Here is a 72,089-nt window from a genome sequence, read left to right on the forward strand (position 1 = left end):
GCATCCTGTAATATACTACACTGGCTGAATGTAGACATGATCCAATCTAAGCTCAATAAAATCAATGTGTACAAGGCTCCTGGACCAGATGGGTTACACACCAGAGTGCTTAAAGAACTCAGTTCTGTTATTGCTCTTACACACTTTAAAATCTTCAGGGATTCCGTAATGTCTGGTGTGGTGCCAAGTGACTTGCGCAAGGCAAATGTTGTGCCAATATATAAAAAACTCTAGAACTTCGACAGGCGATTACAGGCCTGTAAGCTTAACTTCCATTGTGGAGAAAATATTGGAAGGGTTAGTAAAAGACTATAATAATAATAATAATAATTATTTTATTCATATAGCGCACACAGATTACGCAGCGCTGCAAAAAGCATTTCAAATTGGTCCCTGTCCCCATGGGGCTCACAATCTAAACAACCTACCAGTATGTTTTGGAGTGTGGGAGGAAACCGGAGTACCCGGAGGAAACCCACGCAAACACGAAGAGAACATACAAACTCTTTGCAGATGTTGACCTGGGTGGGATTCGAACCCAGGACTCCAGTGCTGCAAGGCAGAAGTGCTACTCACTCCGCCACCGTGCCGCCCATACTGGAGTATGTGACCGTCACACACGGGGGTGTGGGAGATTCTCTTGGGGCTAGAGTCTGTGGACTCCCTGGACTACTGTGGGGGATGATGGTACTAGCCACAACACGGGACCGGAGTCTAAGTTGCCCCTGGTCTTCACCAGAGCCCACCGCAAGGCTGGATGGTCTTGCTGTGCTTGCTGTGGCAGGAAGCCACCAGGTTGTTCCACGGGTGTGACTAGGCCCGCGGTGGCAGCCAAGGTAGGGAAGCAGGAAGGCAGGACCTCCGGAAGGCAGGACCTCCGGAAGGCAGGAGCTTGGGATGGCAGGACCTCGGGTAGGCAGGACTTTGCATAGGCAGGACCTCAGGATGACCACCAGGATACAGGACCGCCACAGGAACACGGGACTGCCACAGGAACACAGGAAATGCTTGACAAAGATTCATGGTGAATCGAAACATTGCAGTTTTTTCTATGCCTGTGTGAATAAAGTTTTATCACCTTTTTCATCATATTGGATGCTGTGGCCTTTTCCTTTGTATAAAATTATGAATGATATTATGGAAAAGTGTGTAGCACTCAGACCATTTTAGGCTACAGAGTCAGGTCACCATGTTTGAAGAACATGAAATATCAATGGCCCCATCACTCAACCCTCTCTATAACTGCTGAGATCTAAACATTCTGTCATTAGAATCAGCAAAGACTGTGCATCAGGACCTTCAAAGCAGAGCAAATCCTGTAAACGGCGGACAGTTCGACAAAAGTGCGATCCGCGTCCCTTAAAAAATAAGCCCCATTGTATTTGATAATCAAGCAGGAACTATGTAAATGTTTCATATAGATAACTCCTAGATTTTACCCAAGATGGATTTATTTTACTGTTGAGCACCAGCTCCTGTAGAGAAATTACAGTTATAATTACAGATTATGAATGTCAAAATAATTACAGGAAATGCCTCAAAGTCTGACATTTTCATTTTAAATAAGCCAATTAATACTAAATTTATCAATAGTTTATTGTCCTGAGACTTATTTATTTCTAAACTTTATGTACTGCACTAGTAGTACTACACAAGATGAGCAAGTTGCTTTAGAGTTCAATGCAACCGATTTGTCAAATTTTTTAATTAATTAAATAATTGAATAATTCCTTACCTAATAACCTCGCAAACCCTAGTGGTCACGGACAATTGGTCAACAAATCCTACTCTCAGTATGGATTCAGAACAGAAGTAACCTTAGGGTTCAAGGCTTTGAATCAGGCAGGATCCAGGTTTCAATGCAGGTTCCAGATTAGGCCGAGGTTCACTCTTTCTGATCAGGCAGGATCCAAGGTAAGGTACAGGTTCAGGGTTCCATATCAGTCAGGATACAGGGTTCTAAATCAGGTTGGGTTTCTGGATCAGACTCGATGAAGGCTCACGTGCAAGTTCAGGTTCCTGATCAGGCTTGGGTTGAAAGGTTCCAGACCAGGCAAGATCCAGGTTCTGGTAAGGATTCAGGCTTACTGATCAAGCTGGGGTTCACGGTTGTGGATCAGACAGGATAAAGGCTCAGGTACAGGTTCAGCATTCTGCATCAGGCTAGGTTTCATGGTCCTAGATTAGGCTGGATAAAAGGTTCCGGCTCAGGTTGGGGATCAGGATAAGGCAGGCTTTAAACTTACAATCAGTACAAGTTCATAAAAACACAGACAGTACTACAAATCACAGTATCTGAGATGGACTGATCCGCTGAATCGAAAATAAAAGAAGGAACACAGGGTGGAAAGACTCACGTGTGGCATATAGATTTCACTTGGGTAAGTTAAAAGTTAGGGTGCTCACCTATAAGGTGTCTCTATGAAGTGCTGCTTGTGGAAGAGCGAGGCCACGAGGAGTAAGCGTCCAATGATTTATCCCGTATTATTCTCCATAATTTTATTATTCTCAACCTGACGAAGGTCCTCGTCCAGTGCCGAGACGCGTAGTTGATGTTATGTTTTAATTTCAAATAAAAAGACATGATGAATATGAAGATGCGCTATTGGTGTGGAATACTTCTACTTGCATTAATGGAATACAAATCACGGTAGATACTATAACCCACCCTGCATGAATTAATGATTGGATATTTAAGGTGCTCAGAAGAAAGATGTAATCACCCATCTTTGCCCAAAACACACAAGAGAATCAACTCAGCAAGGCAGCATCCAGAATCAGGATTTAGAGGGTTATGACACTCTGGAAGCCCTTACAAGCATGGTGTAGTGTCCTGCCCCAGGTGCAGTATACTTTCTGCCAAGATCAGGAGGATATTAAAGGAAACCTACTATCAGAAATCTACCTATTAAGGCAGATCTGATGGTAAGTGGCTAATAACAAACTAAGCTCTTATCTATTTTAACCTAATCCTAAAATACTTCCTAAAGTAAACTACACTATATACTAGGGCAGGGAGCAGCCTCTCCAGGTAGTGGGAGCAAAAAAAGGTGTAACTAGAAGAGGCAGGGCCCCATAGCAGACTTCTGAATAGGGCCCCCCTTAAAAATATACATATTTATATACTGACACATGTACATTACAATCAAACACATTTATACACTCATATGTACACAAATGTATTTACTTATATGCATACACATACAATATATACACACCACATACTGCATAAACATACATACAGTATATACACACCACATACACACACATGCATACAGTACCATATACACCCACGCAGCATATACATCTCACTTATGCACACATACACACACTTTTAGCACACTTTTAGAGTATATACAATACATATTCAAACACATACAGCAAATACACACTTAGATACAATACCATATTTAGACATACAGTTATACACAAACATACACCGTATACACCAGATGCCAGGGCCCGCTGACACTGGGGGCCCCATAGTGGCTGCTATGGCTGCTACCCCTGTAGTTATGCCCCTGGGAGCAAGGGCTATTCCACACCGAAGTAGCCTCGGCCAATAATTAGCATATTAGCTAGATAAAGTATAGTTTAGGAGTATTTTAGGATTAGGTAAAAATAGAGACCTACCATCAGATCTGCCATAATAGGTAGATTTCTGATGGTAGGTTTCCTTTAAGAAGTAGCTGCCTTCCTGGAGTGCCTTGGGGGAAGCAGGTCCTCCACAGTCCTCCACAGCAAATTTTTGAGATCCTTCCAATTCTGGGACAAATTCTTCCACATTTGGGACAGTACACCAAGCAATACTGGAAAAGGTTTCAGATGGCCGTTCAAGGTTTCCATGACCTCGTGGTTACTAACTTTATTTCCATGGATCTCAAGGAAATAAAGCATTCATCACAACTGCGTGTGCCACCCCCACATCCCCAATGTATAAGGCCTACAAGTTCTCCTGGACCTTTTATGATATAGGACATCAATTAAACCAGGAAGGACATCACCGTGATAAGAGGCTGGTGGTGATTTGTGAGCATAAATCCTCATGGCAGGATACTGTGATAATAATATTACTCCTCCACAGTTTGTTTGTTATATATATTTTTTTTATTTTTCTTTCTTTGTGTTGTTTCATTCTGCCTGTTATAAATCATTAGGCTCTATTTGTTTAAGACCAGCCAGGAAGATGAGCCTGGCAGGGTGGTTATAACACCCCAGGGAGTCTATGTTTGATCAGAGAAGCATGGTCTTCCTAAGTGGTAAAATTAACACCTTTCGGCCAGAGTAGTCTAGCTAGTGGGGGATGAAAAGAAGCCACAGACTGCATGTTCTTCCCTCCAAATTCAGACAAAGGGGAATATCATAGCTGTCCATAACTGGGACATAATTCATAATTATAGGTCCCAAGTTACACAGGACAGTTATGGGGTCTAGACACACTTCTGGACCTAAAATCAGAACATTAGCTGCAATGGAAGGCAGCCAATAGCAGAACACCCCTGATATTAGGCTAAGACACCCTGAGTTTGGTATGGGGTTAATGGGAATAACATGCCCGTTTGGTTGGAAGCCATGGCACAATTGTGCCATCTTCCAATCAAAAGTTATGGGGTTCTGATAAAAACCCAGACCCAAAAAGTATCTCACTGATGGGAGGGGGATAGAAAAATCCCCTTCACAGTGACATCACAGCCAGGGGTGGGGGTCAAAAAATCACCTGGGCTTAAATTAATGAAGCAGCCACATAGTAGTGTTCAGTCTGGGAGACTCTATGACAATAGAAGGCTGGATCGATGCTTATGCCCTGTATCGGGCCAAAGAATTTCTTCCTATTCCACTAGCAAGAATTTTTTGTTTCTTCTTCCATAACTGTTTGTAAGTATTGTATGTGTATTGTTTTAATCCTTTTTCCACTTTATCTGACAATTTAATTATTTGAGTGTACTGCATTTTTATGTAAATTAAAACTTTTTAATAAGTCTCTGCTTATAGCCTTAAAGAATCTGAGTCTCTGAAGGGAATCACGTTACCAGAGGTCATTATTAGCATAGTCCATGTAGTAAGTGTCACGGGCACCCCCGCGATCCATACCACGGATGGCGGGTGCACCCGTGCCTCCGTTGCGGCCACCCCCGCGATCCATATCGCGGATCGCGGGTGCACCCGTGCCTCCCTCCGCTGCCCCGGTCCCACTCCGGTGCACTCACCTCTCCTGGCTCCCGCTCCCGTCCGGACTAAGTCTCGCGCGCGGCCCCGCTCCCTAGGGCGCGGGCGCGGCACTGTCTCAAGATTTAAAGGGCCAGCGCACAGGTGATTAGTATTGGTCATTTCCTGTTTTGTATATAACCCTTTGTTTCCCATCATTCCCTGCCGGATCTTTGTGCCTCTTAGCCTTAGAGAAAGCTTCCTAGCGAGTATTGCTGTGTTCCTGCGTGTTCCTGTATTCCTGCGTATTCCTGTATTCCTGCGTTCCAGTGTATTCCTGTGTGTTCCCGTTCCTGAGTCCTGTGTTGCCGTGTTACCTGTGTTCCTCCCTGTTGCTGTGTGCCTGTGTTCCCGTTCCCTCCTGCCTGGACCTCCTGTTGCTGACCCCGGACTTGAACCTGACGTTGCATCTCTGCCGCCTGCCCTGACCCTGTGCCTGGACCCGACTACGACTTTGTCATCCGCTAAGGTACCTCGACCTCGGCTGCCACCGTGGGCTAGTCACACCTGGGAACGACCTAGTGGTATCCTGCCGCAGCAAGTCCAACCCGCTTTGCGGCGGGCTCTGGTGAAAACCAGGTGCCGCTAGGCTCCGGTTCCGGGTGTTGGCTAGTTACATCTCCCGCGGTGGTCCAGAGGATCCACTGATCCTAACAGTAAGCGATTGCATGTTCTGTGTGAATTTATAATTGTAATATCGTGTAAGTAGTGAGTGCATGTGCTGAGTTATCATCAGGGTGTATTGTCTGTGTGGTTGAGGTGCCTACGGCCTTCTTTGCATAAGTAACTCGTGGGTGGTGGCAGTGCGGATTCTGTGGAGTAAATTTAGCGTAAGGACGCCATTTTGTGGAAGTGGGCGGAGCTTAAGGGCTAAATTCTGGGACTCCATAGAGTAGTTATCCCAGTATGTGAACTCCGGTGAGACGGGACCTTTAACAATCAGGGTGAATAATCACATGGATTTTCAATGCACACCAGATCTTAAACCACTATGGCCTCATATGTGCCCTTTAAAAGCTATTCAGAAATACCTTTCCCGTTTAATCCTTATGCAAATGACCTTCTTGGTGCATTGGGGATGTGGCCAAACCTGCTGGTACACCTGTTCTTCTATGTTTTCTAGGGAATGTCAAGTACAGGCGGTCGCCTATTTAAGAACACCTTACTTACAGATGACCCCTAGTTACAAACGAACCTCTTTTAATATACTGTACTTTAAGCCCTAGGCTACAATAAACAGCTATAACAGTTATTAAATCTGTCTGCAATTGAGCTTTATTGTTAATCCTGGTTCTGCTGAAAATTCAACATTTTTAAAATCCAATAGTCACAGAGACCAAAAAATTTGGCTGGGGTTACAATTATAAAATATACAATTGCGACTTACATACAAATTCAACTTAAGAACAAATCTACAGAAACTATCATATACGTAACCCAGGACTGCCTGTATTTTGTAAAGTGGTATGTTTGGCGGTGCTGGGGGTGCAGAAAGAAGAAAATAGGTGCACCATTAGGTAAACCACACCCCCAGTCCACCAAAAAGTTCTTATGCCTTACAATAAAAATGGACTTTTCTCTAAAATGACAAATTACTGGAAAGCAATAAAGGTGTTTCTGGAAAGTATCTTAAATTCCCCACACAAAGGTATATGTACTTCAACGGTGATATGTGTACTGGTAAACTCAATACTAGAGATGAGCGAGCACTAAAATGCTCGGGTACTCGTTATTCGAGACAAACTTTTCCAGATGCTCGAGTGCTCGTCTCGAATAACGAGCCCCATTGAAGTCAATGGGAGACCCGAGCATTTTTCAAAGGGACCATGGTTCGGGAATAAAATGTGTTAATTAACTGAAAAAGAATGTCTTCTGATAAGTTAGCAGATGTATGCAAACATCTGCAATCTATTCTTCACTGTTCCGTGCGTATATTATCTCCCGACAAGTTAACAGATGTGAAGAACAGTGAAGAATAGAATAAAAACAGTGAACACAGGATGATTTAAGTGAAAAACGCAGTGAAGAATAGATTGCAGATGTTCTGCACATCTGCTTACTTGTCGGGGTGATACGCTGTCCCGGGATCCGCTCCTCTTCTTCCACTGAAGTCTCCCCCGTGCTGCCCGATGTCTGTGTCCCCCGTGCTGCCCGATGTCTGTGTCCCCCGTGCTGCCCGATGTCTCCCCCGTGCTGCCCGATGTCTCCCCCGTGCTGCCCGATGTCTGTGTCCCCCGTGCTGGCAAATGTCTGTGTCCCCCGTGCTGGCAAATGTCTGTGTCCCCCGTGCTGCCCGATGTCTGTGTCCCCCGTGCTGCCCGATGTCTGTGTCCCCCGTGCTGTCTGTGTCCCCCGGACTGCTGCCCGATGTCTGTGTCCCCCGGGCTGCTGCCCGATGTCTGTGTCCCCCAGGCTGCTGCCCGATGTCTGTGTCCCCCGGGCTGCTGCCCGATGTCTGTGTCCCCCGGGCTGCTGCCCGATGTCTGTGTCCCTCGGGCTGCTGCCCGATGTCTGTGTCCCCCGTGCTGCCCGATGTCTGTGTCCCCCGGGCTGCTGCCCGATGTCTGTGTCCCCCGGGCTGCTGCCCGATGTCTGTGTCCCCCGGGCTGCTGCCCGATGTCTGTCTCCCTGCTGCTTGATGTCTCCCTGCTGCTTGATGTCTCCCTGCTGCTTGATGTCTCCCTGCTGCTTGATGTCTCCCTGCTGCCGTTCCGCGCATATCTTCCGACAGGTAAGCAGATGTGCCGAACATCTGTAATCTATTCTTCACTGTGTTCTTCACTGTGTTTTTGTGGCAAATGTCTGTGTCCCCCGTGCTGGCAAATGTCTGTGTCCCCCGTGCTGCCCGATGTCTGTGTCCCCCGTGCTGCCCGATGTCTGTGTCCCCCGTGCTGTCTGTGTCCCCCGGACTGCTGCCCGATGTCTGTGTCCCCCGGGCTGCTGCCCGATGTCTGTGTCCCCCAGGCTGCTGCCCGATGTCTGTGTCCCCCGGGCTGCTGCCCGATGTCTGTGTCCCCCGGGCTGCTGCCCGATGTCTGTGTCCCTCGGGCTGCTGCCCGATGTCTGTGTCCCCCGTGCTGCCCGATGTCTGTGTCCCCCGGGCTGCTGCCCGATGTCTGTGTCCCCCGGGCTGCTGCCCGATGTCTGTGTCCCCCGGGCTGCTGCCCGATGTCTGTGTCCCCCGGGCTGCTGCCCGATGTCTGTGTCCCCCAGGCTGCTGCCCGATGTCTGTGTCCCCCGGGCTGCTGCCCGATGTCTGTGTCCCCCGGGCTGCTGCCCGATGTCTGTGTCCCCCGTGGTGCTGCCCGATGTCTGTGTCCCCCGTGGTGCTGCCCGATGTCTGTGTCCCCCGTGGTGCTGCCCGATGTCTGTCTCCCTGCTGCTTGATGTCTCCCTGCTGCTTGATGTCTCCCTGCTGCTTGATGTCTCCCTGCTGCTTGATGTCTCCCTGCTGCCGTTCCGCGCATATCTTCCGACAGGTAAGCAGATGTGCCGAACATCTGTAATCTATTCTTCACTGTGTTCTTCACTGTGTTTTTAACTTAAATGATCCTGTGTTCACTGTGTTCACTATTTTTATTCTATTCTTCACTGTTCTTCACTGTGTTTTTTTAATTAAATGCTCGATCTCGAGCAGGGGAAATACTCGTCCGAGCAACGAGCCGTTTCGAGTACCTTAATACTCGAACGAGCATCAAGCTCGGACGAGTATACTCGCTCATCTCTACTCAATACATCTCAATACTCAAACTCAACTCACACTCAATACTCAAACTCAATACATCAGAGGATTCTATACTATGCTCTATTCGATGAGAAGTGCACTGGTGATATTATTAGTCCGCCAATAGTGATATCTAGGGCATCAAAAATCAGGTTCAGTTTACTACAACAAGCTTTTCATGTCATTGAACCCCACCCTAAACCTCTGATGAACTCTACTGCCCCATTCATCAGAGGTTTACGCAGAACTACATTTCCCATCATGCTCTCAGAGCCTGCCCTGGTCGACTTGTCACTTATCAGTATCTGCAGTGTCGACAGCAGGAAGGAGTTTGTGAATGTTCTTGATGTCTTTAACATGTAGCAGCTGAGTAGTTTAGCAGAGCGCGTACAGTAGTGTCGGGGTGCCCAGAGAGTGGGGTACTGAACACAGAGCATGGGATATAAGTCGTGGGTACGAGTGGCCAGGTGCCAGCTCCTCGTCAGCTGCCTCTTTATTCTGGTAAATGAGATCATTTCTTGTTGTTTCATAATTTTAGTTTTTAAGGAAGGAACTAGTTATTTATGTTCTTATTGTATGTGCACACCTCATTGTTATAGTCTATAGTCTGCGCCAAACCTGATCTAATAAGATCTGCTGCAGATTTGTGCCACTTTTGTCACATTTATTAGAAACCTACACTGGTGTCTGGTACCAAATTTAGGAATTTAACAACAGCCACATTTTAAGAAGGTGCCACAAGCTGCAGCTATTGCACTAGCAGACCCATCCTGCCCTTGTATTACATTCTACGTGGTTTATTTAAAGTTTTTATTTATTGGTATATTGGTATACAGTACGGTGGTATTTCTATGTACAACACTGATATTTAAGCACTGTAACAGTATAATATAATATTACGTAGTGAATGGTGGTGGCACAATTAAATAGCATTTTTAGTATGGGAAATAGTGTGGTAATGTTATTTAGACAATGTTATCCTGGAACTATAGGCTGTATGGTGCAGAAAATGTGTTGGGTTGGTCAATACACATCAAATAAGCTTTAATATTTATTCATACTTATTACTACATATATCTAATATATAAAGCTGAGTGTATGTCTGTGTGTGTGTATGTAAGTATGTATGTTTGTCCGCTAAAGGAATCTGCATTTACAATCACCAAATTTTGCACATCCACCCTCTGTGACTCAGGGAACGTCTCAGACATTTTGAATCAAAATGTTCACCCCATGCTTTACAAAATATACATATTAACCACTATATACAGGAGCCATTGTCTGCTGCTGCTGTGGTAGTTGGAAGCTGAGCCGTGATTGGTTAAAATTTTGCCACAGATCCTTAATATGAGCTCTGAGGTTTGATTTGTTACTATATGCAATGACAGTGTATGTGTGAGGTAAGATGGATTGGGATGGAGACAGAAAGACCGGCAGGGATTATGAGCAAGTGAGCGAAAGACAGGCAGGGAGAGTGATAGACAGGCAAGGAGAGTGAGAAAAAAGCAGGGAGAGTGATTGATAGAGAGACAGGCAGTGAGGGTGAAAGAAAGGCAAGGAGAGTGAGTGATTGATAGAGAGACTGGCATGGAGAGCGAGTGATTTATTTATAGAGAGACAAGGAGGGAGAGTGAGTGACAGAGAGACAGGCAGGGAGAATGAGTGAGTGACTTAGAGAGAGGCAGGGAGAGTGAGTGACAGACAGAGAGACAGTCATGGAGAGTGAATGAGAAACAGAGACAGGTGGGGGAGTTAGTGTGAGACAGGCAGGGAGAATGAGTGAGAGACAGAAAGACAGGTAAGGAGAGTGAGTGATAGACAAATAGACAGGCAGGGAAAGTGAGTGAGAGAAAGACAGACAGTGAGAGTGATTAACAGACAGAGAGACAGGCTGGGAGAGTAAGTGACAGGCAGGGAGAATGAGGAAGTCACAGAAAGGCAGGCAGGGAGAGTCAATATGGGACAGAGAGACAAGCAGGGAGAGTGAGTGAGAGGCAGAGAGACAGGCAGGGAGAGTGAGAGGTAGGCAAGGAGAGTGAGTGAGAGACAGACAGAGAGAGATATATACATAGATAGATATAAAATATTTTTTTGCAAACACATTTTATTTTGTTATAGCTAAAAGCAGTTATTTACTATCATGGGCAATGCCGGGATCTATAGATAGTGTATATATATTTACATGGTATGTGTGATTTGTATTTCTTTTAGGTCCTGGCGGTTGGTTTCTGCATTCTGACTGTAATAACTGGGTTGGGATCTCACTTTACCATATTTACTGATGCCTCCGCTGCTGGCAGTACAATCAGAGATCTAAATTCTACCAGTAAGTACAACAAAGGGACTACTAATCCCCTCCATATCCTAGTACAGCAGCAGCAGCTTATTCCCCTATTTCTTTTGAGTATACATGTAGAGACAGTCCCCGGGTTACATACAAAATAAGTTCTTTAGGTTTGTTCCAATAGCATGCCCCCTATAATCCTCAGCATCAATCACAAAACTCCAAACAACAACAATGCATCAGAAAACCAAAAAAATTATATTAGGAGTTTGTCTAAAAGTATCCAATTGTATTGATGTACAAATACAATCAATTCATAGAAGTAATTCATATCATGTATCGCAATAATTGGGGCAGTCTGAACTCAGGGAGAAAAAGGCCCCAGATGGAATGGGTCAAACACAGGATACATAAGGCCCCAAGTGTCCAACACCGATCATAACTCAATATATAAATCAATGTGTTATCTTACAAAACTTGCTGCGGAGAGTGTAATCGTTCATTTAATAAACGAGAAAAATAGAGGTTCATTCCGGGATCACATCACTATCAAATTGGACACTCACCCGAAATTATGATGAAATATGGTAATGGCAAATCCAGGGGGACCAATGTTTACACCCCAATGCACGTTTCCCACTTGTTATTATGATGGATGTTAATCACAGTTCCATAGTCACAGTGCAGCACCCAATCAGTGAGAGTACCCTGGCGCTGATGATGTCTCCAAGGCTCCCAGTATTTAAGAAAACCTCTTAAATTGCTGATAAACATAATAACAAAATTGGCCACAGCCTTGGCCTGTGTATGTCTAATCTCTCTCTCAACAAATGTCTCCAAGATGTTGACTTAGAATATGTCCAGGGCAAATGAAAGGTGTCTGTCAGTAGGTCACTTCTCCCGAGGATGCATGTCTATGAGAGGTGGTTGGGAGAAATATACATTACGCTAACTGGATTTTCTTCTGGATTTTCTTCAGTATAGAAGCTAATTAGCAACCAGGATGTTGCACTTAACGGCATTGATTATGGTAACCCTGCAAAATGTTGGAGTAGGTGAAGGTGGTGAAAGGACCTCTTTAAGACAATGTATGAATATGCTCCGACAATAGAAACCTAGCCCGGGGCAAGACCAGAGGTCAGGCAGTGGTGTGTGGGTTATTACAGTCCTGCCGATAAGAGATTGCCGTTATAGATGTAACTTAATCAGGAAGTATATGACAGTCAGATTAGTACATGCTCTCCCAGGACCCACCACTCCACACTGACATGTAATCTACAGTACGTGTAGAGATGTTAGGGGCACTGTCACAGATGCACTCTATGTGGTGCGGGTCTCACCGGCCCGGACTCACCTCTCCACGATCCTGGCTCTGCTCTGAATACAACTAGGCCACTCGCGTTCCTGCTCCCTAGAGCGCACGCGCCGGCTCTTCAAGACTTAAAGGGCCAGCGTCCTCCTTATTGGTGCTAGTTAATCCGATTCGGCCTTATAATCCAGCAACTCCTTCCTGCCTCGCCGGATCTTCAGCATCACTTCCTGCTAAGTGAAAGCCAGAGTTCCTGTGATTCCAGTATTCCTGCTCCCGTGTTTCCCATGTCTGCAGTGTTCCCGTAGTCCTGTTCCTCCGTTCCTGTTCTGTGTGCCAGTTCCTGTGTCCTGCTGTGACTTCCTGGGTTCCTGTCCAGCGGTGCCTTCAGTCCGTGCCAGTGTTCCTTCGTGTTCCTGCTATCATCTCAAGCTGGGACTGTTTCCTGCACTACCTTGGCTACCACCACAGGCCCAGTCGCACCCGTGGAACGACCTGGTTCAACTCTGGTGAAGACCAGGTGCCACTTAGACTCCGGTCCAGGATGTCAGCTAGTACCATCATCTCCCACGGTGGTCCAGAGGGTCCACAGACTCTTCCTTAACAGACTCTCTGACAGTTTGCCCCCACGAACTGTGACAGGCACATTTACTAAAAACTGTGAAAACTGCGCTTTGTGCCGGGGAAGTGTGCAGTGTAGGGTTTCTGGTGCCCGTTGTTCATTAATCTAGCACGCCAGCACTGCTCCGACAGTGTGCACCAATTTTTTTTGGTGCACCTTTAACATAGGGCGTGCATACTTCTGTCAGACTTTGCATCATAAATGTGGCGCACGGTCCGGCTGAGAACCGTAACACCCACTTGAGTGCAGAGAATTGTGTCACATGAAGAATAGCCCAGCCACGCCACAAAAGGGTTGCGGCTTTTTAAATACCTGTGCAAGCAGTTTGCACCGAAAAGAACGTGCAAAGTCCGACAGAAAATAGCGCACGGCTCTTAGTAAATGTGCCCCGAATTGTTGTGTGTCTCATATACAGTCTGTGTATAACTTATATACATAATTCCTTCTTCTCCCCCACAGTGGTTCTGTATGGCAGTTCTATATGTGGCTTCCTCATCCTCACCCTACTACTTAGCGCCATTTCTGTTTTACGGGAATCCCAGCACCTCATGGCAACCGTAAGTGTAAAAGTGGATGTAAATGTCTCATAAGGTTTTGGGAACTGTAAATACACATAATGGTCCGCAGAATAGCCAAATGTGCTGCAGTGTACTATAGCAGAGGTAATCTCTTCCTCATTCTGTCCTCCCAGTTTGACCACAGACTAAGAGATAAAATAGTGAATGGGTGGAGAGGCCTTTTAAGACGTCTGATAACAGGGGGTCGGTTGAAGCCCACAGTATATAGAAATACATGAAATTTATGTGTAATGGTAAATGTCTGACCACAATTGTACGCAAAAAAATACTATGCTTTTAGACATCCTGGTTAGTTCTGGGACATCTCATTTGGTATCTGGACTCACAGCATTGAAGTCATCTTCCCTCTGGATCTTGTACCGTACTCACACTGCAGTATAGAACAGTACTCCTGCGCAGGGTCGGCACCAACACTGGGCATACCTGGGCAAGTGCCAGGGCCCTGGGCTCATGGGAGGTCCACATAAGGCTGTACATAAGGAATCCATGGGGTGAGGGGGGTTGCATCCAATGAATCCATAGGGGCACAGGGGGGGCTTTATATAAAACAACCATAAGGGGGCTGATTGGTATGATTAACTAGGAAATATTTTAAAACTGTAGCCAATATAAGGTCCATATTTCGCTGGCCTAATATTCTGTCTTGGGCTAACTGCACACAAACCTGCTATTCTCAGGCTACAAAATACAGATCTGTGGTCAGTTTTTGCAGCCCATAAATTATCAGTGTTTAATCTATTTTGTCATGGCAGCAAAGCAAGCTTAACCCCTTAATGCTGATGCCCTTTTTTGATTTTGCATTTTTATTTTTCACTGTCCACATTCAAAAATCTATAACTTTTTTATTTTTCCATATAAAGAGCTGTATAAGGGCTAATTTGTGCATAACAAATCGCACTTGGCCCTCTCCATACAAGGTGGGTGCCGTCTTGGCAAAGATAGTCGCTCCCTGTGACGTAATTGGGGAGCGACGATCTTTGCCAAAATGGCACCCACCTTGTTTGGAGAGGGCTCAGCCCGTGAGCCCTCTCCATACACCCACAACCGATGTGTGACACACAAACACGTTACATGTCAGGAAGGGGTTGTCCACTTTCAGCAAATAATTGATATTGTTTGGGTGATAAAAAATGGTACAAGTTTCCAATATACTTACTGTATTAGTTCTACCCATCTCTGCTTGCTGTCCTTCTATAGAAAGCTCCTATGTTTACTTCCAGTCAAAAGAAACCTGTCCATGATCATGTGATGTTATACAAGCACATGGCTCGTTATAGCATGGCTGTGATAATTTTTTGTGATACTAACAGCTCCTGCGCTTTTGTGACATCACATGATCATGGACAGGTTTCTATCCACTGGAAGTAAACAAAGAAGCTTTTGATAGCAGGACAGCAAGCAGAGATCTAGAAAACTAAGAGGAATTGATACAGAAAGTATATTTAAAGGCAACCTACCACCAGGAATCTACCTATAAAGGTAGATCGGGTGGAAGGTGGATCTATCGGACGTGAGGATAGCCCTTTTAAGGGCTAATCCTCACGTCCCACACTTTTTTGATAACTTTTATTATCAGAATATGTAAATTTTCTAAAGCGGCTTGGGGCGTGGAGTAGCGGCTTGGGGCATGGAGTAGCCGGAGCTACTTCATGCCCCAGTAGCCACTTTGTTCCTCCTACCCGAAATCTACAAGGAGCTGCGCGCCCTTGTCCGACAAACCTGCTGTCTGCACATGCGCAGAAGAGAAGGCCCACGTCTGCATCGGGTAGGAGGAACAAAGAGGCTACTGGGGTGTGGATTAGCCGCGCCGTGTAGCCTCAGCTCCGGCTACTCCATGCAGACGTGGGCCTTCTCTTCTGCGCATGTGCAGACAGCAGGTTTGTCGGACAAGGGCGCGCAGCTCCTTGTAGATTTCGGGTAGGAGGAACAAAGTGGCTAATGGGGCATGAAGTAGCCACGTAGCCTTAGCTAGTAGCCGCTTTCGAAAATTTACATATTCTGATAATAAAAGTTATCAAAAAAGTGCGGGGACGTGAGGATTAGCCCTTAAAAGGGCTATCCTCACGTCTTATAGATCCACCTACCACCTGACCTACCTTTATAGGTAGATCCGTGATGGTAGGTTCCCTTTAAAAATTGTATAACTTTTAATTACACAAACAATATTAATAATTTGCTGAGCGTAGAAAACCCCTTTAATGCTGGCAAATTATGTCATTTGCTTGCCCCAAACACTTGAAGGGTAGCATGACCCAAACAAGTTATCCCCAAATACAGATGTTAGATGTCACAGACTTCCCAATTACCTTTGGTGGGAGGCATAGACTGCAGAATAGTCAGACAGGAGAAGGACCTCCTCTGGGTTTTCTACAACCTCCTCAAGGATCTATGACATACACGCTCATGTGCTGCACGGGTCCATAGGTTGCAATGACTGTCAAGTTCCATCCACAAAAAACAAATAGAACACACAAATAGGTGTCACTTATTTTGTACATTATCTTATAGTAAAATAGTTCTATGTGGTTGTTTGAGTGTGACGACTACCCTGGAAATTGTTCATGGATTGTGAAGACCCTCAATGTGCCAAAGATAAAACTGCATCGCCCCCTAGTGGTTGAGATACATTGTAGCTCCAGGTATCTGTATTATGTTCATACGATGAAATTCAAGAAGCTGTTAATTTAAAGAAGATAATTTAAACATTATCTGTACTTTACAAAATTCTAGTTTAGAATGGACATTCTCTGCATATATAGATTTTCTGGAGAATTAGGTAGGTCTCAGATGTTCCGTGGATGATGCAGAGGCTGCAAGTAATCTAACAATGGGGCACATTTACTTCCCCGGTCCTGACGCGATCTCTGCTGTGCGTTGTGCGACGATCATGGACTCCGACACAATTCGGTAAGATTGTGCGCCCAATTTACTGCTTGTGTCGCATCCCCGCTCAGGTCCGTCGGAGTTCACCATCTTCCTCCCGGTGTATGTAAGTGCATTGTCTTGCGACACAATTGAAATGTTAAATCCTGCACTCAGTCCGAATCCGTCGGATCGTCCGGCGGCCCGCCCCCCGATTTGTGTTGCATGAAAGCCAGCACAGCCGCTCCAATATCCCATTGTGTGCGACACAATACCCGTTTATATGCCGCGCAAATCAGTAATCGTTGGAATATCCGGACCCTTAGTAAATGAGCCCCAATGTGTGACCTGCTGTGGATTTTTTTTATAGTACTGCTGGCAGTCTAAATCAGTGCGGGTTAGACAACACCAATTCTGTTTCATCTAACTACAGAGATAACGCAATGTGTGTCCAGCCCACATGCAATGGTTTTGGATGTGGGCTAGCCATTGTTTCTACACCTAGCACACATTCCAATGTATTACTATGAGCTCATATACACACCGTTGTGTTCACAGCCCTGTATATTAGAAGACTGCAAGACTATGAACATTCGGTTCATACATGGGGCCATGAAAACAACGGTCATGTATACATTGGTGTACCATAAAGCTGTTGGGCCCCAGTGCAAAATGTGTGCCAGGCCCCCAATAATAATGTATTGTTTCTAACACTAGTCTTCTCATATAGAAAGAGTACACCATATAGGCCCCCAAGACCTCTTGGGCCCAGTTGCTACCGCATCCTCTGCACCCCCACAGGTTATGCCCCTGCGTGTATATGAAATACATTGGGGCATGTGTGCAAGGAGTGGTCCATTCCACAAGAGATTATTCTGCAGCTTCTTAGTGGAGGGTTTTTGGGGATTTGGCAATTTTTTCTTTAAATTGGAACATGCTCTGAGTCTGGTGTTTCATTATAGTCATTTCATTATAGCAAATCCAAACAGTAAAAATGGTCACTACATTCAAAAACATTTCTTATAAATCAAATAGATTTTATTAATTAATTAATTTCTTCACAAAAAGATAATCATAAACATACAAGAAAGGGTAGTTATACAGGGGGAACATTTAGTTAAAAACAGTGCACAGCCACAGCCGCGGTGCTGCCTCCTACTGTGGTCCGCACACGCGAGGGAAAAGCATGTTCCGTACTCTCGCGATACCCAGGAGTTCACACTCTTAGTCGCGCGCATGCGCAATGTATCTGCATGCATCCACGGTCGCGACCGACATACAGGCGTAACCAGCTGCCAGGTATCTTAATTTTCCTTCCATTGTCGCCACCCCATTAGGTACTCCCCTTCTCAATCATTCCTCAATTCTTATTGGTCGATAGTGATATATTACCCACAATTAACTTTCACCTGACACTCCCCTTGAGAAAGCCAGTTGGCGAAACACATGTCGGGGCTGCACAGTGCACACCGCTTATCCCGGTATGGTAATGACCTTTAGTATTCACTGAGACTGCTTCCTCTAAAGCTGAGGCTTGTATTCTATTGCTCTTTGGTCTAAGTGACTCTATCCTGGATCCCATACTGAGTTTCCTTTTCCTTGGTATTCTGCCTTTCTACTATGTGGCTGTGCACTGTTTTTAACTAAATGTTCCCAGCGTATAACTACCCTTTCTTGTATGTTATGATTATCTTTTTGTGAAGAAATTAATTAATTAATAAAATCTATTTGATTTATAAGAAATGTTTTTGAATGTAGTGACCATTTTTACTGTTTGGATTTGATATTATTGGGGCAAAGGATTTAACAGTGGCACGTAAATTAGCTGCCCTTATCCTCAGCTCCCCTACCAGTTTGATGTCATTTCATTATAGGTGAAAATGCCTGAAAGACACTAGGCCACATTTACTAACACTTCTGCGACAGTTTTCTGTAGGACTTTGCACGCTCTTTTATGAGCAAACTGCTTGCACTTGTATATAAGAAGTGTCCATCCTTGTGGGGGCTTTGTGGTGCACAGTCGGACCGTGTGCAGTATTTATCATTCAGTGTCCGACAGAAATGTGTTGCACGTTGCATGTCAAAGGTGAACCAAAAAAATGTTGCTGCACTTTGGTGCTTTCTGCAGTGCTACAACAGAGTCATGAAGAACATGGGACACAATTCCTAAATCTGGCACACTCTGCACACCTAGTAAATGTGGGCAACTGTGTGTACAGAAAACACTTTCCCTTTATTACAACACACCTGTATATACTGTATCGTCATATCTGTATCAGAAAGCCTGATCATAACCCGAAATTGAACTAGAATCCACAGAGTACAGTACATTGTGTGCCGGAGCCATGGTAACTGCAAGCAGATTTTGGTCATTTGGTCATTTTGGTACTTGTTGTTGTTTCAAGTGCGTCTGGCAAATATTGGGAATATAAAAATGTGTTTTCATAGAAGGAATTAAAACTTTGCCCTCTGTACTAACTTTTTAAAGTTTAATGCAAATGCTTGAAACATTGGTCTACAAACATTAAAGGGGATATCCAGGGAGGAGAAGAGTTTCCTGGTAGCAGGGAATAATAATAATATAAAAAGCTGCTATCCTTTTCTTCTTGATCCTGTAAAACATGGCAGCGGGTAGCTGCAGTTTTATATGTGTGCCCATGTTGTTGCAGGATGACATCTCTGACTAACAATGAAACCAATCACAGGCTTTACCAATGATTATATGATCCTTCAGTCTCAACAACAAAGAGAATGGGGGCCATTGTTCTGAGTACAAGTAGGGGTTAGTATAGCTGATGTCATATGTGATAAATATCCCTGCCACTTAACTTTTATTCTACAATCCTTAATAGAACAAATTGCTGAAAATCACCCTAGAATTCACCCTAAAAATTACACAATGCATTCTCCCCTAAAATATTACACTACCTATTGGCTGGCCTAGTTTTTGTTAAATCCATATAGAAATTTTGATTCAATTTGGTTCGAAATAACATATTTTAAACCATTTCCTATGCCCGAGCCAGAAATTGAAACAAAAAGCCCCCTCCTCCTACCCCCCAGGACGCACCATACAGAGTATATACAGGCAGGACTCCACCCTCATAAACAGTATATACGGGAAGGATCCCACCCATAGATAGTATATACAGGCAGAACTTCTTCCATAGATAGTATATACAGGAAGGTCCCATCCCATCGATATTATACACAGGCAGCACCCCCAATAAAGAGTATATACAAGCCGTGCCCCTTAACCACATAGTTAGCATATATAGGAAGGTCCCATCCCATATATTATACACAGGCAGCACCCCCAATAAAGAGTATATAGAAGCCATGCCCCTTACCCGCATAGATAGTATATATAGGCAGGACCCACCCCCCCAATAGTATATATAGACAGGGCCCCCATAATTAGTATATACAGGCAGCTCACCCCCATAGGTAGTATATAATGGCAGGACATCACCCCCCAATAGTATATACAGCCAGGACGCCCATAGTGTATATAGGCAGGACTCCCATCTTCCCTGCAGCGAAATAGGCAGGGGAAGCTGTTGATGTGTCTGTGCTGGTATCTTATAGACGCTGATGCAATTGATTTTTCTGGTAGTAAAGACTTGCAAGCGTTTGACAGGTCCATAATACCTTTGATTCACTACCTCATGGCAAAATCCCTCCTCATGGCTACAGTATTTCTTCTACTCACAAATATTTAGCTCTACAAACCTCCAGATTAAAAAGAGTATAACCTAACCTAAAAATAAGTATAAACATAACTACTTTCGAGCTTGTTTTTAATAATCTTGCAACACTCTCTATGAACACTAGATGTCCTCAGCATGCATCTCCTCACATGGGCTGAGACTACAGACAATAAGGAATAAATATTACGGTATAATTTACTACTATGTGGATTGTGTTGCCCCTTTCTGACCTAGTTAAAAGGCTCTAAATACTGGGGCATTTGTAGCACATTTTGTACATATTGGTCCATACAGTACCTTAAAAAATTAAGGCTATTTAAATATTTAAAAATGTAAAAATGGTAATGGAACTTTTTTTCATTTTATGTTTTTTTGGAGGTGTTTAAAGTACAAATCTACTTTAGAGGTGTGGTATATATAATAATTGTGGGTGCTGTACGTACTTTAATTTATTTGGGGGAACATATATTGAGGATGTTTTATTTGTGTTGTCAGTAGAGATGAGCGAACATGCTCGTCCGAGCTTGATGCTCGGTCGAGCATTAGCGTACTCGAAACTGCTCGTTGCTCGGACGAATACTTCGCCCGCTCGAGAAAATGGCAGCTCCCGCCGTTTTGCTTTTTGGCGGCCAGAAACAGAGCCAATCACAAGCCAGGAGACTCTGCACTCCACCCAGCATGACGTGGTACCCTTACACGTCGATAGCAGTGGTTGGCTGGCCAGATCAGGTGACCCTGGGATAGACTAGCCGCTGCCCGCGCTGCTCGGATCATTCTGTGTCTGGATGCCGCTAGGGAGAGAGCTGCTGCTGGTCAGGGAAAGCGTTAGGGTGTTCTATTAGCTTACTGTTAGGCAGGAGTGATTCTCCAAGAACCCAACAGCCCTTTTTAGGGCTACAATAACGTTATACTTTTTTTTTTTTATTTGCAGCTAGTACCATATTGTGAGGAATTTGCAGGGGGACTTGCTACCGTTGTGTTTAGCTCTTAGTGACACACATATCCACCTCAAACACCAAAGTGGGAAAATTTATTAGGGGTTTGATTTCAATTAGGCACAGTCTGCCATTTACTTTTTATTTTACGTTTATTTTTTTAATAACTCAGTGTCATCTCATCTTGCATAGTAGTGTGCTTTCATACTTGGCTCGAAAATAGCCATAGGAGAGTCCAAACGGCTTACGCCTACAGTAGCGTTATATATATTTGATTTCTGGTTGATCTGCTGGTGGCTGTACTTGCTGCAGTGCATCTACTAGCAAATTGTGAGCAATTTGTAGTGAGACTTGCGACCGCTGTGTTTTGCGCTTAGTGACGCACATATCCATTGCAAAGACCGAAGTGGGAAAATTTATTAGGGGTTGGATTTCAATTAGGCACAGTCTGCCATTTCCTTTTTTATTTTACGTTTATTTTGTTTAATAACTCAGCGTCATCTCATCTGGCATAGTAGTGTGCTTTCATACTTGGCTAGAAAATAGCCATAGGAGAATCCAAACGGCTTACTTACGCCTACAGTAGCGTTATATATATTTGATTTCTGGTTGATCTGCTGGTGGCTGTACTTGCTGCAGTGCATCTACTAGCAAATTGTGAGCAATTTGTAGTGAGACTTGCGACCGCTGTGTTTTGCGCTTAGTGACGCACATATCCATTGCAAAGACCGAAGTGGGAAAATTTATTAGGGGTTGGATTTCAATTAGGCACAGTCTGCCATTTACTTTTTATTTTACGTTTATTTTGTTTAATAACTCAGCGTCATCTCATCTGGCATAGTAGTGTGCTTTCATACTTGGCTAGAAAATAGCCATAGCAATAGGATAGCATCGTTTGGTTTTAAAAACTCAAAAACACAAAAAAAAACAAAAAAACACAAAAAAAAGTTTAAAAAAAATTAAAGTTATAACTCTCATTTTAAAAATGTTTAACCCGAGGGCTAGGGGTAGAGGACGAGGGCGGGGACGTGGGCGTCCAACTACTGCAGGGGTCAGAGGCCGTGGTCCTGGGCGGGGTGAGACACCACCTGCTTATGAGGGAGCAGGGGAACGCCGCAGAGCTACACTCCCTAGGTTCATGTCTGAAGTTACTGGGACTCGTGGTAGAGCACTGTTGAGGCCAGAACAGTGCGAACAGGTGATGTCGTGGATTGCCGACAATGCTTCGAGCAATTTGTCCACCAGTCAGTCTTCCACGCAGTCCACCCATGTCACCGAAATCGCCACTCCTCCAGCTCCTGCACCTCAGCCTCCTCCCCCCCAGTCTGCCCCCTCCAAGGAAAATTTGGCATTTGAACCGGCATACTCTGAGGAACTGTTTTCTGGACCCTTCCCACAGTCACAAACCACTTGTCCGGTTGCTGCTGAGCAATTTTCCGATGCCCAGGTTTTCCACCAGTCGCAGTCTGTGGGTGATGATGACCTTCTTGACGTAGTGGAAGAAGTGTCTAAAGAGGTGTCCGACGATGAGGAGACACGGTTGTCAGACAGTGGGGAAGTTGTTGTCAGGGCAGGAAGTCCGAGGGGGGAGCAGACTGAGGGATCGGAGGATGATGAGGTGACAGACCCAAGCTGGGTTGATAGGCCGGGTGAACACAGTGCTTCTGAGACAGAGGAGAGTCCTCGACCAGAACAGGTTGGAAGAGGCAGTGGTGGGGCCAGACGGAGAGGCAGGGCCAGAGCTGGTGCATCAGCGCCAAATGTGTCAACTAGTGAAGCTCCCGTGGCGAGGGCTCTTGCGGCGAGGGCTAGATTTTCAGAAGTCTGGAGGTTCTTTAAGGAAACACCGGATGACCGACGGACTGTGGTGTGCAACATTTGCCAAACCAGGCTCAGCAGGGGTTCCACCACTACTAGCTTAACTAACACCAGTATGCGCAGGCATATGAATGCTAAACACCCCACTCAGTGGCAACAAGCCCGTTCACCTCCGGCCGTGCACACCACTGCTCCTTCCCCTGTGTCAGCTGATAGTCAGCCCCCTGCCCAGGACCCTGCCACAAAAACCCCATCGTCGCCTCCACGATCCTCCACAGCATCCACCAGCGTTCAGCTCTCCATACCCCAGACGCTGGAGCGGAAACGCAAATAAAGTGCAACCCACCCGCACGCCCAAGCCCTTAATGTCCACATCTCCAGATTGCTTAGCCTGGAGATGCTGCCCTATAGGCTAGTAGAGACCGAGGCCTTTCGCAACCTCATGGCGGCGGCCACCCCTCGGTATTCGGTCCCCAGCCGCCACTACTTTTCCCGATGTGCCGTCCCAGCCCTGCACCAGCACGTGTCAGACAACATCATCCGTGCCCTGACCAATGCCGTTTCTGACAAGGTCCACCTGACCACGGACACGTGGACGAGTGCTGCCGGGCAGGGCCACTATATATCACTGACGGCACATTGGGTTAACTTGGTGGAGGCTGGGACCGAGTCTGACCCTGCGGCTGGTCATATACTGCCGACGCCGAGGATTGCGGGGCCTACCTCGGTCCAGGTGTTTCAGGCCTACTATGCCTCCTCCTCCTCCCACCCCTCCTCCACCTCCTCCTCCTCCGAATTACCATCCGTGGGCATGGCGCCATCAGTCGGTAGCTTTAAGCACAGCAGCAGTGCCGTCGCTAAGCGACAGCAGGCGGTGCTCAAACTGCTGAGCCTAGGCGATAAAAGGCACACCGCCCAAGAGCTATTACAGGGCATCACGGCGCAGACTGATCTGTGGCTGGCACCGCTGAACCTGAAGCCAGGCATGGTTGTGTGTGACAACGGCCGTAACCTGGTGGCGGCTCTGCAACTCGGCAGACTGACACATGTGCCATGCCTGGCCCATGTGTTAAATCTGATAGTTCAGCGTTTCCTCAAGACATACCCTAATCTGTCTGATTTGCTCACGAAGGTGCGCCGCATCTGTGCGCATTTCAGGAAGTCCAGCACAGATGCTGCCACTCTCAGGGCAGCGCAGCGCCGCCTCCAACTGCCCGCTCACCGACTGTTGTGCGACGTGCCCACGAGGTGGAATTCAACACTGACCATGTTATCCAGAGTTTACCAGCAGCGCCGAGCCATTGTAGACTGCCAGATCTCAACTTCCACCAGAACTGGTAGTCAGGTCAGTCAGCTTCCTCAAGTCTACAATGAGGAGTGGACGTGGATGTCTGATATCTGTCAGGTGCTGAGTAACTTTGAGGAGTCAACACAGATGGTCAGTGGCGATGCCGCCATCATCAGCCTCACCATCCCGCTGCTTGGCCTGTTGAAAAACTCTCTGATCAGCATGAAGTCGGAAGCTTTGCGCTCGTCACAAGAGACGGGGGAAGAAGATTCCCTTGTTGATAGCCAAAGCACCCTTAGGTCTGTTTCTCAGCGCATATCGGAGGAGGTGGAGGTGGAGGAGGATGAGGAGGAAGAGGAGGAGAATGTTGGCGAGACACAAGAGGGGACCATTGTTGAGTCCTTCACTGTTCAGCGTGTATGGGCAGAAGAAGAGGAGTTGGAGGAGTTGGAGGAGGAGGAAATGGACAGTCAGGCCAGTGAGGGGAGTGAATTCTTACGCGTTGGTACTCTGGCGCATATGGCAGATTTCATGCTAGGCTGCCTATCCCGTGACCTTCGCGTTCAAAGAATTTATTCCAGCACCAATTACTGGGTGTTCACTCTCCTGGACCCACGGTACAAGCAAAATCTTTCCACTCTCATCCCTGGAGAGGAAAGGAGTGTGAGAATGCATGAATACCAGCAGGCCCTGGTTCACAAGCTGAAACAGTATTTCCCTTCTGACAGCGCTAGCGGCAGAGTGCGTAGTTCTGCGGGACAAGTAGCGAGGGAGAGTAGGCGAGCAGGCAGCTTGTCCAGCACTGGCAAGGGTACGCTTTACAAGGCTTTTGCCAGCTTTATGTCACCCCAGCAAGACACTGTCACCTGTCCCCAGTCTCGGCAGAGTAGGGCTGATCTTTACAGAAAGATGGTGAGGGAGTACGTAGCTGACCATACCATCGTCCTAAATGATCACACAGCTCCCTACAACTACTGGGTTTCAAAGCTGGACATGTGGCACGAACTGGCGCTGTACGCCTTGGAGGTTCTTGCCTGCCCTGCCGCTAGCGTCTTGTCCGAGCGGGTTTTCAGTGCAGCTGGTGGCATCATCACCGATAAGCGTACACGCCTGTCGACTGACAGCGCTGACAGGCTGACGCTTATTAAGATGAATAAAGCCTGGATTTCTCATAATTTCCAATCTCCACCAGGTGAAGGAAGCTCAACCTGAATAATTTATCCACTCCTCCTCCTCCTCATTTTCCTCCTTCTCCTCCTCTTTGTACAGTAAAGCAGAGGAAACTGGCTATTTTTTGACAGGGCCCACTGGCTCTAGCTATAGTACTTTATGCATTCAATTTTTCTGGAGGGCCACCTACCTGCTCCTCTGGTTTGAAAACTTTTTTGGACTGCCACATACAGGCACTAAATCTATTCCATTTTACTGGAGGGCCACCTACCTGCTCCTCTGGTTTGAAAACTTTTTTGGACTGCCACATACAGGCACTATCCAAATTAAATTGTCTCCATAGCAGCCTCCACACGTTGTCTCCATTGCTACCTCCAAAAGTCGTCCATATAGCTGCCTCCATACATCGTCCCCTTATCAAACGAGGTGTGTCAGGCAGAAATTTGGGTTGTTTTCATGGATTCCACATCAAAGTTGTTAACTTTGTCGCCACCCTGCTGTGTTATCCACAAAATATACTGGCAAACTTTTATCATTTACCAATATTATTTCAGCGCTTCTTGCGCATCTGTTTACATTCCCCTCACCCGGCATATCCTAAACTTATAAGAACGCTACTACACTTGATCTTATACAAAAGGTTCTTAGAAGTGCTGTTTGGGGAGTAGCCTAGAGACAGGGGCTTGGATTGGCGAAAGCTCGCCTGGCAGCGGAGCGCCAGCTCCATGCGCATCATGCGCTTCTTGCGCATCTGTTTACATTCCCCTCACCCGCCATATCCCAAACTTATAAGAACGCTACTACACTTAACTTGGTGCAGGCTGGGACCGAGTCTGACCCTGGGGCTGGTCATATACTGCCGACGCAGAGAATTGCGGGGCCTACCTCGGTCCAGGTCTCAAAGGTCTAGTATACCTCCTCCTCCTCCCACCCCTCCTCCACCTCCTCCTCCTCCGAATTACCATCCGTGGCCATGGCGCCATCAGTCGGTAGCTCTAGGAAGAGCAGCAGTGCCGTCGCTAAGCGACAGCAGGCGGTGCTCAAACTGCTGAGCCTAGGCGATAAAAGGCACACCGCCCAAGAGCTATTACAGGGCATTCCACATCAAACTTGTTAACTTTGTCGCCACCCTGCTGTGTAATCCACAAAATATACTTGCAAACTTTTATCATTTACCGATATTATTTCAGCGCTACACTTGATCTTATACAAAAGGTTCTTAGAAGTGCTGTTTGGGGAGTAGCCTAGAGACAGGGGCTTGGATTGGCGAAAGCTCGCCTGGCAGCGGAGCGCCAGCTCCATGCCAAGATCCAACTAACATAGTTTTAACTGCAGCACCTTTAATCTACTACTAGTTCACTGCCTCCATACATGGTCCCCTTATCAAACGAGCTGTGTCAGGCAGAATTTTGGGTTGTTTTCATGGCTTCCATGTTAACTTTGTCGCCACCCTGCTGTGTAATCCACAAAATATACTGGCAAACTTTTATCATGTACCGATATTATTTGAGCGCTATTTTTGCTCACCTCCTTTGGTTCCTCTCTGCCACCCATTGGTTTGAAGCCTGAGTCCATTTAGGGTATGTCGCCATGACACTCTCTAGCCTGCTGCCGCTGCCTCTGCATGCCGTCCCCTATAGTGTCAGGGTCAATTATTGGATGTTTTAGATGCTATCTAGCTTCATTCTGTCACTCTGTCATGGCCATGCTGTTGCCCATAATTTTGGCATAATGGTGCGATTAAGCAGCCTCAGAGGCATCCATGCATGCTGCCCCTGCTGTTTCCTGTCCATTTCTGTGGTGTTTACATCCTTTTCTGAGGTTCCCAGGTGTTTGGCCAAGCTTCCCTGTGCAGAGCCTTGGTCCCCTTGAAAAATGCTCGAGTCTCCCATTGACTTCAATGGGGCTCGTTATTCGAGACGAGCACTCGAGCATCGGGAAAAGTTCGTCTCGAATAACGAGTACCCGAGCATTTTAGTGCTCGCTCATCTCTAGTTGTCAGTTGTGTTGTTATGGGTATAAATTATTTAGGAGCACAGTGTGGTAACTGTAGTACTTTTAGGGTGCGTCCACACGTTCAATTTTGCAGATGCAGTTTTTGAAGCCAAAAGCAGGTGTGTATAATGATGAGTGAGGATTATCATTGCGAAGAGTTACTCCTCCTCTATTTTCACTCCACTCCTGGTTTGGACATCAAAAACTGCATCTGAAAAACTGAACATTTCGACGCACCTTTAGGGACACAGTGTGGGGATTTGCTGCACGTAACTGAAGACATGTGGTGGCGAATTCAGCCGTGATGAGTGACAGATGGGAGAAATTGTAATGAACTTCCTGACAAAGCAGATCGTCACCTGTGAGGTACTAGATGCCAATTCTGTCTCCATCACTGACTGACCTACTAGTGACATGTTTAGTGTCAGTCGCAGGGTGTCAGTGATCTGGTAGCAGTGTGTGGGATGTTCTCAATAGTTAGTAATGTTTCCAGCATTTTCTGATGAGGTTTTAAATGTTTTTTTTTTTATAGATTTTCCTGCAATTTCAATGCGTTGAATATAGCATGGGAAAAGGTGTAAGTTGTTAGGGGTGGAGTGCGTTATTTAATGGGTGGCTTAAAGGAGACCTAAAAGCAGTATTTCACATGTCAGGTTAATCACAGTTGCCATGATACACAACACAAACATGAATATGACCACCATATCTGCTGCCTTGCTTTTGAGAAATCACATTCAGCATATTTACCTCGATTCAGTTTATGGAGCCGAAGTCATGTGGGTGTGTTTTCAATGGTGACTTCAGACGCCCACTTGACTTCGGCTCCAGAAGTTGAACAGAGATACAGTAGACAGTTTTTCTTAAGGTGATTTCTCAAACAATCAACCTGCAGAAATCTCAGTCAAATATATAACGTGATTTGTGAAATCTTGCTGACAGGTTTCCTTTAATCCCTTAAGGACGCAGCCATTTTGTAGATTAAAGCTCAACCCCATTTTTTGGATTCTGACTTGCGTCTCTTTATATGGTTATAACTTTTGAACACTGTTACTTATCAAAGCGATTCTGTGATTGTTTTTTCCTCACATGTTGTACTTCATTTTAGTGGTAATTTTTGGCTGATAAGTTTTGCGTTTATTTAGAAAAAAAAGAAAAATTTGGGAAAAAATTTTCCATTTTCGGAATTCAAAATCATCGCGTTTTCAAGCAGATAGATTTACCACCTAAATAAGTTGCTGAATAACATTTCCCATAAGTCTACTTTACAGTTTCAGCATTTTTGAAATGTCTGGATAATATATTTTGATGTCAGGCGGCTTACAAATCAAATATGATTTTCAGAATTGACTATTTGGCTAACATCAAAAACCCCCTATATAATCAACCCATTTTCAAATTTGCACCCCTGAAACTATCAGAAACAGCTTTTAGGAAGATTATTAATCCCTTGAGATCTTCATAGTAATTACTGTATTTTTTGGACTATAAGGCGCACCGGATTATAAGGCGCACAATCAATAAATGCCTGCTAAAACGTCTAGGTTCATATATAAGGTGCACCTAATTATAAGGATGAATGACCACCAGGTGGCAGACCTGTGCACAGTTCAAGGCAGCTGATGTCTGTTAGTACGGTTCATTTATAAGGTGCAAGTCCAAAAAATACGGTACATCAAAATGGAGTTGAAATTTAGAATGTTCAAATTTTACGTTCATTTAGTCCTAAAATCTATGGATTCTATATGTACAGCCTTATGTGGGTTCCCCCAGCAGCCCTGAGCCCCAGCACTTGCCCAGGTATGACCAGTGCTGGTGCTGGCCCTGTCTCAGGTCTCACCTATGCTTCAATGGCTCAATGCTATATGGATGGTACCATAATATATGCTCTAATTTAATGGTGTATCAGGATTGCTTGTTACTCCTGGCCATGAAATAATTGATGCTATAGCTATGCCCCTGGATGTATACACCATATGAGCACTGCAGACAATAATAGCAGAACTCATTTGCGGTAATATGATAAGACGCGGAGTGCACTCTCTGGGATCTTCTGGTGTCATACACTGGTCATGGAGGGCTCAGGCCTGACACATTATTCAATCATACAGAACATGAGCTGCCTCTGCTGGATGAGGAAAATGTACAACATAAAGCGAATTGAATCAGGTTATTTTTAGATGGTTTCTTCAAGAACTGTTTCCTATCCCGCAGGCTTTCATTGGGTTTGGCTTCCTGTTCTGTGCGCTCATGGCTGGACTGACTTGGGTACAAGAATGTCAGAGTCAGGTAAGTTTATATTTGTGCTGCCACAGTCATATTATAAAACACGTGGCATATGTATAATGTAGAGAAATGTAGATAGTATGCCAACGCATGCTTTCAGCCTGGTCACGTGCCAAGCTGAGGAGTCCTGGCACGTGCCTTAGGAGGTGATAGCTGTGGCAATGGGGATCCATCTTCTCCTCAATCTATAAATCACACATACACATCTTAATAATCATCTTATGATACAAACTATCTTTCAACATTTCCCTATGAAATAGCCCTCTAAATGGGTTATCCTACATGCAATTGATTGTATTGATGATGGTTGGCGTATAATAATGGATCTCCTGCAAGAAAATCATCTTCATATAATATGACGCAGGAGAGGGGTGGTCCTGATAAGAAGGTGTATAAATTATACATAGAGATGTAATGTACCAGTCGACTGGCTATTACTAAATTCTACACCCAGCTAGCTTTGTGGGGCTGGCTGGAGAGGGCTGCAGAATTTCCCTACCACCTTCAAGTTTTTAGCACCTTTAAGTGTGGGACACACCCATTTTCTCTATTTATTACTTTATTGCTGCCATCTTCTGACCAGAGAACATTTGTACAAGTTGTTTCTGTTAGACTGACCGTATTAATGGTTAACCCAAAAAACACTCTGCCCGCCCTCGGCCCCCACCCAAAAACGGCCAGGCTGTTTGGGTGGTGGGCCAGGCTGATCCAAAACAGGAACCTACACTGCACTCCCAGGCGCAGCCAAGTTGTCCGGGAGAGGAGACACAGGAGCAATCCTGCGGAGCCTAACCGCACCAGCCGCGGCCGACGCTGGCACCAGTGCGCGCTTTGCTGGCACCAGAGCCGAGGTAGGGTTCCATGACAGAACCCTCGCTTGGCTCCGTGTCTTAAAGGGGTATTCTCGCCTGGGCATTTACATTCAGTTTCACTAATCTTCCATTTATAAACATTTCTTCAATTGGATGTTATTAAAAAATGTTCCTGTGTGAAGATAATTTCTCATAAATGTAGTCATTCTGTCCCTTAGAAACGAGATGGCTTCCTCGGTTACGACCACTTCACACTCTGGCAGCCATGGCCAGACATGAGCTATTGAGTCTTGTCTGACCTCCTGGATTCAGCAATCATTACCACAGGACGACTGTGGGTCATGTAGTAAATCCCGGACATTTCATATACAAAAACCTTTTCTTTCTTTGTGCAATCCCTCCAGCAGACGTGGCCGTATCCGAGGAAGCCATCTCGTTTCTAAGGGACAAAATGACTACATTTATGAGAAATTATCTTCACACAGGAACATTTTTTTTATAACATCTAATTGAAGAAATGTTTATATATGGCAGATTTATCAAACTGAATGTGAATGCCCAGACGAGAATACCCCTTTAAGCGGTGATGGGCTGAGCCTGCACAGTGCGTGACCGCAACGTGCAGGCCAGGCAGATGGGGGTGGGGAAGGAGGAGCAGCTGACAATGGAGGAGAGAGATCCGGCTGGGCCAATAACGGGGTCAGCCAGCCGGAGCCCTCCCTCCTCAGCTTTTCTTCCAGCAGGGCCAACAATGCAGGGTCTGCCATTACTTGCGGATCGACGCCTTGAATCTCTTGAGCACAGAGCAGTCCAAAAGAGGCCGGACTAGCCCCGCACTGAAAGCTAAATAGCCCAGGCTAGCCCCATCAAGTGACCAGCTAAATTAGCTGGCCACGTGACCCGGCAGGGAGGGGGAGGGGGCGAGGAAGGAGAAACAAGGAGGGCAGGTCGGGCCAAAAACTTGTACTCCCGGCCAGTCCTGCAGCCCCCAGGCTTAGGCAGCCTGCGGGCTGAGCATTATGAAGGGTTAAATGGATCTCACTTATTTTATGTCTGAAATTATTATAACCATCCTAAGGTATAGCAAGCTGTGGTAGGTTGGAAACCCAGAGTGTCTAAACAAAACAAGCCTGTAAGTATAGACTCTGCCATGGGGGTTTATGTCTCACGCTTGAGACTGATTGCTGCATGCTGCTATTCTATGCTGCTGAAGCAGCAGAGATGATCTGGCTCAGCAGAGATACTTGCCAGCCCAGATGACCTCTGGTGCGGGCTGAGGTTCCTGCCAGCCAAGGATTTTTCCTTCTGCTACAGCCAGCAAATATACAGCTCTACTAGGCCTTTGAAGGAAGGAGTTCACAGCCAGTCTGCTGTGCAGTCCCTGGCCTGCAGCTTCCATCACAGGCCTCCCTCGTACCACTTGTTGCAAACTAGTCACAAACACCGGGTGTGCCCCAGCCACGCCCACCCATCCCTATTCACAGCATTGTAGATGCGGGACGGATGGTCTGTCATGAAGCTAAATCCAGCACTGCTCCCACGGCCATGTTTGTTTACATGGCGCACGGACCGGAGCGACAGCAGCGCTAGACACCAGGAGGGCGACAGAAGGTAAGTACATCTTTATTTTTTCAAGAAGCCCCTTCCCGGCCACCTTTTGTTTTTTTTAAGAAGTCTCGGGCAACCCCTTTATTGTACATAATTGTGGTATCATATGCTACATTTAGCCAACTGAATGCATCTGTAGGGAAAGTGTATCAAAATACAGTGGTTGATAGTCTTCACCATGTTAGGCTGCTGATGTGTTTATTTTCTGTTTCTTGAGGGCATATCCTGTGTGTATCCTTTTTGCTGTGACTGCATTGGCCCTTTATTCTGTTTGGTGGGGTCCTGGGAGGTTCTGATGCCCAGACCTTTCTCTTTCTTTCCTGTTTCCACTCCATCTTTTTTCCTTCTTTCGGTCCCTGTCTTGTCTCTCTTAGTATATATTTTGAAGCAGTTCATAGTAAATTTTGTTTCTTTTCCTATTGAATGTTTGATATTGTACGAGGGAAGTAGGGTTGTTTTATTTTAGTCACTTCCTTTGGTACAGAGCATTCATTATTGCTTGTTATTAGTTGGATGGATCCTGTATACTTAGCTGTTTCCTGAAATGTGCACCAACTTTCTTGGATTCTATTTTTGTTTTGGAAATCCTTAAAGGACTAAATGACTGATGACCTCAGGTCATCAATTTTTGGTCGCTCGCTGGTCAACCCTAACCAACCCCACTGATCTGTGAGAAGAGACTGCATTATTCAGAAGTGCTATGTTCTCTGTACTCTGTATTGTGGCCATGCTTGGTATTGCAGTTAAGCCCCAATCACTTAAATGACAGATGAATGTAACATTGCAAGCCAAGAAAGTGAAAACAGCACTAACCAGAGGATTGATGTATCAACCCTTAGAGGAAAGCAAACTTTCTGAGCTCTAGCTCTCAGTTCCCACGTTTCTCCGATACTTCAAGTTTTGTGCACTGTGCATGAAAGAAAGTTCAACTTAAGGGTACATGCACACGACCGTCAGGGGGGAAGGGGCAAATTTGTGGCCGCTTATACGTCCCCATAGCCTGCAATGGCGGCCCAGGGGCGATAAGTTCTGCGCCATACAAGGGGTACAGATAGAGCATGCTCTATCTTCCGCTGTGTGTGCTGCCATGTGACCTGTTTCCTATGGGAAGGGGTGAGCAGTGCTCCTACAGCTCTCTAGCGCGCCACTGTATGTACCCTAAGAGTGATTTCTCCAGACCTGGAGACAACATATGAAGTAACATCCTATGGTCTGAGGGGGCCACTTATTTGTAAAAAAGAGTCAGGTGAAGCCACCAAATTCGGGCCAGGTGCAGAAACAAAAAACTGAAAGTACTTGAGCACTCTCAGGCTCCTCCAGGGGCAGTGGACCCACTGGATCACTGCGGACGATAACGTACGCCGACACCTGGGACCGGAATCTAAGTGGCAACCGGCTTTCACCAGTGCCCGGCGCAAAGTGGGTTGGACTTTTTGCGGCGTGGTACCAACATGTCGTTCCACAGGTACGACTTTGTCCGCGGTGACAGCCAAGGTGAGGTAAACAGACGTCGGGCAGGACATCACGACGGGCAGCACGGGATTGGAGTTGGGACGTAGCAATCGCTCAAGACAGGCAGCAGAGGATCGTAGTCAGGATCAGAATCGGGGTTACAACATGGAACCAGTTTTTTCTACGGCACTAGGCACAAAGATCTGGCAGAGAATGCTGGGAGAGGACAGCTTTTAAGGCTATTCTGGAATGGCTAGCACCAATCAGCGGTGCCCTGGCCTTTTAAATTTTCTTAAGCAGCTCCAGGAGACGGGGACACGAGCATGGGCGCCAGACAGGTAGCAGGAACTCGGAGAAGTGAGTGAATGCTGCGGGGCACTGGGGCACATGGAGGACCAGGGGTGAGTCCGTGATCCTTCGCCCCCCCCCCCCCCCCTCTTCTTGGGCTGGAGGAATCACTGCAGGAGGCCATGGTCCAGGATATCTTCCTCGGGTTCCCAAGATCTCTCCTCAGGCCGGAACCCCTTCCAGTGAACCAAGAAGAACCACTTACCTATCACCGTCTTCATATCTAGGATGTCTTTTACCTCGAAGACATCGGTCGAATCAGCCTCAGGAGCGGGAGGAGGTACTTGCCGGTAAAAGCGGTTCAGGATGTCTGGCCTGAGTAGAGATACGTGGAAGGAGTTCGGGAAACGCATGATGGGAGAAAGGTACAACTTGTAGGCCACGGGATTGATGTGCCTCAGCACCTTGAAGGGACCCAGGAAACAAGGACCAAGTTTGTAGCCAGGGATCTTTAGCCTGGCATACCTGGAGGATAACCAGACTTTGTCACCTGGAGAGAAGGTAAGAGGAGGCCTTCGTTGCTTATCAGCCTGAAACTTGGTTCGGAACACCAACACTATGGCTACACATGCATATATTCACTGGATTTCTGTTGCATGAAAGCCGGCGCCTATGCGCCAAAATCTGATCGTGTGCGACACAATCCCCTTCTAAATCCCTGTCCCAGTGGCGCGATCCCCGAAACCATATGAAAATCCGATGGAATTGCGGCCGCAGGACCCTTAGTAAATAAGCGCCATGGAGACATTAGAGAGTAATAACAGTCATATGAAACAATAGGATTGAGGGCCCTGCTTGCAAGAGCTTACAGTCTATAAAAAATCTAAATGTGTAAGAATTTGTGCAAGTATGATTATATTGCATATATTTTGCTACGAGAGGCTGGGCCCCATAGCAGATTACTTCCTCCTTACAGCATAACCATACATACAGTATACACACACTACATATACATACATACAGCATGTACACCCATACATACAGCACCATATACACCCACGCAGCATATATAGATCGCATTTACACACACATACAGAAAATACACACATACAATACTGCATACAAACATAAACACGTACGGCATATAAACACCCAATACCCAGCTAAAACCCCAAATTCCGGGCCCCCTGACACTGTGGGGCCCATAGCAGCTGCTACCCCTGCAGTTACACCCCTGCTGACATTCCAGCAATGAGAGATCTCACCCATCGTGCTGATGTAGTTCTAGTTGATGTATTAGGATATGAGGATATTATACATTTAATTCCAATGTGAGGACATTAAATATTTTATTCCTAGAACTGTATTGATCCACGTCAGTAAGAGGTGATGAATAAGCGTCTGCGGAGATATTTCCCTGATTAAAAAACCTTCTGCAGAATCTCTGCATGGAAACCTAGAGATGTGGAGGGAGAGAGTGAATGTGGGGGTGGAGGACAGAATCAAATACAGCGAGATAGAAATCTGGAAAGTGGGTGAAGAAGAGCTGAACAATTCAAACATTTGAGGAGACACAGACTTTGCCTTGTGTCAGGAGCGAGTAATTATCTGGGCTCCAGTGATGTGTCGCCAGCGCTTGATGTGGAGGCGGGGCACGCCGCTTTTGAACAACATCTTCCAATCTTCATAAATTGGCCCATAACTTCTAAATACATGGAGCTTCTTCTCTTGTACTTGCTTTGAGCTACAGCTGTTCTAAAGCTAAGTTCAGACATTTTGGGAGCACATCTGGAGTAGTAGTACAACATAGGGCCACACGTATAATAATAATTCCTTTATTTATATAGCGCACACAGATTACGCAGCGCTGCACAGAGCTTGCCAAATCGGTCTCTGTCCCCAATGGGGCTCATAATCTAATCAACCTACCAGTATGTTTTGTAGTGTGGGAGGAAACCGGAGGACCTGAAGTAAACCCACGCAAACGTGGAGAGAACATAATGGGGGTCATTTACTAGGGGCCCGATTCGTGTTTTCCTGACGTGTTACCCGAATATTTCCAATTTGCGCCGATTTTTCCTGAATTGCCTCGGGATTTTGGCGCACACGAACATATTGTGGCGCATCGGCGCCGGCATGCACGCAACGGAAATGTGGGGGCGTGGCCGTAGAAAAACCCGACGGATTCGGAAAAAAGGCGCATTTTTTTAAAAAAAGTGTCGCTCGACACGCACTTACCTTCACCCAGGGTAGGACGGTGAACGCCGATGCAATCCGATGGTCTTCAGCGCAGCAGCGACACCTAGTGGACGTCGGAGGAACTGCCTTAGTGAATCCCGGACGGACCCGAATCCACCGCAGTAAATCTGACCCACAAACTCTTTGCAGATGTTGACCTGGGAATTGAACCCAGGATCCCAGCGATGCAAGGCTGTAATGCTAACCACTAAGCCACCATGCTGCCCTTCATCTTAATCTAATGCATGTTTTTTGTTTGTATTTTAGGGACTTTCTAGGTGCATTGGGTTATTTGGGTAATTCCTGCACCTTTTTCCAGCATTGTGCTGGAGCAGTAACCCTGATTTGTGTTTAATTTGTCTTTGTATTTCTCCGTCTTCCAGATCTTTGCACCTAAAAAAATTTTTTTTTTGCTCCTAAAAGGCCAGAAATAATTGCGCAAAATTACTCAATTCCTGCCCATGCGTGGGATGGACAATGGTATGAGTTGCGCACAAATGTGCACCTAAAAAGCCTAAAAATAATCCTTGCATTTGACAAAGAGCAAATGTGGCGCAAAAAAGAGGCAAGAAACACAATGAAAATGTGATAAATAACCCCCAAAGACTGTCACCTCTTTCTTTAGGCGTTTTATTTCATACTAAATTAGTGATTTATTCATAGTTCCCAACTGTCATGGATCTTTTAGGAGAGTCCTAGGTTTCAGGGTCTTCCCTGCTGCCAGAGGTGGTGGGGGGAGGGGCAGGAGGTATGTCAAAGGCGTGAATAAATGTAATGGCATTGCAAGGAGTTGTTGACCTCCTGCATCACCGCTGAGCTTCTGGCATGCTCCACCAAAGGAAAAAAAACAAAGGTCACAAAATAGTTTGTAAGTTCTCCCTGCGTGGGTTTCCGTCAGGTCCTCCGGTTTCCTCCCACACTCCAAAATATACTGGTAGGTTGATTAGATTGTTAGCCCCATTGGGGACAGGGACTGATTTGGCAAACTCTGTGCAGTGCCGCATAATCTGTGTGTGCAGTGACCTGGACATGCCCAGTATACATCTGGCAGTCTGTCACTATATGTTTGGTCACCTGCATAGCTTAAACCCCTGTTTTCTCATATATGTACTCCCTTACCTAGTCTTTCATGCATCTTTTGTAAGCACATGTGAAGGTATAGGCCCAAGCCTAGTGTGGGAGTAGTTCATTCTCCATTTTAGATTTCCATGTGGTTTGTATAATTGTATTATATCACTTAGCCCCATCTTGTGGTAAAAAAATTGCTAATTGCATCTGCCATTGACACTAATGTTAGTGCCCTCCCTTCTATATTACGCAATATTACTGTAATATTACATCATCTGTACATGGTCAAGCTGTGGGAGTGGATCTTCTGAATCACCTGACCTCCAGGGCCAGTCAAGGCTTTGATTGCTCTGGAAGGAGGAGTCCCAGGAGCAGCCCTCTGGATAGAGGGTCTGTAACCCTGTAGTTTTAGAGAGAACACACTTCGGTGTGTGCAGTGTGTAGACACACTTCAGTGTGTGGTCAAGTAGGTCTGTGAGGAGAAAGAGCCATAGGCCATATCCTTTGCAAGCCTGTTCATCACCCGTTTACCCAAGTTAGCAGGGATTACTACGTGCATCCTCTTTAACCGTCTGTGGGACAATACATAATATATATACAGAGCCCATAGCAAGCTGTCTTGGAAGTTTGAGGGTCATCCCGCCAGCAGCGCCAAAGTTTGTTCGTATTTAAGCACGTACCCTGTCTAATAGGAAGTAAAGTCATTGGGAGCAGGTATTCTACTCAGCTCAAGCAAGCATAGTTATTGCTAGTCCAGGCCTCTGTGAAAAGACTCCGCTCATCTGCTTCAGAAGACCACTTACCATCAGCTACACCATCCAAAACGACTGTGATCTGGATTTCTCGTGTCCTGCCAATAAAGAGCAACGGTTACCCCCGAGACTGGGCGTCTGAAGTCTTCATTGCTACAGGTACCTACGTGGGGGCGGGTAATCGGGACACACAAGGAGTGTGAGTGCCACCTGGGATTGGGGCCCATGTATTCCCTCGGATATGGACTACCACCGTGTGACACCTTAAAGGCCCAGCACCCCAAATACAATCCCGGGTCACCACATGTTCTTTTTGGCGTCCCCGAACAGGATCAGCCCAGTGCGCCTAAGAGCCACAATGAAGACTTCCGATTAATCGGTGGCGTCACGAAAAATTGTTAAAGAGACATTACAAGTCATCTAAAATCATTACTGTGCTTGTGAAAAAGTGAGGGTGCCGTCCCTTTGACATTGAGACTGCATCACTTTAAATCTGTGTGGTGTGAATTGCAAGCATCCCCTATTGTGGATTCCAGTTGCCATTGTTGTGGATTACAGTTGTTGCTGCCGCTGTGCATCTTCTATTGTGGACTGCAAAAGTTACCTATAATTGTGTGAAGCAAAGGATTGTGCTGCCAGAAGAGCATACAAGAGGTTAATTGTCTCCCCCAGCAGCTCTGCATTGTAGCTCCGCCCACCTGCATCGTGTTCAGGTCCTCCTCTCTTCATTCCTGCAAAGTGGAACTATTCTGTGTTGTTCCTGTACTAAAGGGGAAGGATTTCTTAGCTGCACCACATACAGTTGCTAGGCACTGCCATCTTGCACAGAGTACCAGACCCTCAGCTCTGTCACCACTGCTGCATTGCTCCATTCTACTGTTCTCCTATCATTCAGTCTGCAGCTCCAGTTGTTTTCTTCAGCCTGTTTGTGCCTGCATTTTCTAGTGATTGCTGCTGTGAGCGCAGCACCTGTCATTACAGCTATACAGATAAGTGCAACTCTTCGTTTTTCAGCAGTGTTATATAAAGGAAAGGAAGTTATATATTTAGAGACTGTGTTTTGCATAAGATAATTTTTCTTAAAGCGACAGCAGCCATATTTTCCTTAAAGAGCCAGTACATTAATTTTTGCAAAAAAAAAAAATGTCTACTTCTTCTCAAAATGATCAGGCTTGCCCTAGCAGCCCTGCATCTTCATCTGCTACTGCTCCTACACCACAGGTTACAGCTGCTGCACCTGTTCCAGCCCCTGCTATAGCAACAGGAATGCCTTTCTTCATAGGAACCTCTAATCTCCCAAGTTACAGAGGGGATCCTCATACCATTGAGGCATTTAAAGAAAAGATATTGCGTACCATTGAACTTGTGTCACTTTCTCCCAAACAGCAGGTACAGCTTCTAATAGGACAACTTGATGGTCCTGCTGCAGAGGAAGTCCGTTCCTGGCCATCTACAGAAAAGACCAGTGTTGACCAGATTCTCAATCTTCTCAAGAAGGAATTTGAGGTCCAATCACCAACTGAGGTTCGTCTGAAATTTTATGACCGACGTCAGAAACCTGGAGAAACGCTCAGAGAATATGCCCTCGCCCTCCAGGCTGCATACAGATCTTTGTGTCAAGTAGATACCATTGACCCTGTTGCTGCTCAAAGCATGATCACTGATAGATTTATAGAAGGCGTTGATTCCAGGCTAATACAGAGCCAACTCCGCATGCTGGCAGCCCAGAACCCAACCATGTCCTTTCTAGACTTCAAGACTTTAGCCTTACGAGTAGTAGGAACTGACTCACCCTGTGCTAGTTATACTTCTGCCACTAATTCTCCAGACCTGGCTGGTGGAATTTCTACTGCATCCCTATTACCTCCTGTTTTACCTATGCAGGCCACTCAGACTGTCCAGTCAACCCCTGTTACTACACCTAATACCACTGATGTACTTGCCCAAGTTGTTGACTCTCTGTGTCAAGCCTTAAAGGAAATAAAGGTTCAGCCCTCATCCCGTGAGTCATCTTTAGCCAGGACATTGTCTCCAGAACCACGTCCTAATCACCCGAGACCTGATAGGCCCCCTCCTGAAAGGTCTCCACGACATGAACCTCCTTATTGTACTTACTGTGAACGTCCTGGGCATTACAAATACCAATGTTACCAGTTAAACGGGCCACTCCCGAGGCCAAGGGCCGCCCCTCGGGTAGTGAATCCAAGGGCCCAGAGGGACGATCGCAATGGATTTCAAAGTTCATCTCGAAATGCCCGTACATAACGGTTTGTGTAGATGGTGTACCCTTAGAAGCCTTAGTGGACACTGGTTCACAAGTCACTACCATTGAGCGACAGACATTTGAAAAGTATTGGGACTCTGACATTCTAGATCCTGTGGGTAAAGCCAAGTTACGTTTAATAGCAAGTAATGGTCAACCTATTTCCCAGCTAGGCTACTGGGAACCCACCATTCGTATTGGTGATCGTCAGTTACCAGGTCAAGGTGTAATTGTTACTGAGGCTCAGGGAGATACAACAGCAGTAGTGTTAGGCATGAATGTGATTCGCCATGTTTTTACTGAATTGCTAGCTGCTTTGCACGCTTCCCTCCCTTCTGCATCTTCCCATTACAGACAAGCAGTTCAGCGGACCATTAAAGTGCTCTGTGCCCAGCAGAAGTTCGCCAATCGCAAAGGTGAAATTTGCCGTGTCCGTATCCAGGATGTGAGACCAGTAACCCTAACTCCAAACAGCGAAACACTAGTCTGGTGTCGAGCTCGTCCAGGGATAGATAATGCAGATTATGAAGCTCTTCTTGATCCCATCCAAATTGAAGGACAGCCACTGGTAAAAGCTGCCAGAAGTATCGTCACGGTCTCAAACGGTAGAGTACCGGTACGGCTAGTGAACCTCAGCGATGCACCTGTAGACTTGTACAAATTCAATTCAGTTGCTCAACTATATCACCTGGATCCAGAAGACATCCTGGATGAAGAAAATCTTGCGCACCAAAAGTCAATTAAAACCACCCCCAAAGGTAACCACAAACCAACTACCTTTTGGTGGAACGAACTCCATGTTGGAGATGCGAACACTCCTATTGAAGATATTAATGGTGTCATCAAAGTCGCTAAGCGACATAGTGAAGCCTTCAGCAAGCATCCACTGGACTTTGGGAAGACTAATTTGATTCAACACAAGATCAATACAGGTGATCATCCTCCTATCAAGGAAAGGCACCGTCCCATACCTCCTGCCAACTACCAGCAAGTAAAGAAACTGATTAAGGAGATGAAAAACACCAAAGTCATTCAAGAAAGTCAAAGTCCTTGGGCTGCACCCATCGTCTTAGTGAAGAAGAAGGATGGCAACATCAGATTCTGCGTTGACTACAGAAAACTGAATAATGTCACCCACAAAGATGCCTATCCTCTTCCCAGGATTGAAGAATCCATCACTGCTCTTGGCTCAGCTGCATACTTCTCCACTCTGGACCTAACCAGCGGTTACTGGCAAGTACCCATGGCTCCTGAGGATAGAGAGAAGACAGCTTTCACTACTCCAATGGGACTCTATGAGTTCAATGGCATGCCATTCGGATTGTGCAACGCCCCAGCAACATTCCAGAGACTTATGGAAAGATGTCTAGGCCACATTAATTTCCAGAGCGTCCTGCTGTATCTTGACGATGTCATTGTTTATTCTCGTACATATGAAGATCACTTAAATCATCTAACCAAAGTGTTCCAAGTGCTCATTGAACATGGTCTGAAGATCAAGCCATCTAAATGTCACCTTCTAAAACCAAAGGTCAGTTACTTGGGTCATGTCGTCAGTGCTGAAGGAATACAGCCTGATCCAGAAAAGATTTCTGCTGTGAAAAATTGGGACACCCCAAGAACTGTGAAGGAAGTCAGAAGTTTCCTAGGATTTGCGGGCTACTACCGCCGCTTTATACCTAACTTTGCCAAAGTAGCAGAACCACTCACCGAACTTCTACGTGGTTGTCCTAGAGAAAATTATAACCGAAAATTTCCTATTGATTGGTCTGAGAGACAAGAAGCTGCATTCCAGACTTTGAAAGCCCTGCTGACCTCTCCTCCAATTCTAGCGTACCCTGACTACAGCCATCCTTTCCGTCTCTACACGGATGCCAGCTATCAAGGCTTAGGAGCTGTATTGTCACAAGTCCAAGACGACAAAGAGAGAGTCATCGCTTATGCCAGCCGAAGCTTGAGAGGTGCCGAGAAGAACGATAACAATTACAGTTCGTTCAAGTTAGAGCTACTAGCTCTTGTGTGGGCCGTTACCGAGAAGTTCAAAGATTACCTCGCAGCCACACCATTCACCGTTTACACGGACAACAACCCTCTCGCTCACCTTAATACTGCACGGCTAGGTGCACTTGAACAAAGATGGGCTTCCAGATTAGCAAATTATTGCTTTGATATCAAATACCGCAGTGGTAAAACCAACATCAATGCAGATGTATTATCCTGTTTGCCCATAGGAGAAAGACCTCCTGATGAAGAAGACATGTGGGAAGACGTTGAGATGCCTCCCTTCTATCAAAGGTTTGCTATGCAGAATGTTATTGCTGCTACCCAGACTGATAAAGGTCCTCAACAGAAACATGATTCACTTCAAGATCCATCTAGATGGCAAACTCTCCAGAATGAATCTCGAGTTTTAGGTGAGATCTATGATTTCTTAACTACCGGAAGAACACCTGTCAGACTCAGAAGACAGTATCCAGATACTGAACTCAAGCGTCTATGGAGACAGCGAAAAAGGCTCTTCATTCAAAAGGGCCTCATCATACGTAATACCTTGGATCCTGTCTCAGGAGAGAGAATACACCAAATTCTCATTCCCAGAAGAGATGCAAAAATTGTGCTTGACGCTTATCATGACCAATCAGGACATTTTGGCGTACACAAAACTGAAGCTACCATACGCCAGCGCTTCTACTGGATTGGAATGCGAGCAGATATTGAAAACTGGTGCAGCGAATGCCCAGCTTGCAACCTGACTAAAGCCGGAAAGAAGGAGGCTAGAGCGCCATTGCATCCAATCAACTCTCACCGACCAAATGAGCTAGTTGCTCTGGATCATGTGAAACTGGCACCTACACGTTCAGGATATACTTATGCTCTCACTATGGTGGACCACTACTCTAAGTGGGTCGCAGTTGTTCCAGTGAAAGATATTACTGCTCGCACTACAGCTGCCGTCTTTTATCGTGAGTACGTGAGACATTATGGTTGCCCTGAAGCAGTCCTAACAGATCGTGGACCTGCCTTCGAATCACAACTCTTCCAAGAGCTTTGCCAATTCCATGAGTGTAAGAAGCTACGTACAACAGCTTATCATCCACAAGGGAATGGACTTTGTGAAAAAATAAACCAAGTGTTCATCAACATGCTGAGAACTGCATCAGTAACCAAACAAGCAGAATGGCCACAACTCCTAGATGAACTAGTGGAGATTTACAATAACACCATTCATTGTTCAACCGGCTACTCGCCATATTACCTTATGTTTGGTCGCCAAGGTCAACTCCCTAAGGATCGAGCTTTAGGAATTCAAGTACCTGATGTGATTAATCCCTTACCTAGGACCAACTGGGTCTCTGAACATCAACGTCGCATCCATGAAGCAAAAGAAATAGTTGATCACAGGATGAATGAAGCTCATCGTAGGCAAGAAGAGTGTTATAACCTAAGAGCCAATGCCACACCACTACAAGTGGGAGATAAAGTATGGTTGCGGAAATACCATCGCTCAGACAAACTTGACTCACTCTGGGAACAAGAACCCTACACTGTCACAAGTATCCCATACCCTGATTCAGATGTCTACGAGGTCAAGAAGCCGGGAATGGCTCCTCAAACAGTTCACAGGAATCGCATGAAACTCTGCACTAAAGAAGACCTTATGGTTATGTCTTCTCCTCCACAACCAGTCATGCCGGTCTACACACCAACTCCTGTAACTGAGACACCACCAAGACAGCCCACTGTGGAAGAATCAATCAATAACTCTCCATTCATAATTCCAGGCTGTTATCAATGGGTACCAGTTCCTTTTCAAGCTCCTGTACAAGTTCCAGTTCAAGTTCCTGCTTCAATTGCTTCTCCTGTTCCTGTACCAGCATCAGAAGAACTACCTCATCACCAAATTCCAGATTCTGAGGAAAGTCAAGTGCTGAGGCGTTCAGAGCGAAGTACTAAAGGAACTCCTCCTGTCCGTTACAGAGAATAAAGAACTATATCCTTGACATGTGTATATATAATGTTTTGCTTGTATACATATATTACTGTTTATTTAACTAGATAGTTAGCTAGTTTGCAACAGTTTAAGCCTCGAGTACCTGGTTAACTACCATGCATATTGTTTCTGGTTAACTTGCATATTAATACAGTCTATGGACTACTAAGGACTGTGTCTGTTCTCAAAAGTGCCTTTTACCAGAGCCTTCCCATGGACAATGCCTAATTGCTAAAAGAGACTCTACCTAAAGTGCACTATATCTACTGTTCATATTGTTTTGCGCATTTTCATTGTTATTTTCATGTGTTATTGCATTGCTCTATGATATATTTTCCAGATCATTCTAACTTTACATTGTCATTGTATTTCAGGTGCTACCCCACCTAAACATGTGCATTTCCTCCTCATATAGACGCCGAGGACGGCTTATTTTCAGTGAGGGTGTTTGCAGTGACCTGGACATGCCCAGTATACATCTGGCAGTCTGTCACTATATGTTTGGTCACCTGCATAGCTTAAACCCCTGTTTTCTCATATATGTACTCCCTTACCTAGTCTTTCATGCATCTTTTGTAAGCACATGTGAAGGTATAGGCCCAAGCCTAGTGTGGGAGTAGTTCATTCTCCATTTTAGATTTCCATGTGGTTTGTATAATTGTATTATATCACTTAGCCCCATCTTGTGGTAAAAAAATTGCTAATTGCATCTGCCATTGACACTAATGTTAGTGCCCTCCCTTCTATATTACGCAATATTACTGTAATATTACATCATCTGTACATGGTCAAGCTGTGGGAGTGGATCTTCTGAATCACCTGACCTCCAGGGCCAGTCAAGGCTTTGATTGCTCTGGAAGGAGGAGTCCCAGGAGCAGCCCTCTGGATAGAGGGTCTGTAACCCTGTAGTTTTAGAGAGAACACACTTCGGTGTGTGCAGTGTGTAGACACACTTCAGTGTGTGGTCAAGTAGGTCTGTGAGGAGAAAGAGCCATAGGCCATATCCTTTGCAAGCCTGTTCATCACCCGTTTACCCAAGTTAGCAGGGATTACTACGTGCATCCTCTTTAACCGTCTGTGGGACAATACATAATATATATACAGAGCCCATAGCAAGCTGTCTTGGAAGTTTGAGGGTCATCCCGCCAGCAGCGCCAAAGTTTGTTCGTATTTAAGCACGTACCCTGTCTAATAGGAAGTAAAGTCATTGGGAGCAGGTATTCTACTCAGCTCAAGCAAGCATAGTTATTGCTAGTCCAGGCCTCTGTGAAAAGACTCCGCTCATCTGCTTCAGAAGACCACTTACCATCAGCTACACCATCCAAAACGACTGTGATCTGGATTTCTCGTGTCCTGCCAATAAAGAGCAACGGTTACCCCCGAGACTGGGCGTCTGAAGTCTTCATTGCTACAGGTACCTACGTGGGGGCGGGTAATCGGGACACACAAGGAGTGTGAGTGCCACCTGGGATTGGGGCCCATGTATTCCCTCGGATATGGACTACCACCGTGTGACACCTTAAAGGCCCAGCACCCCAAATACAATCCCGGGTCACCACATGTGCGCTATATAAATGAAGGAATTATTATCTACATCCCCATTACCAAGCCACATTAATCACTCCAGTAAGTTATTTTGCCGAAAGATCAAAGCAATTCTGTACCAAGAACACAAGGTTTGACGTTATATCTTCTTTAGCCATTCCTAGCTCTGCCCAAGTCATGTTTCCAGTCAGAAGACTCTTCTGTAATAAAAACCATCTTTCATATATTTGTGGTATAACTTGGCAAGAGAAAGGAAAGAACATTTGACTATGTACCATAATATATTTCAGGTTGAGGCCTCCATCTTAGATGTCTATGATGATCTCTACGACCAGGTTCTTAGAGGCTATCCAGGAGAAGCTCAGGAACATCTTCTGAAAGTCCACAACATGGTAAGTAGAAAATTCAAAGAAACAAGTATTTATATCACAGAAGTCTCCATGGGCTTCTACTCCTCCCCATCATCCAATTAGGAACAAGGAGGAAGGGTAGTGCTTGAGATTTCTCCCCTAACCCAGGCCCACCTTCTGCTTATTTTAACACTTCACATAGAAACCCTGCTGACCTTATAAAGATTCAGTGTATCCCCTCTTCTCCTCCTCCACCCGTAACCCCTTTTAAATGTGCCCTATGGAACGCCGCTCTGTGTGTAATAAACTAGAATCAGTTCATGACCTCTTTCTTTGTAAGTCTTTTGACCTGCTTGCCATTACGGAAACATGGATCCAGCAGGATGACTCCGCCTCAGTTGCGGCATTGTCTTATGGCGGCTTACACTTTTCTCACTGTTCCAGACCTGAGAATAGGCAGGGAGGAGCGGTAGATATACTCCTCTCTCCACGATGCACTTTCCAGGTCATTCCTCCCTTACCCTCCTTTACTTTTCCATCTTTTGAGCTTCACACTCTCAGACTTTCCCACCCATTCTCTCTTCGTGTCGCTGTAGTATACCATCCCCTGCCTCACCCTATCAGTTCCTATTCTATTCTTAATGCAGCAGCCAGACTCGTCTTTCAGACCAAACGCTACGCGGATGCCTCCAGTCTGTGCCAATCACTGCACTGTCTCTTATCTGTTTCCGTATTCACTTTAAAATAATAACCCTCACCCACAAAGCTCTGAATAATGCTGCACCTCCCTATCTCTCTTCTCTCATTTCAGTCTATCGCTTCTCCCATGCTCTTCACTCTGCCAGTGATATTAGATTAATTTCCTCTACTTTAATTAGAACCTCTCATGCACGTCTCCAGGACTTCTCTCGATGCTCCAATTCTCTGGAATGACCTTCCACGGACTCTCTGACTAATATCCACCCTCTAAAGTTTCAAACATGCTTTAGGCAAGGCTATCACACTCGCTAACTGCATGAAATGTCACCTCTCCCTTTACTATTCCATCCTATGCCCTCCTCCCATCTGTTATACGGCAAACACCAGATATATACCAAGTTCCAGACTTTTCTGCAGTCACTTTCAGATTGGACCTTGTATATAAGATGGCGGCTGATGACTGGTTCAAGCAGCAGAATTTTTATTTATTAAATTATTTATTATTATTATTATTATTTAGAATTATTAAATTATTTTATATTGTTCCCTTATAAAGAATGGCTGGCTTTTACCTCTTGTGTCACCCCCTTCATCCTCATGGACTGTAAGTTCTTGTGTCACCCCGTCATCCTCATAGACTGTAAGCTCTTGTGTCTCCCCCTCATCCTCATAGAGTGTAAGCTCTTATGTCACCCCCTCATCCTCATAGACTGTAAGCTCTTGTGTCACCCCCTCATCCTCATAGACTGTAAGCTCTTGTGTCCCCCCTCATCCTCATAGACTGTAAGCTCTTGTGTCACCCCCTCATCCTCATAGACTGTAAGCTCTTGTGTCACCCCCTCATCCTCATAGACTGTAAGCTCTTGTGTCACCTCCCTCATCCTCATGGACTGTAAGCTCTTGTGTCACCCCTCATCCTCATAGACTGTAAGCTCTTGTGTCACCCTTCATCCTCATAGACTGTAAGCTCTTGTGTCACCCCCTCATCCTCATAGACTGTAAGCTCTGGGGTCACCCTCTCATCCTCATAGACTGTAAGCTCTTGTGTCACCCCCTCATCCTCATAGTCTGTAAGTTCTTGTGTCACCCCCTCATCCTCATAGACTGTAAGCTCTTGTGTCACCCCTTCATCCTCATAGACTGTAAGCTCTTGTGTCACCCCCTCATCCTCATAGACTGTAAGCTCTTGTGTCTCCCCCTCATCCTCATAGACTGTAAGCTCTTGTGTCACCCCGTCATCCTCATAGACTGTAAGCTCTTGTGTCTCCCCCTCATCCTCATAGACTGTAAGCTCTTGTGTCACCCCCTCATCCTCATAGACTGTAAGCTCTTGTGTCCCCCCTCATCCTCATAGACTGTAAGCTCTTGTGTCACCCCCTCATCCTCATAGACTGTAAGCTCTTGTGTCACCCCCTCATCCTCATAGACTGTAAGCTCTTGTGTCACCTCCCTCATCCTCATAGACTGTAAGCTCTTGTGTCACCTCCCTCATCCTCATGGACTGTAAGCTCTTGTGTCACCTCCTCATCCCCATAGACTGTAGGCTCTTGTGTCACTCCCTCATCCTAATAGACTGTAAGCTCTTGTGTCACCCCCTCATCCTCATAGACTGTAAGCTCTTGTGTCACCCCCTCATCCTCATAGACTGTAAGCTCTTGTGTCACCTCCTCATCCTCATAGACTGTAAGCTCTTGTGTCACCCCTAATCCTCATAGACTGTAAGCTCTTGTGTCACCTCCTCATCCCCATAGACTGTAAGCTCTTGTGTTATCCCCTCATCCTCATAGACTGTAAGCTCTTATGTTATCCCCTCATCCTTATAGACTGTAAGTTCTTGTGTCACCCACTTTATCCTCATAGACTGTAAGCTCTTGTGTCACCCCCTCATCCTCATAGACTGTAAGCTCTTGTGAGCAGGGCCCTCACTCCAATTGTTCTATATGACTGTTTGTTCTGTGTAATATAATATAATATTTGTATATGTCCCCTATGATTTGTAAAGCGCTATGTAATTTGATGGTGCTAGATAAATAAAGATTATTATTATTATTGTGTTAATCTGTATGTTAGAAAAATCCTGTAATTAAATTACATTGCCTCATTGACAGCTAATTTTAGGTGATATAGGCTGTACTTGGAACACTTTACCAGCTGGGATAGTTGGTTAAGGGGGTATATGGCCTGTGAAGCTGCATCATGGAGTGGCTCTGGTAACACAACCAATAGCCCTTCTGACTCATTAGCACAATTTTAAAAGTTGATTTTAGGGAGGAAGCCATGGATAACAAATAAATGAGTAAATGCCCCTGGTTTATCATGCTTTATTTTGATTTCCTTTAAATAGCTGTGGTGAACGCATGCCTCCTCCACTCACATCCCTCCACTGCTAGTCTGATTTTTCTTGACTTAACTTTTGGAATGGGACTTTGATATCTCATAAGAGGATTTTCTGCCCACCGCCCAATGCTTGCTATAAGTCTTCTTTGGAGCTTGGTAGCTTTTTCTGGACGTCTATATTCTTTTTTTCTTTTGACATTTGCTTGTCTTCTGCTTTTATGTTTGTCTCCTGATTCTGTACTGCATTGCCCACTTGGTGTTGACTCATATTTGTAAGACCATTCCTCTGTGTTTGACCTGTTTTTTCTTGTACATGTTTTCACTTTGGCGCCGGAAGGGATTGTTAACCAGTTGTGATCTACCATTTACGGTAGGATAGGCATGCAGGTAGGGACAGCTGGTGGGTTTAGTTTTAGAGCTCTATGTTCATGTCTGTCCTTCCTATTCCTTTGTGTTGTCCGTTCAGCAGTATTACACAGTCACTCCAGAAGGCTTCCTGTGATGGATGCCTGCTCTCTGTGGTTGGTACTTGAGGCCATCATTCTGGAGAGCTGATGTGGAAACTGAGGGAGAAGGGGTTTATCACAAGATTCAACATCTGCTTTTTTTTGTTTTATACAATAGTAGTGAAATATCACAGTAAGAAGTCTACAGTTTGAACATTTGCCCTAAATTTTGTCCAAATATTTTCCGCTCATACATTTTTCTCTTTTTAGTTTGAATGCTGTGGGAAAACCTGGGAAAAGAGGATGTCTAGTCTCCACATTACGTGCAGCAATACAGCAGATGACAAGGTACTTTCCTTTTGGCTTCTAGCAATCTGCCAGCTCTTTTGTTTAACTCTGGGTTGATGGGGTTGGATGTAACACAGGTATAAAGAACAAAACAATGAACATAAGTTTATACAGCAGAATGCAAGAGACGTCTTGACACTGAGAAGGTTTACATGTCATATGGTGTCATTGTCAGAATAAGATTACTAGGCATCTATATCACTAGCTGGATTCATAAAATATAAGGGCCCTAAAATCCGGGTCATGATGGGGCCCCTCATTACAGTGTCGCTCTTTTTTTTACGAGGACCTAGTACTCGTTTATACTCCTTATTACCCCTGGAAAGGTTCCAATGCTACTATATTATTCTTGTCCTGCTAATATAATGGATCAGAACAATGATAGTATTAAACACAGATGTAGCCTATACCGTTATGGCACCCAACTACACCATAGGCAGACAACACTTGTCCATCTACATTTCATGGTGTTGGTTGAAAAGTCTGATATTATAAACCTCTTGCTGTAGTTTTTCTCATTGGAAACAAAATTTGGTTAGACTTTTAAACTGCCCCTGTACAACATGAGACTTCTGGTCCAGCCATTACATTCTCAAATACTTAAAGAGAACCTGTCACCAGGTTATACTTCACTAAACTACCAGTCCCCTCTGGGAGGGCATGAAATGTCCTTTCTAGACCATCTTTTATTTGAAATCTTGCCATGTTTACCTGTAAAAATCAGGCAACTATGACTCTTCTCAACCCGTTTCCACATGAGATGAGTCAAGGTTAGTGGTTGCAGAATGGGTGACACTTCAGTACCCCCTATCTTCTGTTCCATAGCTACTGAAGTGACACCACCCCTGCAACCACTACATTTGACTTATCTTACATGAAAATGAGTTGAGAACAGTCATATTTACATATTTTTGGGCAAGATATTTTATAAGTAGATGGGTGAGATTCAACATAAAATAGGGAATTCTAGAAAGGACATTTCCTGAGCTGCTAGTTTCAATTGGTAAAAACTCCTGGCAAGTTCCCTTTAAAGGATTTTCCAGAAATTTGGGAGAACCCTATAGAGGCCATGGCAGGTGTGGTGGACTAATTTTGTTCTCCAGTGTCTGGATTTCAGCATGTTCAGGTGTAACAGGATCCACCATACTGGCTGAATACTGACCTCCTTGGTGATTACTGGCCTCCTTAGTGATGTCCCATGGTCCAAAGAGGCAACTGATTGTTGTGATCACCGACACATATGGCCAGATGAAGGTGCAAAAACTGAAAGTTCAGAGCTGGAGCAGTTTGAGTACAAGTCTTTCTTAGGAACCTTGCCCCAAATTCCATCAGGTTTTCCAAAATTTCCAGAGACCCTTTAAACAGGATTTGTCACTAGTCAAAACATATAGGGGGTCATTTACTAAGGGCCCGATTCGCGTTTGTCACCCAAATATTTTCGATTTGCGCCGATCGTCCCTGAATTGCCCTGGGTTTTTGGCGCACGCGATCGGATTGTGGCATGCACGCGATGGAAATTAGGGGGCATGGCCGAACGATAACCCAACGGATTCGGAGAAACCGCCGGATTTTAAAAAAAAGTGCACTTTTTGTGCACTCCGGCGGGCCTCGGCGGACTTCAGCGCAGCAGCGACACCTGGTGGACGTCGGAGGAACTGCCTTAGTGAATTGCCGGAAGACCCGAATCCACCGCAGAGAACGCGCCACTGGATCGCGAATGGGCCGGGTAAGAAAATCTGCCCCATTGTCCCCAGAAAGACAGACAAGGATCATTATACTGACTTGAAGCCTATATCAGCATAAATCAATATGTAGACTATAATAAATCTAAAATTGAAGATATAAACCCTAATTTTGTATATTGCCCTGTACCATCTAGGACTGTATATCAGTAATCTCTGATGTTCTATACGTCCACTGGCTTTGGGTCAGGGTATTGTTGCTGTCATCACTGGGACTGACGGTATGTAGTTTTTGCCTGTTTTGTTTTGTATAGTTTTTGTATTAACCCTTTTGACTACATTGTTGTGAAATGCATGCATTGTGTATTAGGGTCTTTTTTTCTACATTTACTGTACTACAGTAGGTCAAATGCGTTTAAGCTTTTAACAAGAGGAAAGAGATTTTCCCAGGGGGAGTCATCTTATTGTTTAATTCAAATATTTTTTATTAACAGTTTTTGAATAATTTTATTTATTATTTATTATTTAAAGGACATCTACCATCAGTTTGACTCATGGTAGATATGTAGAGCTCACATGCTCATCTTCTTTAGCAGCTACTGGAAGTGTTATTATTGTGAACAGGAACGGCACCATATTCAAGAAAAAGATGTTTTAAAAAATATATACACCGCTGTATTTTAATTTATGCATGCCCGCACTGTCATAGTCCTGCCTGAAGAGCTCTTCCGGTAAGACTATGAGAGTGCGAACGTGCATAAATAAAAACATGGCAGAAATGAGCGCCTCCAGCTAATCTGCATTAGATTGCATATTGCGCCTTTCCAGAACATTATAAGAACACTTCCAGCACCTGCTAAAGAAGATGAGCATGTGAGTTCTACACATCTGCCATCAGTCAAACTGATGGTAGATTTCCTTTAAAGTGAACCTGTCATGCAAATTAACCCACCCGACTTCACTAAAAACTAGGTTTAAAAAGTATTGCATCTCCGTAAATGATTCATCTCCATCGCTGCAATGTTACAAAATCTGTTTGTAAACTTATATGCTACTCACCTGAGTCCATTTTTTGGGCAAGAGAAAGAGGGACAAAAACTATAGTAAATAATATTGACTTTAATGGCCCCCACATAGTATAAGGCCCCTTACTGTGGCCCACCCCCCTATTGACACGTATAATACCCCCTAATGCAACTTGGAAACATATAAAACCCCTCTTTAATTTTATCCTTGCTTAACATTCGGTTTTCCACTTTTATTTATCTCCCCAAACTTATATCTAATACTATCTGTACACCTACCTCTCCTCACATAGTGTGGCCCCCTCATATTGTGTCCTCCATCCTCCTCATACTGTGGCCTCTGTCCTCCATCCTCCCTCATATTAAGGCCTCCTGTCCTCCATCCCTCTCATATTAAGGCCTCCTGTCCTCCATCCCTCTCATATTGTGGCATCTTCTCCTCAATCCCTCTCATACAGTGGCCTCCTCTCCTCAATCCCTCTCATACAGTGGCCTCCTGTCCTCCATACCTCTCATATTGTGGCCTCCTGTCCTCCATCCCTCTCATATTGTGGCCTCCTGTCCTCCATCCCTCTCATATTGTGGCCTCCTGTCCTCCATCCCTCTCATATTGTGGCCTCCTGTCCTCCATCCCTCTCATATTGTGGCCTCCTGTCCTCCATCCCTCTCATATTGTGGCCTCCTGTCCTCCATCCCTCTCATATTGTGGCCTCCTGTCCTCCATCCCTTTCATATTGTGGCCTCCTGTCCTCCATCCCTCTCATATTGTGGCCTCCTGTTCTCCATCCCTCTCATATTGTGGCCTCCTGTCCTCCATCCCTCTCATATTAAGGCCTCCCGTCCTCGATCCCTCTCATAGCGTGGCCTCCTGTCCTCCATCTTTCCCATACTGTGACCTCTGTCCTCCATCTTCCCTCATATTAAGGCCTCCTGTCCTCCATCCCTCTCATATTGTGGCCTCCTGTCCTCCATCCCTCTCATATTGTGGCCTCCTGTTCTCCATCCCTCTCATATTGTGGCCTCCTGTCCTCCATCCCTCTCATATTAAGGCCTCCCGTCCTCGATCCCTCTCATAGCGTGGCCTCCTGTCCTCCATCTTTCCCATACTGTGACCTCTGTCCTCCATCTTCCCTCATATTAAGGCCTCCTATCCTCCATCCCTCTCATATAGTGGCCTCCTGTCCTCCATCCCTCTCATATTGTGGCCTCCTGTCCTCCATCCCTCTCATATTGTGGCCTCCTATCCTCCATCCCTCTTATATTGTGGCCTCCTGTACATAGACATGAAAAGTATTTCAAGTTCTTGGATGGTTAACAATAGTTCTCATATTCACTTTTAGTGCTCATCCCTATTCTGCCACGTGTCTTTCCATTCATCACAGAGTAGATATGGCAAGCTACCTCGTGAATCTTTTTCCAGGGGAGGATCCCATGACTATTCTATATGCTGTCTAACATGCACATGACCAGAAAGAAGCATGGACCCTTAAATTGTTGCAACGTACAGATTTGTCTACACTCTGTGATGTGTATTGTAACACATAGTACCTGTCATCAGAAAGTAACCTTATGAACCATGACTAGTATGTTATCACATATCTAAACACCTTCCAGACCATGTCCCAATGTGGTGGGATCATCCAGAAATTCGACTTTGAAGTAAGATGTAAATTAGTTGTATAAAGTAAAGGAAGTGGGGAGTTCAGCACTGAAGTCAAGCTCTCCCTTTCAGAAAACATCCCATTCACCAACCAAAATTCTCGAGAGACGGTTTTTGGTGATCCTGAATGTATGTGCATCAAATATAGCAAGGGAGTCATTCTTAGGCAGGGAGGACGTGACTTCAGAACTCTCTGCTTCCATAACTTTTTACAAGAAATTTACATCTCACTTCAAAGCTGATTCATGCCACCATAATAGCCAATGAAAGAAACAGGATCTGAAAGATGTTAAGATGCTGGTAGTGGTTTATTATTTCTATTTCTGCTCACGGGTTCCCTTTATATTTGCTAGAGCAGGTTTCAGCCCTGGGGGTATCATAAGCTTGGGACATTTGTTTGTCTGTATATGATACCACAATTGTTCCTCTTCTAAAACATCTGCACAATCTGACCCATAAGTTGACTACATTTTTGGAAAAATGTGGACTTGTTAATGTATCATAGGCAGATCGGATGATCTCAGTGGTCCTCACTTCAACCTTGCTCGGAGTTCTTGAAGCTTATTTTTTTGCCTCACTTGAGATCAGTTGAAATGGAGAGAGACTAAACCCATTACTTATCCACTATACATCATACTCCCAAATAGGAGATTGTTTTGCAAGAATTTGAAAGCAAAGTTTGAAATGTTCTGTGTTTATAAGAAGGGGGGGTTAAAGGACGGGAATTACAAAAATAACTCACGCTTCACCAAAACTATTCTCATCCAACAAAGTCCAGAGCAAAGTTTGACCAGATGGAATTGCTCGGCTATGAAGCTGCGCTCTGTCGAGAGCCGCTCATCAACATATCCTGGGAGAAAAAGTCAGCTCTCCTTATGCTCATTGGCTCTCATAATTATGCTGACCATATAGAGGCAATCCCGTACTAAAGGACACCCAACTTACAGACAACCTATAGTTACAGACAGACCCCTCTGACCTCTGGTGAAGCTTTCTGAATGCTTTACTATAGTCCCAGACTGCAATAATCAGCTGTAAGGTCTCTGTAATGAAGCTTTATTGATAATCCTTGGTCCCATTACAGCAAAAAATGTTTAAACTCCAATTGTCACTGGGGCCGAAATTTTTTTTGTCTGGATCTACAATTATAAAATATACAGTTTCGACTTACATACAAATTCAACTTAAGAACAAACCTCCGGACCCTATCTTGTACGTAACCCGGGGACTGCCTGTACTTAAGAGAGCTGTCAGATGATATCTATAAACACATGCCTTTTCATCTCACACTAGATAGCTCTTAAAGGAACGTTGATTCGACCAACAGCTGGTTTGCCCAACTTCCCCATAAACATGCACTTTAAGCTTAAACCTGAATAGTGTGTCCTGAACAGGGAGAGGGACGTAAGCTGCCGCCAGATATGTCAGGCTGTGTCTTATAGAATCAGAGAAGAAAAGGATTGGTATTCCCCCTAACATCTGCTAGTGATGAAGCATACAAGAGATGGTTGGTATGTCTCAACAAAACCGATCAGTTCCGCCAATGACTAATGTCTATAGCCAGCTTTACATCTTTTAACTTTAAAAAAAATATACATATATTTCTTAAAACGTTATTTCAAGTGAAAGTAACAAAATTGGTAATACGTTTATTGAAGAAAAGTGCCCAAAGTTTTTCAGCTTTTTAGTTACACAAGATGGATGTCTATGGAAAGGATAAGAGACATCTCAGTGACCTGCCCCTTGGGGGGCAACCATCTGTAGCAAGTTCTAGTCTAATTAAAAGAAAAGCTTTTGTCTAAGGCCTTAAAGTTTCTTCTAACTGTCAGAACTCCTCTAAGTTTAAAAATGGCTTCTTCTTCCAGACCCAAGGTACCACTATGGGAGTATTACAGTATGTGCGCCTACTTTCATCAACCTGTTTTTGGGTTAGTGGCAGCAGGTTCACATATTTAATGATGAAATTTGTACAGTTAATCAGCCATGTATTAACATGGAGAACATACAGTACATTGACGACATCCTTTTTATGTGAGCCCATCACAAACACGTGAGGACCTATTGTTACAGCACATTTTGGGTAAGGCTGTATAGAGAGGCCTCCGGAGCTTAGCTTTCTCCATACAGTGTGGTTGTCTGCTGTGTTACAATGCACCCACTGCATCACCATTTGTTGCCTCCCGTGCCATTATTGGTTGCCAGGAAAGCCTCTCCTGCCAAACATGAAGTTATCCCTGCTGAACCTTGCTAAAGGCCATAATAAGTTTAAGAAAAAGTGACCAAAAGTTTGTAAAGTTTTCAAAATAGTATTGGTGAAAATCAGTGTAAAAATGTCACAATATCATATTGTACACCCAATATAAAACGTTAGGGGCGTCAGAATATTAGGTTTTGAAGAAATGTATTATACAATATATATATATATAAGGTATATATTTATTTGGTATCTCCATTATAGTCCTGACCCAAAAAATAAAGGGACATGTCTTTTAGAGTGCACAGTGAAAACCATACGTTTCATATTATGTTTGATGTTCTGTATCTTGTTAATATTACAGGGCTTTATATATTTAGTATTATGTTAAAAATTGATATAAAGGCATCATCACACAGCATGGGAGAGAATTTACATGGGGAAGGTGGGCTTTGGTCAATCAAATGTCCACCCATGCCCAGTCAGTACCCTAGCCATGAGAATACTCACAGTCAGCAATTTTCATAAAATAATCTGAACAGCAGGAGCTCCAGACAAGAGATATTTGTGCATTCACTGTCCATGTATTTAGTTCATCTTGAATTATGTAGACTCTACAGAGTAGTAGTCAGGATTTGGTGCAGGACTAGCTTTGTCCCACACCTTTACTATGGCTAATACCTCATTTTTTGTCACTACAGGTATATGGCATGTTGCTGTCATCCTTCCTTTATTTCTCCCTACCAAAAGGAAACCTGTGGGGGAGAAGAGGAGAATATAACCTAAATGGTGGCTTAATATCACCCCCGGATTCCACAGCAGATACCCCCCTTATTCAGCTGATGCCCTACAGGTCTGCACAATGACCATTGTAGACCAGTACAATATGGATGACAAACGATTTACTGTATCTTTGGATGGGACTATAAAAGTAATGTGAACATGTTCCATATATGAATCACAAAGTGAACAAATAGGAAACGTACATTCATAATAGAGTTTTCTCCAGCATTGACAACACATCTGCACTGAGCCTTATGGAAGAGATCACCTGCTCAAGATATTGGCATGTGCGCCAATACAAATCTACTACTCGATGTCTACTTCTGTGCTGTACAAGGACTGATGTTCTGCTTTCCATTCTTCCATTGAGTAACAAAGACCAGAACTTTTTTTGCATGGAACCTGTCATGAATGCATTGGGGATTTTACAAAAGCACATATCAACATGCGTACATACCGTCTTTGTAGTCGGTATAATAAGATAAGTGCCACGTGGGCCTGCTACTAGTCTGCCCGGCTATGCACCCAGACTGTCGATGGTCAGTCTCTGGAAATTAGGAACCGCCCTAGTAAATTCTAGAGAGTTGTCAGGCAAAATGTTTCCCCCTTCAATCAATGGTAGGCAGATTTAGATTTTTCCAAATCATCATTCCGCTGTGTGAATAGACCCTACATCAGGGGTGTCCAACTTATTTTCGGGGGGGGGGGGAGGGGAAACAAAAAAGTTGAACATATTGTTAAATAACAATAACGGTAAACACTGGCATGGCCCGTATGTTCCCGCCACAGCAACCAATAGTCAGAGTGCCTCGCCCCAGCAACCACAGTGTCCCGAGTGCCCAACCAACAGCCACAGTCCCCCCTCCCCCAGCAGCAACAGTGCCTCCAATTATACCCAGCAGCCACAGTGCCTTCCAGCAGCCACAATTTCCACTCCTGGAGCCACAGTGCCCCGTCAGGAGCCACATTGTCCTGTCACGAGTCACAGTGTCCTCCAGGAGCCACAGTGTCTGCCCAGGAGCCACAATACCCCCCCAGCAGCTACAGTGCCCACAGTCATACCTGGCAGCCACAGTGCCCCCACAGTAACCAACAGCCTCCACGGAGCACTCACTGTTCCCCCCCAATAGCCACAGTTTCCCTCCCCTGACCCACTGTGGGAAAAAAAAAACATTTCCTCACTCCCCCAAAGCAGGGCTAGCAGGCATGTTCTTTGCTCCAGTGTGCATCCGTTGTATGCGCCAAGCTCATCACATTTTATTTAAAAAAATGGAGATTTACAATGTGCATTATACCACATCATAGACTGCTCCATATGACTGTTTGTACTCTGTAATGTAATATTATATTTGTATATTTCCCATATTTCCCATGATTTGTGAAGTGCTGTGGAATTTGATGGCGCTATATAAATAAATATTATTATTATTATCTGTACTTAATAATGGACCCCGAGAATTACAGCAAGGCCAAATGTTGTCCAACTTCCCCCAGGAGTGGTCATTACAGCATAACATAAATGTGCTGCCTACTAAGATGGGCTTGCTTTCTGTTGCATTCTAGCTCTAATGCTGCTTTTCCTTTATGGATACACATGCTTTTCAAATCCCCTTGTAAATGACACATTTTTACTATACGTAATGTGAACCAACCTTGTCTGTAATAATCAAACCAGTATTATTGAGCTATTAGTGGAGTTGCCCCATCAGAGTCCCACATCTATAATCTTTCTAACAAAAAATAATTGATGAGTGATGAAATATGGGACAGTCACATTTTCTCTTGTACCTAGTACAGACTTAAAGGGAACCTACCACCGCAAATCTACCTATAAAGGTAGATTGGGTGGTAGGTGGATCAATGGGACGTGAGGATAGCCCTTTTAAGGGCTAATCCTCACGTCCCCACACTTTTTTGATAACTTTTATTAGACATATATTCAAATTTACTTATGCGGCTACTGGGGCGTGGAGTAGCCGCATCTGAGGTTACACGAGGCGGCTACTCCACGCTCCCGTAGCCTCTTTTCCCCTCCTACTCACCCATCTTCGGCGCGCAGCTACCCTCGTCCGGCGATCCTGCCGTCTGCGCATGCGCAGAAGAGCAGGCCCGCGCCTGCGCGGTCACTGCTCCGAAACAGGCGCGGGCCTGCTCTTCTGCGCATGCGCAGACGGCAGGATCGCCGGACGAGGGAGCGCAGCTACGCGGAGCTGTGCACCGAAGATGGGTGAGTAGGAGGGGAAAAGAGGCTACCGGGGCGTGGAGTAGCCGCCTCGTGTAACCTCAGATGCAGCTACTCCACGCCCCAGTAGCTGCATAAGTAAATTTGAATATATGTCTAATAAAAGTTATCAAAAAAGTGTGGGGACGTGAGGATTAGCCCTTAAAAGGGCTATCCTCACGTCCCATTGATCCACCTACCACCCAATCTACCTTTATAGGTAGATTCGTGGTGGTAGGTGCCCTTTAAGTGTATGGAATTGTGGGATCAGAGCCACATACTGTATTAGACTGTATATATGAAAAGGGGATCAAGCACAAAAAAGGATATTTCATTATGTTCCAAATGTGATATATATGTTAATGAATGGCTCTGTTATGAGCCACAATTTCAACATTAATACAACAGTCCAGTAAACTCCACTTCCATATTCATTTGATCACACGCAGACAAATATCTTCCCACCCTTCACCCATAGCAGTAATGTGCATAAATGGGAACCTGTTGGGGCTATTTGGTGCACTTAACCACCTCCTTGGTATATTTGATCCCCCACCCCCAAAAAAAAATTTTAAAAAAAATCTATATATATATATATATATATATATATATATATATATATATATATATATATATATATATAATTTTTATTTATTTATTTTTTAAAATTTATTTATTTTTTATTTATTTATTTTTGTAAAATATACATATATATATAAATACACGCTGATGGTGAACTCCGTCGGACCTGAGCGGGGAATAAGTGCATTATTGTTGAACAATGCACTTTCAGTGCGGCCAGGTATGTAAATGTGCCCTATTGTCTTTCTAAGATACACCCTGATATCAGCTCTATTAGGTGAGTAAGAACTTCTGCACTCCTGCGTTGACCAGGTTTACAACTTGGGTCATCTTCAATCGGTAAGAATATTTATTGTTGACCCTATATTTGCTTGTTGACCAATAAATAGCACACGGCCCCGATCGGGAATTTATATGGTAGTACAACCCATCTGGTGCACTAAGGATGAGGATAGATTAATGTTTTTATGTACTTTTCAAAAAAGATTTGATAATTTTTATATGTACCACTTAGAATATGCTGTAGTAGGTTATATTGCACATAAGTGAAGAGATCCAGAAAACAAACACTCTGGTTTTGATTTTCCGTCTGAAGCTACTTGTCAAAAACCTTCCTTAGCAGACTATTCTCTTCTTGTACAAAGATTCTAGAATGTTAGTGCTTTACTCATATGCAGGTTTCAAAGAGTTCTTAAAAGGTTGAAAATAGAGGATTTCCTCGGTTATTCCTCCTGTTTTCCTGTCCGTTCCCTGTGCTGGATCCTATTGAAGATTTCGCTCCACTCTCGTGCTCGTGTTCAATTGACGGTCCTACACTGGGAAATTCGTGGACAAAATAGTGCAGATCACCGAGGCAAAGAGTAAAAATGCTTTTATTCTTACATACTTGCAAACATATTCTTATAGTCAAATTTAGGCTGCCCATATTTATAGTGAAAAATCATCACACAAAGGAGCATGTAATAAGTAGTAGAAACAAGCAGTGAAATAGTTAAATAAACTATATAGTCTGTGCTATGTAAATATATCCCTGCTGTGTAGAGATCAGAAGTTTGGAAAAAAATCTATGACAAAGCTTGAAGTGCAGTTAGAGAAAGTTCAACAAAATTACCCACTGGGATAGAGGGACTGAGAGGGAACAGGGGAGATCTTCTTTCTGTGTAGGAGACTTTTGTATTTACAAAGTAGCACACACTGCTCTGCCAACTACACACAGCAGTATCCCCCATCCCTACAGAGTGAGCAGTGTGCAGCAGACCCTCCTCTCTGTGAAATTGTCCTGTAGAAAACTCTATGGACTAAGAGAAATAATCAGCATAGCCAGGGGAAAAGGCTAAGCTGGAGTAGGTTAAACTGAGGAGGATAGCAAAGAAACTGATGAGCATCCAGATAATAGGCAAAGAACTATTGCTATGTGGTAAAAAATTGAGTTGTACTGGAGGATCCAATTAAGTCAGTGTCTAGCTATAGCAATGACAGTCTACTCAGAAAGAGTACTAGGGGCCACATAATGTTTCCAGCAAGGCAGTGGCATATCCTTGAGGTATGCTCCTTTTTTTGGGTCATTAATGCATAGTATCATGGCTATGAACAACCCTGTCAGGTGGTGGCTCATGAAACTCCCGTTCATCTATTGCCACATGACATATAACATGTTATTTGGTGCAGGTCACCACTTTAGCCCATAGGTGACCTCAGAGATGACCATCAATGGCATATCAAGGCCTAACCTCATCAGTGAATGAAGAGATTGTTGTCTCTGTATGCAGAGTAAGGGCTTTTTGCCTATTGTACAGTGGGAGATTGAAGGAATATTGTAAAAGTATGCTGCATTAACACTTAGGCCCATTGCCTACCAGCAAGTTATATCTGAGAAACTCACTCTGTGCAATTGCAGGATTTAATAGACAAAGCTTGAATCACTGAACTGAACTCAGCATGTCCGTCAATGATACGAGGTTCAGTCCAAGGTGCACGGAGCGAGTTTTTGAGATCACACTGGTTCTTAAAGGAAATCTACCATTTGTTTTCATGCAGTGGCATAACTAGAAGCGTATGGGCCCCAGTGCAAGGTCTGTGCCAGGCCCCCGACTATAATGTATGGTCTATAGTAATAGTCTTCTCATATGGGGAAGTTAGACCTTATGGGCCCCTAAACCTCTTGGGCCCAGGTGCGATCGCAACCACTGCACCCCCTATAGTTACGCCCCTGTTTTCATGCATTGTGAACCATATATACCTTAAGAATGCTGTAGCTACACCGATGCAGAAACATATCCCTGAATTGAATGGTTTTTCTGTAAAAACAATTATAAAATTATGATTACGAGGCTCTAGCGCTCCTGTGGCTGCCCAAGTACTTCTCCTCATCCTAATTTTGCACTGTTTCAGCCCAGGGCCGATTCTAGCCTTTTAGCTGCCTGAGGAGAAACTTGAAAATGCTGCCCTCCCCCGTGCGCCTGATGATGCTACCTTACAGACTAGTAGTCAGTCAGTGACACAGACATTAGTGACATCGAGTACCATACAGGAAACCATCTGCTCCGTCACCAGGAGGACTTCTTTGCAATTTCTCCTGGCCATGGTTTTTCTATGCTGAATTCACAGCTCTATGCAGCAAAACTCGAAACTGTGCCCCAGTAAATCAGTCCCCCAGTTGTATACAAAGCCTCAGCCCCACAGTGGTATACATAGCATCAGCCCCCAGTAATATACACTGCCTTAGCCCCCCCCAGTAGTATACACAGCCTCAGTTCCCCAGTAGTATACACACCCTCAGCCCCACAGTAGTATACACAGCCTCAGCCCCCAGTAAAATATATAGCCTCAGCCCCCAGTTGTATACACAGCCTCACCCCTCCCCCAGTAGTATACACAGCCTCAGCCCCATAGTAGTATACACAGCCTCATCCCCCAGTTGTATACAAAGCCTCAGCCCCCCAGTAGTATACATAGCCTCAGTCCCCAGTTATATAAACAGCCTCCCCATCAGTATACAGCCATGACACCCCAAGTTCCATGCAGAGCGGTGAACAAAGGCCATTGGAGAGTCTGTAAACGGTCTTCAATCTGCCGCCTGAAGCGGGAACTTCACCCTCATGGCAGGTGCAGCGCTGCTTCAGCACTGTCCTGCCCAGCGCAAGCTGAGAATACGTCATCAATGTGTTATCCCTGACAGGCAGAAGTAATCGCTGCACCATCCCCCAGCTGCTGTGTATGAGTCATCCAGCTCAGGTTCGTAAGTCCTGTCTGGACAGTTCAGGAAGCACAGTGTGTAATGTGTTCATATAGGAACCCAACTTTCTTTGAGCAAAACCACTCGATTCAGGAATTAAACAAGATATTTTTCTGCATCTGTTTAACTAAAACATTCTCAAGGTATGTTTGGTTCACAATGCATGAAAACAAACGGTAGATTTCCTTTAAGGCAGTTGTCATGGTCATGACTTAGGTGGAGCACAGCAATTTTATGTCCTTCGCTATTTTCTCAAAAACTTTTGGAAAAAAATCACCTAAAATCTATTTCGCCTAACAATGGGGATGTTTTCTTGAGTAATGTTTTTTTTTTACTTTCATTATGCATGATGTCTATTGAAAGTGACACATGACTGAAGGCTGCTACTCTGACTAAGCATACCGGTCACATAAAACATGACCATGAATACTGTTGTTTACGAGGGACTTACGAGGGTGTCACAGGATTTCCTTTTTGCTTGAGAGTAAAGATTTTATAACTGTTTCGGGTTTAGTTCTAAATCTTGTCCGCATCTACATGAAAACTTAGATAAAACACACCCAACATAAAATAAAAACACAACATAACAGATTGAGGATTTTTCCTGTGTGCATTTCAGATAGGAAATTGTTAATAGTTGCTGTGTACAATCACAGGTTATGACCTATACACTGAATCTCATACACTACCATGGGGAATTTTAGTTACAGTAGCTCAGACATGTGAAATTAGATCAATCTCTGCTGGTCCCATATCTTCAGTGTTTACATTTCTCATAAAAATGTCACATTTAATAAATGATTTTTGGGTGAGGTCTCTTGCCGGCTTAATGACTTTTTCCTACTTGGTTATGTCTGACTTATCTTGAGGAAAGTGAAAACAGTTGGTCTGGAATTTGTCAGCAGTCTGTAATACTGCAGCTTATTCTATAATAATACTTAATTATAAGAGGGGAACTTGTAGTAGATAAGGGATTTCAGAAGTATCTTCTACTATCTTGATGGAGCCACCAGCAAGTCCCAAATAAGGGAACTGAAAGCAAAAGAGGCCCAATTGACATATGTTCCCAGATGGGAATGGATTTAATAGAATAGATATTAAGACTATCTCACACTCAAGAAACACATCCTGGCCCTAACATACAATTGTGGAAGATACTCATGGAGCCCGAACCTGCTGGAGATGTATTCCCTTTCTTCAGTGTTGTGGAAGCTAAGACCGACCACCCAGAGCCCTTTCAGGCATAGCTTGAGCTTTGTTCTTGTGATGGGCTGGAGGGTAGGTCACTGGTTGTACCACCCTATGTGGTGATTATTGCACCACTCCTTCACAACAAGCCTAGACCTGAGGAAGCACTCGTTGTAGTGCGAAACGCGTTGTCCAAAATATCTCTGAATAAAAGGAAACCTTTTACCCCTGAGGACCAGCGCCTTTCTGACATCCCATTTTTACACATAGGGTGGTACAACCAGTGACCTACCCTCCAGGCCATTAGCTATACGCCCTTGTTACCCAACCTTGGGGCGAGGGTGGGGACGCGGCAGCGGTTACTCATCACATATGCCTGACCCAGCGTTGTGCCTGTCTCTAGCACAACCAGCAAAGGTAAGTACCCAATCTCACCCAAGAGCACCTCTTACTCAAGAGCACCCCGGAACTAACCAAGGATAATCTCGCACTAGATAGTCCCCCTCCCTTTTTCTCTGCATATCCACAGTTGTTCTGGTGATGACCGAACGAAAAAGTAGCCAACGTCCTGGAGCCCTGATTTGGCCTGGTGGAGTGGGTCAAGTACATTGCTAGAATAATATCTACAAAAAAAACTTTACTAGGCACAAGGAAAGGTTCCAGGAGGTTGGATAAGTATGGAGGTCTTGGTAGCCCAATTCTCCTTCTGTAGCCCTTTCTGGACAGGCCAGGGAACTCACCCTGTCTGCTACTTTTTTAGAGACTCTCAATCTTGTGAATTAGGAAAAGTTGCTTGTGAACCCCAAACTACACTTTTGCCCCAGAACCCATGAGCTCATTGTGGGGTCCCAACATTATTTTCTTTATTTTCCTCCATTGGTTGACTGAACTAAACCCCAGAAGATTCTTTGAAGACCTTGCAACCATTTGGCACCTCCTGTCACAATGTGATGTTGGTTACATCTGTTGGCATCCAAAATTGGACTTCCACTCTTCTTTCTGAGATTAATTTACTATGCTAATGGATCAAAGATAGTAACATACTTTTTCTTCACCTCACCTTATAGTCTAATAAAGTTCTACCGGTGTTATGGTATATTATGGTAAGGTTTTTTTGTCATTGATGTAATGCAATTCTCATTGAAAAACTACCAGACTATATTTCTTATATTTTCCTTATAGTGACATCATCCCGCTGTTTTTACTAGCTAGTCACCATGGTTTCCATCTTTTCACTCCTCTGCCAATTCTCCTTCCTATACTTTTTCCTCATTTTATGATGACAACATCTATATTTAATCTGATCTTTTACACTGTATTTCTTAACAATTTTACAGGGATAACCTGCTCAAATTGTGATAAGTTAATGCAAAAATTATAGAAATGTATTATTTTTTGCAAAGCATTAGATCTCTGTGGGAGATGCTAGAAGCCTTGACTATGGAAGTTCAGTGGTTAGCACTACAGCCTTACAGTGCTGGGGTCCTGGGTTCAAGTCCCATCCAGGTCAACATCTAGAAAGAGTTTGTATGTTCTCTCTGTGTTTGCATGGGTTTCCTCCGGGTCTTGCGGTTTTCTCCAACACTCCAAAACATACTGGTAGGTTGATTAGATTGTGAGCCGCATAGGGACAAGGACTGATTTGGCAAGCTCTGTGCGGCGCTACGTAATATGTGGGCACTATATAAATAAAGGAATTACATAATAATAATTATTTAGTATTATTAAGGAACTTTCACCATCTTCACGCAGATGGACTTTATCCTTCAGCTCTATCCATTCCATGTAATCATTACCAATCATTTTGTTAGCTAATATGATAATTAGGTTTCTCTGCAGTTAAATTGGGGATCCTGGGCTGGACCAGAAAGCTGGCATAGCCTTCTGTAAGTCCAACAACACTAAAACCTTTACTTGTTCCATATTAGTGAATTGATAGGTAACTTTAGGTAACTCAGCTCCCTTTCTCTATCTCTGCTTATGAGTCCAATGGGTGGTCCTACTCAGTAACAGTCAACCTTCCCTATATGATTGTGCCTACAGATCAATGTCAGCTACTTAGTACAACCACCCACTTGTACCTGAAACATATAGGGGCAGATTTATCAAGCTATCAACCAATCACAGCTCAGCTTTCATTTTACCAGTGCTCATGAATATTTTAAAGGGGAGCTGTGATTGGTTGCCATTGGCAACTAGAAATATTCTGACTTTCAGACAGCTTGATAAATCTGCCCCATAAAGAACATACATTTAGAGTTATAAACTACATAGTGTCCTGAATCGTCATCCACACAACAATAAATCAATCTACTCAGCGCTTTTTGCTTTATAACAAGTGTGCTGCCGATTTCCCTGCATTATTCATGTGACAGGTTCCCTTTAAAAGGGGATCGGAAAAAAAATTATGGTTCCCACATGAACAAAGCTCCGATACATTTTTAAACAGATTTCTGTAATTGCTGCCAAAGTGTTTTCTCTTTGATTTTAGAGAGTCAATTTATGTGGTTAGTGTAAAAAAAAATTGAATCCCATGTGATTTCATGAATGAAAATGTTGTGGAGAGACGGAGAAAGGGTGGAAAATGAGTTGTAATCACTTTGGGGAAAATTCGGATTTAGTCAATCGTACATGTTGTACAAATGGGCCTTGTTGTCATCAACATTTTGTACAAAATACTACACTAAAGTAAGCCAACCAAGTGGTGGTATAAGAAAAGGTGTCTAAAATGTTTACAAAACCCGAACATGTAGAATACTCACAGTTACATCCGAGGTTTCCAGAAATACCATTTTTAATTGCACTTAACATAAAGCTTGAAGGGGATTTACAGGGTTAATGGACTGATAAACTATCCATAGGGCAGATTGACTGTATATAGTTCATATATTGTAAATATTGTATATAGTGGGGTTTGGGACATAGTGTTAGGTTGGGAGGGGGGTGATGGTGTTGGTATTTATGAACTGACCTTAGACACTGGTTTGGACTACTTAACGCAAACTTTGGACGTTAGACCAGTGTCTGGGGGGAAGGGGAGGGTGTGGGCGTTGGATTTAGTTTAGTGTAGTGTTATGTGTATACTAAGTTTGTTAGTATATATTCTAAAAAAAAAAAAAACGGGTGTGGGGTGGTTTGTTATTAGAGGGTGTGGGGTGGGTTTATGTTTAATTATGTTCATTTATGTTTATTTATGGGTGTGGCTTGTCTTTGTTTATTGGTTTGGTTTAGGACGTGACAATTGGTGGGTGTTGTGGTAATTAGCGTTTATTCATTTTGGTGTATTTTAAGTTATTGTTTTTGCTAGGTGTGAATGTGGCTGGACCAGCAGGTAAGTTACTGTATATATTTTGTATATATTGTATATTATGTTTGGTTTGTGTTATAGATTGTTATGTTTTTTATCTTTATATAAAATAAAAGATCTACAGGGTTAATGTACTGATAAACTATCCATAGGACAGATTGATGGGGTCTGACACATGGTGCCAACTGTTCAGATATTTTAAGCAGCAGAATTTCTTACTGTTATACAGTATATTGTAATATATTTCCTTAACCAAACTAAAGAAACCCAAGAGTATGAAGGGAATGGTAACCAGGAATGCTCAACCTCCACTCCTTAAAAGGGGTTGTACTACCGTATATACTGAGTATAAGCTGACCCGAGTATAAGCCGAGACCCCTAATTTTAACACAAAAAAACTGGAAAAACCTATTGACTTGAGTATAAGAAATGCATTGGTGGGAAATGCATTGGTCACAGCCCCCCCCCCCCCCCAGTATATAGCCTGCCAGCCCATGTAGTATATACCCTGTCAGCCTCCTCTAGTATATAGCCTGCCAGCCCCCTCCAGTATATAGCCTGCCAGCCCCCTATAGTATAAAGCCTGCCAGCCCACTGTAGTATATAGCCTGACAGCCACCTCTAGCATATAGACTGCCAGCCCCCTGTAGTATAAAGCCTGCCAGCCCACTGTTGTATATAGCCTGCCAGCAACCTCTAGTGTATAGTCTGCCAGCCCCCTGTAGTATAAAGCCAGCCAGCCCACTGTAGTATATAGCCTGACAGCCACCTCTAGCATATAGACTGCCAGCCCCCTGTAGTATAAAGCCTGCCAGCCCACTGTTGTATATAGCCAGCCAGCAACCTCTAGTGTATAGTCTGCCAGCCCCCTGTAGTATAAAGCCAGCCAGCCCCCTCTAGTATATAGCCTGCCAGCCACCTCTAGCATATAGCCTGCCAGCCACCTCTAGTATATAGCCTGCCAGCTCCCTCTAGTATATAGCCAGCCAGCCCACTCTAGTATATAGCCTGCCAGCAACCTCTAGTTTATAGCCAGCCAGCCCCCTCTAGCATATAGCCTGCCAGCCCCCTCTAGTATATAGCCAGCCATCCCCCTCTAGCATATAGCTTGCCAGCCCCCTCTAGTATATAGTCAGCCATCCCCCTCTAGTATATAGCCTGCCAGACCCCTCTAGCATATAGAGAGCCAGCCCCCGCTGGCATATAGCCTGCCAGCCACCTCTAGCATATTGCCTGCCAGCCGCTGTAGTATATAGCCTGCAGCCCCTGTATGAAAAAAAAACAGTACACTGTTTGTTTTTTTTCTTGTCTCAAGTTTATGCCGAGTTAGGGTTTTTCCTCACATTTTTTGTGCTGAAAAACTTGGCTTAAACTCGAGTATATACAGTAATTAAGAAGAATAATCTTTATTTATATAGCACCATCATATTCTGCAGCAGTTTACAAATCATAGGGGACACATACAAATATAATATTACATTACAGAGTACAAACAGTCATAAAGCACAATAGAAGTGAGGGCTTTAAGTTATCCACTATCCACAGGATAGGAGATAACAAGGTGATTGGTGAGGGTGCGACTGCCGGGACCCCACCGAGCAAGAGGACGGGACCCACAGCAATCCAAATAATGGGTCTCCTTCTCACTAATTTATGGAGCAGGTTGAGGTTGCTGCTTCATTCTCAGAAGGAAAAAGGGCAGAACAGGCCTGAGGGGAAAAAATGTAATGTAGTTACCTTGGAATGATTCCCCTCCGTCACCGACACTCCAGGCTTCCTCAGTAGTGTCGGAGGTCACAGGATCCACTGCCCGGTAAGGCTACAGGTTTGGGTCAAAATGTACACCATGGGGCACATTTACTAAGAACAGTGCTGTCTGTACAAAATGCAGTTTGCCTGTGTATGGTGCAGAGGGCGCCAGATTCAGGATTTCTGGTGCTCGTTATGCATGAATCTGGCGATCCCTGAACTGCCTCAACAGAGTGCAGTACTTTATTTTTAGTGAATCTTTAACATGGGCTGTGTGACACATTTCTGTGTCCCGATGATAAATATAAATAAATGTGTCACGCAGTCCAACTGAGCACTGGAACGCCCCCATTTGGTGCAGAATTCCATGTCGCATGAAGAATAGTACGGCGCACGCCAAATTGTAAGCAAGCAGTTTGATTGCAAGAAGTCTGCTGCAGAGGCTTTGGTAAATCTGGGTCTATACAACATTTTCCCTGCAATGCACAGCTGATTGCTGTGCATTGGATTAAGACAAGGCCTCCATCTGTAAGGGAATATACACTCACCGGCCACTTTATTAGGTACAACATGTGCAACACCCTCGCCGATGCAAGGCAGAGCTGTGTTTGCAAATACGTCCCACCATGTAGCTTGCAGCCTGTGTAGGGTCTGATTAGCCTCACAGCATGTCACTACATAACACTAGATAACACAGATGAACTCTGCAGTGGTAGATCCTGCCTGGCAAGGCAGGAGTTAATTCTTTGATGTGATGTAAGATGTGTCATCCAATCACATGTATTATCCTAATGTATTGTAAGCTGGGATGTAATTGGAGGAGTAACCACCACATGACCAAGAGCTGAGAAAAAGTGACGGTTGGGGATTTCCAACAGTCAGTTCAGCCAGAGAAGTGAGTCTGACAGGATTCAGTCAGAAAGACTAGCCAGTCAGACCAAGCAGTGAGACTGTAAAGTGTAGTGAGAAAGACAGAGAGAGAAAAGGGGTATCATCCTACCTTCCAGGGTGATACCTGAAGCACTCCAGGATAAAGCTGAAGCATCCTACTAGGACACAGCTATCTCCCAGCCTGCCCTTGCATCCAGGCTGATGATCCCTCCTGTGGATCCCTCCAAATGCATCTCAGCACTCCACCATTTTGTTAAGGCACGTTGCTGCGGTTCCTATCGGTTCCAATAAAGAACTGTAAGTTGTTTTTGTTCAACGTCTGCCTCCGTCTGGTCCCTGCTACTACGGCTGTCACCATCACGGGCACCCTGTCCACCACACAGAGACTCATACTCCAGACCCCAAAGGGTTGCCCCAGGGAGATCCGCTATAGCAGCCTCTCCCTCATCATTTCTTGCCAACACCACCCTGCTGGAGACCTGCCAGGCTGTAGGACAGCCCTCCGGTTCCCCCATACCAAGCACCGTGACACAAGCGTGCTTAGGCCGCAACCGCCAGCCACTCAGGTACTGCGGGCCCCGGCTGACTCCAGGCCCCGAGAAAAGGCTAGACCCCGGTGGGGGATGTTGCAAGTGGCGTCACGAACAGGATCATTACTTCTGTGCCTTATTCTGGCACTAGAGACTATCCTTTATTGAAAAACTACTGTGCTGCCTAACCCTGCTACCATTCAGGTATAGGCCCAAGTGATTTTGTGCTATATTTCACATTGACTTTATTACTGCTGCCAAGCGCTGTCAAGCATCGCTCCAGCAATCAGGGGGTTAATCCCTGCCAACGGACTCTGTTAGCTCAACTACAGTTGGTGCAGAGCAGTTGAAGCATTTACCTCACAAGGCTGTGGCGCAGCAAGTATTTCCAGCCCGCCAAATCCTCACTGGCGGGAACTCCAGAGTCGTCACTAGGCTCCGCCCCCTGCGCGAGTGGCGCGAAGCACCGTGGAGGAGGAGCTGGAGCGTGTGCGGCCGGCAACGAAGAGGGTTAATCGGCCATCTTGGATTTCGCCGCAGGTTGCGCCTGAAGCCTGCCAGCAGCGTGCGCCTCATCCGGAGTTCCGGCGCACGTGTCCTGCGACTGGAGGAGAACACCGCTGAGCATCACCGAGCCCCTGCTGCCTGCCGGACATCGGGAACGGAGTCCTTCATACACCGGAGCTGTCCTGTCACCGCGGCTGATCCTGAGTGAGTACCGCTGGGGAAGTTAAAGGGGGGTAGAGATTGTTTCCGATGCTAGGTTATTGGCTCACCTCCCAGGGAATAGTGACTGTGTCTTAAAGTGCCCACGTCCCATTCTAGCCATCGCCCATAGTAACGGACATTGTGTAACCCTACAGACTTCCCTCAGCTAGACCAGTCATGTCCGCCCAGGACGAAGATACGGGACTGGAGCAGGTCCCGTCCCCTGGTCCCTCCTCAGGGTACCGGAGCATGTTAAGCCCTCCAGAGAGTCCTTTCACCCCTGCTACAGTCAGGGTCCCTGGGACCCCCACCATGATGCCTCTGACTATGCCATACTATCCAGGGGCCCCCTGG

The 72,089-nt window shown here is 44.9% G+C and overlaps 1 protein-coding gene across 1 annotated transcript; it reads left to right on the plus strand.

Moving 5' to 3' along the window:
* The first annotated feature begins 9,221 nt into the window (after positions 1 to 9,221).
* Positions 9,222 to 58,743, plus strand: TSPAN32 (tetraspanin 32). Its single transcript, XM_072118114.1, has 8 exons — positions 9,222 to 9,430; positions 11,141 to 11,255; positions 13,604 to 13,701; positions 29,712 to 29,786; positions 46,091 to 46,192; positions 49,903 to 49,980; positions 51,860 to 51,943; positions 57,243 to 58,743. The coding sequence occupies exons 1-8, from the start codon at positions 9,365 to 9,367 to the stop codon at positions 57,405 to 57,407; spliced, it is 783 nt and encodes a 260-aa protein (XP_071974215.1). The 5' UTR covers positions 9,222 to 9,364; the 3' UTR covers positions 57,408 to 58,743.
* Positions 58,744 to 72,089: the final 13,346 nt, after the last annotated feature.

The sequence above is a fragment of the Engystomops pustulosus genome, chromosome 7 (assembly GCF_040894005.1).
Source record: "Engystomops pustulosus chromosome 7, aEngPut4.maternal, whole genome shotgun sequence".
Taxonomy (NCBI): domain Eukaryota; kingdom Metazoa; phylum Chordata; class Amphibia; order Anura; family Leptodactylidae; genus Engystomops; species Engystomops pustulosus.

Bases quoted from the DNA above. Each gene is read 5' to 3' on its own strand.
- TSPAN32 (XM_072118114.1), top strand. From the start codon at position 9,365: ATGGGATATAAGTCGTGGGTACGAGTGGCCAGGTGCCAGCTCCTCGTC. The intron at 11,256-13,603 runs GTAAGTACAACA...TCTCCCCCACAG, and splicing joins CAGAGATCTAAATTCTACCA to TGGTTCTGTATGGCAGTTCT. The intron at 46,193-49,902 runs GTAAGTAGAAAA...TTCTCTTTTTAG, and splicing joins TTCTGAAAGTCCACAACATG to TTTGAATGCTGTGGGAAAAC.